This window comes from Eulemur rufifrons, chromosome 3 (assembly GCF_041146395.1).
Source record: "Eulemur rufifrons isolate Redbay chromosome 3, OSU_ERuf_1, whole genome shotgun sequence".
NCBI lineage: Eukaryota > Metazoa > Chordata > Mammalia > Primates > Lemuridae > Eulemur > Eulemur rufifrons.
In genome coordinates, this window is record NC_090985.1 from 7,085,183 (window position 1) to 7,155,761 (window position 70,579).

General features: G+C 46.3%; 2 protein-coding genes across 3 annotated transcripts; one reads left to right on the top strand and one right to left on the bottom strand.

Moving 5' to 3' along the window:
• Nucleotides 1-22,464: 22,464 nt before the first annotated feature.
• Nucleotides 22,465-35,430, bottom strand: MRPS11 (mitochondrial ribosomal protein S11). Of its 2 annotated transcripts, XM_069465740.1 has the most exons (7): nucleotides 35,308-35,430; nucleotides 35,139-35,205; nucleotides 34,901-35,014; nucleotides 25,650-25,748; nucleotides 24,931-25,060; nucleotides 23,602-23,667; nucleotides 22,465-22,838 (listed from the first exon to the last, which is right to left on the bottom strand). In XM_069465740.1, the coding sequence occupies exons 2-7, from the start codon at nucleotides 35,201-35,203 to the stop codon at nucleotides 22,731-22,733; spliced, it is 582 nt and encodes a 193-aa protein (XP_069321841.1). In that variant the 5' UTR covers nucleotides 35,204-35,205; nucleotides 35,308-35,430; the 3' UTR covers nucleotides 22,465-22,730. The 2 variants fall into 2 exon arrangements, with proteins under 2 accessions (XP_069321841.1, XP_069321842.1); XM_069465741.1 differs by lacking the exon at nucleotides 25,650-25,748 and having other exon boundaries at nucleotides 35,139-35,430.
• Nucleotides 35,431-35,517: 87 nt separating this feature from the next.
• On the top strand, nucleotides 35,518-43,981 carry MRPL46 (mitochondrial ribosomal protein L46). Its single transcript, XM_069465742.1, has 4 exons — nucleotides 35,518-35,750; nucleotides 37,616-37,805; nucleotides 38,542-38,715; nucleotides 43,421-43,981. Exons 1-4 carry the CDS (start codon nucleotides 35,523-35,525, stop codon nucleotides 43,669-43,671), a joined length of 843 nt encoding a protein of 280 aa, XP_069321843.1. The 5' UTR covers nucleotides 35,518-35,522; the 3' UTR covers nucleotides 43,672-43,981.
• The last annotated feature ends 26,598 nt before the right edge of the window (nucleotides 43,982-70,579 follow it).

Genomic DNA, 70,579 nt, shown 5'->3' on the forward strand with positions numbered 1-70,579 from the left:
TTCTGCTTCCATAGCCTGTCCCCAGTAAACCTGGGTCTGAGAAGAGCAGGACATCCCTAACCCACTTGTATCCAAATGCTCTGCTAAGCACCTTATGTGGGAAGGTATTTACTGCATTTTATCGATTCTGAGATGCATTTTTTGAAATTGGAATATATTTCAAAATTTGTGTCTTATCAGTGTCACCCAGGCAGCAGTTGTGACATTACCACTGTCATCACCTGTGCGTGTGCAAATTGGGCGTGCTCTTCCCATTGTCATCATTTCTATTGAGTAATGTGCGTTGTTGATACCACATGTGTTCGATGTAAGTGCTTTTTAAGTTGTCTTCAAAAAGATAATACTATGATTTGGTATTATAATGAAAGGTTGTCATGTATTCAGAAAGGCACAGAAGCAGAGCAGTGGGGTTAATTTTGATAATAGTGAAGCACAGATTTGCCATTAGAGGAATGAACATGAGACCATATTTTTTTACAAAACAGCAAGTGTTTTTTGGAATTAAGAAAGAAAGATATCTACTAGTAAATGAAATTTTACTGTCATCCTGAGCTTTGTGCAAGAGGATTCCTATCAAACACCTAACAAGGCAACTGAATGAAGGAGAAACTGTCCCATCCCATGTAATAAATGGAATAGGTTTTAATGCAGTGAGAGGCCTAGGGTGACCAACTCATGCAAAGCACAGGACTAATCATTAAGGTGTGAATCAATTTGTTAGAAACTTCCTGTTGACTTTGAACAGGAGCTGATTAACTTCCAGGGACATGTGATTCAATATAGAAAAAAATGAAACCAGAGTTTAAGTCAAATAGAAAATGCTGATGAAACTGGGTATTCTTCAGCATGCCCCCAAATCTGAAAAAGACTTAAAGTGCTCTTTAAATAAGTATGTTTTAAGTTTACTAGGATTTGTCTTAATCAGGTTATGGTAAGATACACGCAGGAAATGACTGTCATGAAGGAGGAAGTGTGTTGTACTCATGGGTCCCTAGAAATAGGAGGCACAACATGCCACACAGGGCCATGGGAGAGCGCCTGGGTGGGCCAGGAGGCAGAGGGGGCCAGGGGAAAATGTGGGCATGAGGTTTTATTGTGGTTTCTGCAGAAAAGAGTGGGCGAGGCAGGGTAAACTGGTTAGGGATTAGCTGATTTAAATAATTTTGGTGGGCCTTGGGGTATACGGGGTGTCCCTAGTTGTCTGGTATCTGGCCCTGAGGTGGTTAGGGTAGAGTGTGAGAGCCCTATTAAAGAGGTACTTGGGGAGTGTGGGCTCTAGATTGGTTGGTTTGTATAGGAGAGATTTGTTCCCAAGTAAGTTGTTTGCTATCTCTAGGAATTAGCAAACCCTGGGAGGAGCAGTCCAGGGTCAGCATGGCCCCAAGATGTCAAAGCATCAGAAAACAAAAGGTATGGCTAGTACAGTGAAAAATAATTCCAAGTAATAAGAAAGCATTGTCATGGTTTAATTTTTCTTAGTGACACATTGTGGCCAGCCTTCAAGATGGCCCACAGTGACCCCACCTCCTGTAAAATGCTCTTGTATAGTCCCCTCCCACATTGTATCAGGGTTGGTGTGTGTGACCAGTAAAATATAGCAGAAGTATGATGTGTCACTTTCAAGGCTCGGTTATAAAAGACGTTTCAAGGCCAGGCTTCTGCACCCACTCCACCCCGCTTGAATTACTGAAAGGGGGAAACCAGCTGCTGTGTCACAAGGACACTTGGGCAACCTGGAGAGACCTACTTACCAAGGAACTGAGGCTTCCTGCCAATAGCCCTGTTAGTGAGACATCTCGGAATCTGATCCTCCAGCTTCAGTCGAGCCTACAGATGACTGCAACCTCCCAAGAAACCCTGAGCCAGAACCAACCAGCTAAGCCATTTCCAGATTCTTGACTCTTAGAAATTGTGCGAGACAATAAATATTTTGAGCTGCTGAGTTTTGGGCGTAATTTATTGTATATCAATATATAACTGACACATAAATAACAGTGTCTTTTGCAATATGGCATCTTAGAGTTGAAAAATGCAATATTCCTATTTTATGGATAAGGAAACTGACCTCAGAGAGATAAAGCAAATTGCTCAAAGTGACATTACTAGTTAATAGCAAATAAACTTTAATCCAGCTTATGTTAGAATTTATTTAAATCTCTGAATTTATTTAGGTCTAAACTGGCATTTTACTGATTCTCAAAAACATTAATAGGGAATTCTGGTATTTTTGTGCCTTTTTCTCTGCTGCCTTCCTGTAGGGGGATGACCCAACAGAGGTATCTTTTATGGTTGATAATATATCCCACATGTGTTCTCTTTCTTCTCCTTAATACTGTGTGTTAGTTGGCTTATTTGTTCATTCATGTATTAAATTAAACATTTATTGAAGGCCTACTGAGTGCCAAGGACTGGGAATATAAGACTGTGAAAATCACAGCCCTAACTTGAGTTTCTAGTCCGGTAACATCTCTGAATACCTATCTCTCTCTCTTTGAAAGAAAGAGGCACCTTGCCCTCTCTCTGGCTCACCTGTCCCACCATCAGTAGGGGAACCAGGTAAGCAGTCCTTGAGTGTGGATTTAGCAAGAAAGAGCTGAACATTGGGCTGCTTTTTTGTGGAAGCCCACTGCTTGTCCACGTTACGTTTCATTAACTCTGATGTCAAAGTTCCACCTCCTGCAGGGAGCATTTGCAGCACCCCAAGAGAGCCGTCTGCAGTTGCTGTCTGGCAGAGGCATACATTAACTCTAATGAGCAAAAGTGGGGCTCCCAGGCCCCACTCCACTGCATCTCGAGCAGCTCTTCCTGGCCTGGCTCTGTCTGCTTCCTGAGTCGAGAGCTTCTGATCTCCAGCTACCGTTTCTCTTCTAAGTGTAGCATTAGCTTTCCAGGATTAGAGGAAGAGACTGTCTCTTAATTGTTGAAAGAATGAGGAGGGGTCTCTCTCTCTCTCTCTCTAATTTTCATTAGCCCCTCCGCCCCAATAGTTGTGACAAGAGGCCTGTATTTCTACGAAAAGAAAGGAAAAGTTGGGGAAAAGGAATATTCTGAATAGGAACAAAGTAGCAAATGAAAGGTAATTTTACACTTGGTCTTTTTGCCCTAGTCTTTAAAAGTTTTTTTGGGGAATTATGAGGTTTAGAATCTGTCCTTAAGGAGGGATGTGTTACTCAAAATAAATTGCCTCTGGATTGTTTTCCCTTCAAGTCTATCCTGTTTTTTAAAAATGTCATTCTAGTTAAATTTTTTTTTTTTTAAATAAACTTTATCTGCAAAGTGATTCTTCACTCTGAGGGTAGGTTAGGGGTAAGATTGAGTTAGTGGATATGGCAGAATCTTGAGAGGGATTTCCTTTGAAAAAACAGTAGTACATTTTTATTGGAAAAATGAAAAATATATAAGTTTTTATATTATAAACTTCAGAGAGTTTGAAAAAAAAAAAGTCTTGCCTGATGAGGTTCTGCAGAAGACACAATGATTCATAATTGGGACACATCCCCTCAAAATCTTGGAGGGATGTGAGATTTTACTGTGTGGGGATGAGTTTTAGAAGGTTGAGAAATGTTGTGTTAGAAAAAGGTTGAGTCTCCTCAAAAGGCAGAATGGGGAAAACTGGAGCAGGATTCCGGACGTTTCTACAGGGAGCGTGTGCAGCACCCCAGGAGAGCGCTGATGAAAGGCTTCGGGAGGGGCAAGCAGCGAGAGCCACGGTCAGAGAAAGATGAGGGAACACGGGCCTATAATGGCCAAGGTGCTACTGTGTTCTAGATTTCTGTTTATAATTTTGCAGTGAGAAAGGCCCCTTCTAAGAAAGGGGGAAAACCCGTAAAATTGAATACATACAAATGAAAACTTACACATGCCAAAAAATACCAAAACAAAGTCAAATGACAAATGACAACACCTTTACCAAAGGATTGATTTCCTTAGTATAAAGCATTTTATAAATATATAAGAACAATCTAAAAAAAGGGGCAAAAAGCATGTTGACAGAAAGAAATAAATACACATGGTCAACAACCGTACGAAAACTGCTTATTTTTCATCCATCAGATGAGCAAAGGTTAAAAATGTTTGGTGACCCACTATTGAAAAGGATGTGGGGTGCTCTGACCCACTGTTGATGGGAGAGTAAGTTGATTCAGATTTCTTGAAAGACTAAAAAGCAGTATCTTAATAAATGCGCACAACTTTAACCCAGTAAATTCTAACTCTAAATATGTATCAAGGCAAAAACATTTGTGTATGTGAACAAGACGTATGTTCATTGTAACTTTTTAATTATGAAAAAGTAAAAACTATTAAATGTGCATCAGTAGAAAAGAGACTAAAAAAATTATAAAACTTTCATAAAATGCAATTTGATGACACAGCAAGGCACATGCATGTATTGATTTGGAAAGCTCTCAGGCATATTGATTGAAGAACTATGTTTGGTGTGATGCTATTTTTTGTCTGAAGAAAAACAACTCTACTAAACTTGAAGTCACATGCATACATGCTTGTAGAGCCAGAACACTGGAAAGACTATGGAAGGTATTAACAGTGGTTACCTCTGGAAAGTGGATATTTTTGTTTTAGCTTATTCCCTTTATCTTTGTATTATTTTTTTACTGTGGACATGTATTTCTTAAAAAATTTTTAAATGAGTTTAAAAAAATTTAATTGTATTTAAAAAAAGCTGTAAAATTTACCATCTTAACTATTTCTAAATATAGTGTACAGTTCAGTAGTGTTAAGTATATTTATGTTGTACAGCCAATCTCTAGAACATTTTCATCTTGCAACACTGAAACTCTGTACCCATGAAACAACAACTCCTCACTCTCCCTCCCTGCAGCCCCTGGCAGCCACCATTCTATTTTCTGTCCTTATAAATTTAACTACTCTAGGTACCTCATATAAGGGGAATCATACAGTATTTGTCCTTTTGCAACTGGGTTACCGGCTTATTTCACTTAGCATGACGTCTTCAAGTTTCATCCATGTTGTAGCCTGTGTCAGAATGTCCTTCCTTTTTAGGGCTAAATAATATTCCATTGTATTTATACACCACATTTTGTTTATCCATACATCTGTGATAGACACTTTGGTTGCTTCCGCCTCTTGGCTACTTTGAATAGTGCTGCTGTGAACAAAGGATGTGCAAATATCTCTTGGAGATCCTCCCTTCAGTTATTTTGGCTATATACTCAGAAGTGGAATTTAATGAGATATTTCAAAAAGTATTTAAGCAATGAATTCACCTGTAGCAGGGCAGTATTAGGCTCTCTGTGGGCTAGCTGAACCGAGTAGTCTGAGGCCAGGATTATTTCCTTTACCAGCCTCCCAGGGGCTCGGCAATTTCATTCCTGCCCCCTGAGCCTCTCCTTTGCCCAGAGGCAGGAGGAGGCTAAGCAGGCTTGTGAACTGGCTGCTCCCGTCTGCATTAATTCAGCACATTTCTATAGCTCCCTGAAGGAAGATACGCTGCAGCAACATTTAATTAGTGGCCAGGAACATGCTTTCCCAAGGACACGACTTATTTCTCAGCCAGCTGTTGCCTGTTGCTCCCTAGCAACATGAAACACTCACATCTGATTGCTCTAAGGCCCTTTCTCTCCAGATGAGGCGGGTGGCCAGTTCGCCTGCTGTCACAGCCAGGGGCAGGGGTGGAGGGAGGTGGCCCTTGGACGGGGGCTAATTCTCCAGAGGAAGTGAGTGATCTGAACTTGTTATTCCTGCCAGCTATGGTACTAAACCTTTGACTCTTGAGCTGCCTACTGGTGGTTAAGGTGCTCCACCACCCCTCTCCTTCAAGTTCATGATTACAGTAGACAGAAAGAATGTCACCAACTGTAACACAGAGCAACATGGCCTAGAATAATAGTCCACTGGTATTTTAAAGTGCAGCTGAGAGTTTGGACCCCCTTTGGGAGAGCCTGTCTTTCAGGATGGACTGGGGTGGGGGGCTGGAGGCCCTGGCACCACACACCTTGTGCAGGAGGACCAAGGGGCGCCTCAGTGGCCTGCTCACTGCCCTTGGTTTCCAGGGGCCTTGGAAAGAGGGAGTGGGTGGGCAGATGTCTGCAGCAGCCACTGCTTTGAGTCTGAACTTGCCGTTCCCCATGGTGTCTGGGAGATGGCTTCTTAGGGACTAGACTTCAGTCTGGTTCCTCCCAAGTGCTGCTTCTGCAGAGGTTGCAAACTGGAGCCTTTGAGTTGAGGAGCTGCTCACTGACATGTTTATTTGGTATGTAGGGTGTTTGTGCAGTTTTGAAGTTTTCTAGAATATCCTGCATTTTCCTATGGCCGTCAAGAGAGGCCCCGTTAGACTGGGCTTGTGTGCTCTCCTGCTCCCACCATCCCCCCACTCAGCAGCCCTGTTCGAGTGTGTGCCCTTCTGCAGCTACCTCGGATTTACTCATCCACTCGTTCCACAAACCTTTCTTGAGCTGCTTTGGAGTATCTGACCCTGAGCGAGGCACTGGGCTAAAAAGACCAATAAGGTGTGGTCTGTGCACTCCCTGAGCCCATGGACCAGATGGGAGACAGACAAGCACGCGGCTGGGGGTTCCCTGAGGTCAGCTGGTAGGGGGAGGCACAGGCGGTCGGGGAGCACACAGACCTTGGGTAACTGGAGCTTCTGGGATGAATTAGCAAGTGAGGGAAGGTGGTGCCCAGCCAAGACGGGGGAGCCAGGAAGAGGCCGATTGGGAAGGGAAGGTGCCGGATGCGGTCGATTGGCGGTGCTCATGGTCATCCGGTGGGGGCGTCAGCAGGAGAGGTGGGTGATGAGCCTGGAGAGCCAGCGCTCTAGACTGGAGGTCAAGATTGAGGAGCCAGGGGTAAAGCATGCTGCCAGTATCACAGCATGCTTTGTTTGAGAAGAAACTAGTAACAATAGCAAGTTCATCGAGCAGTTGCTATGTGCCATGCCTGGTGTTTACATTTATTAACTCCTTCCCTCCTCACAGCAACCCTATGAAGCGGATTGGGAGACATTTCTGCAGCGCTCAGTCACTGAGTGGAAGAGTCAGGCTTTGAGCTAGAGCGGTCTCTGCTTCCAAAGCTTCTGTCGAAAACCGTCACACACCTCCATCGCTGCCTTCTCCGGGCACCTGTCCTAGGGGGTTGTCAGACATTTCCACCAACCTAAATGACAGCTCTGTGAGGGAGGTAATAATGTTCCTGTTTTCAGATGAGAACACTGAGGCCCAGAGACTTGCCCTAAATAACACACACAGCGATGGCAAGTCAGGGTGCGAATCCAGTCCGTTTGGTTCTGATGCCTGATCTGTTGCCTGATCTGCTGCCTTTAGGGTCAGGCTCGATAGCGAAGGAGGCAAGGACCCCATGCAAAGCTGAGGCAGAGGGTTTGGTGACCAGACACCCAGATGAAGCAGAAAGGAGGGGACAAGAGGGACAGAATTCTTCTTGGTCTCACCAAGAGAGGGAAGCTGGTGAGTGACTCCATGCTTTCTCAGCTGTCTGACCCTATTGTGTCTCCGCTCCCAGCCTCAGTTTCCTCAGCTATAAGTAGGCATAGTACTGACTCTTGAGGGTTCTGTCGAGTATGAAATAAAGGACTGCACGTCTGCCCGTGTCTGACACGTAACCAGTGCTCTGTCCAAGCAGAAAGCACTTGTCAAGCGCCAGGCTGGGCAGCCGCTTCTGGGGAGCCCCCCATTTGGTCAGGGTGGGTGTTTGAAGGGTTAACATGGCATTTTCAAGTCATTATACCCATGGTGAGAAAGAATGGCCTTTTCTGTTTCTAGAGAGACCATAGGAGATGATGACCTTGGTTCCGGCTTCCCTTCCAGCTGCTGCTTATTGATGAAGTGAAAATAGAAAGCCACCACCTCTCAGTTCCCCCACTGTGCAAGCAAGGACGGCCTGTCACAGCCTGCAGACACCTTCTAGGTGTGTGCATTCTACATTGTGTGAGCCACAGGACAACAGGAAGCTGGCTTGGGGGTGGGAGTGTAGAGCAAGGCTGTGGGAGGCTGTGTCCTCTCCACACCTTCCCCAGAAAATACAAGGGAGTGGCTGGGCTGGGGCCACTCGGTGCTGCACGAAGCTGAAGGCCGTCTTACACTCGACCTCACAGGGAGGCAGAGCTTAGAGGGCATCAGGGGACACCTAACTCAGAGGCTCCCAGCAGTTTCAAGTCCAAGGCCTCCATTCACCCTTACAGTGGCTTCAGTGGGCTCACCCCCACTAAGAGTTCTACTTTTCATACCCTTTGAGCGACACTGTCATTTGTTTGGTTCCCCCAACATTCGAACCTCTTTCTGGGTTTGTGCCATTCTACACTTTATGAGTTCTGTCGGGGAGCAAAGGCTGGCGCCCCCGACAGGGCGTTGCAATTGATGATGTGCCGATCGGCCCACCCGTGCCAGACTGCCCCAGCCAGCTGCACAAGACGGATGGCGTCGGGAGCTCCCTTACTAGGGCAGTGGCCCCAGACACCGATATTTTAGTATCAAAGTTGAGCTTTCCAGTTTACATCTGGAAACAGCATAAAAAGTTATTGAGATTCTACTGCTGGAGTGATGAGGGTTAGGCAAAATGATTCCCACTTGATAGAGTGGAAACCAACAAAGAGAGCAAGAACAAGGGAGTCACTGCCTTGAATCGTGGCTCCAGTTTTGTGACCTTCAGCAAGTGACTTATTTTCTCTGTGCCTGAGTTCCTCATCTATAAGATGGAGATGGTAACAGTAGGCACTGCAGAGAGCAGAGCAGATCGAATCAATTAACATCACACATCAATTAACATACACAAGGGCTAAATTTAGCACACAGCCTTTCCTTTTATAGTCTTTCCACTAAATTCTTTTTTTTTTTTTTTGAGACAGAGTCTCACTCCGTTGCCCTGAGTTGAGTGCCGTGGTGTCAGCCTAGCTCCCAGCAACCTCAAACTCCTGGGCTCAAGCAATCCTCCTGCCTCAGCCTCCTGAGTAGCTGGGCCTACAGGTGCGCACCACCACGCCTGGCTACTTTTTCTACTTTTAGTAGACACGGGGTCTCGCTCTTGCTCAGGCTGGTCTGGAACTCCTGAGCTCAAGCGATCCTCCCGCCTTGGCCTCCCGGAGTGCTAGGATTACAGGTGTGAGCCACCACGCCCGGCCTCCACTAGATTGTTAAGGTCCATTTGTAGGTTTCAGGACACTTTCTGAGGAGGGTTGCAAAGCTGCTCCTTTGCTCCCCCTATCAGAGTGCAAACAGACGGAGCTGGGGCCCTGGCTGAGTTGAGGGGGTGTCGGCTGCTGGGGCTTCAAGCCCCAGAGGAGCGCAGGGCAGCGAAGAACAGCAAGCATTTCTTGGGCACTTGAGCCAGACGCTGTGCTGAATCCTTTGTGTATGCTAACTGATTTGATCTGCTCCGCTCTCTGCAGTGCCTACTGTTACTGTCTCCATCTTATAGATGAGGAACTCAGGCACAGAGAAACTAAGTCACTTGCTGAAGGTCACGAAGCTGAAGCCACAATTCAAACTTGGACTTCAGAGTCTGCAGCTCAGCCTCCTCTTCACCCTTACATGTGGTGAGGGGCACTGGGGGAGGACATGGGGCAGAGGAGGGGCGGACGGCGTATCTGGGACTTACACTGCATGCAGGCAGCCGGCCATGTGGGAAGGATGGAAAATCCCCATCTGAGCCGCAGATCCAAGCCAGAAGGGACTGGGTGAGATGCTCTGAGGGATAAGGGCTGTCTTAGAGACACCTTTGCATCTCTGGCCAGGGAGGACAGATGGCAGATGGGCAGCCATGGGGCCCAGCCCTGACCAGCTGCTGTTTGCAGGGCAGAGCTGCCCACGTGCCCCTGTGGCAAGTGCATGGTGACAGTGGGATTAGGTGTACCCAGCAACCTCAGTGACCATTGAGTAGAGCTGCACAGTGGGCCCTTCTGGCTGGCCCTTCTAGCAACTCTGAGTCCCGGGTGCTTAGCTTGCTAATCTCCATCCCCATGGCAGCAGGGGGTGACAGAGCAGTCTCTAAGGTCATGGAATCTCCCACCTCTCAATGGCCAGGCGATTCACCCAGCAAATGTCTCCTAATCTGAAAAGCTAGGAGGGTGAAAGAGTTTCCAAATTATCAGAGAGCCTCCTCGCATTCTCCCTTTTAGAAAGCAAGATGTAAAACTAGGACAATGTAACGGGAGTGGGCGGTATGTCGGTATGTCTTCTGTCCTCTCCATTCCCCTCCTTCCATGTGTCCTATCTCCCCTTTGACTTGGGTCTGCCGATTTCATTTGTTCTGTCTGCATTCCGTTTCCTGCCTCATTTCACAAAGGACTCGAAGCAGCTCTCAAAAATACATTCACGATGATAGGACAATAAAGTGCTTGAGTAATGTGGGGCCAGCGGAATCTACAGGTAAGCTGCCTGAGGTGGATGGAATGCCAGGATTTCTTAGTGACCCCTTTTCAGAATCCTGCTTCTGGAACCATTCCAGTGTGTCTCAGAATGACATTTTGGGCATATTGTCATTTGTACATTACATAAGCAATTGATTCATTCAATAAATATGAAGTGCCTATTTTTTAAAAAGAAATACATCCCCACCCTTTTGACTTCTGAACTCTTTTTTCACAATTTGGAGACATTGCTATGGTGTCCTTTTAGAATCAGACACCGGCTAATGTTTAGAGTTCTAGATAACACTCTGTAATCCACCCCAATTTATCATTTTAGTCATTCATCTTGTTGGTAATCCAGAGTCTTTCCATTTACTTTTGAGTGTTTCTCCAGAAACATTCTAGAAAACCATCTCAAAAATCACATTTGGTAATGCTCTCCAGTGTTTCCATGGCATTTTTTGGAGCCTGGCAGAGTCTGGAGCTGGACGTTTGCTTCTCTGCCCCGTGGGTGGGTCAGGGCGGCCCCAGGTAACTGACACAGTGAGAGGTGAGGGCCAACCCCAGCCGCTGGCTCGGGCTCTTCCGTGCAGTGAGGCCCTCCACAAGGGCTGGGCATGCCGAGGGGGAGGACTGGAAACTGGGGTGAGGCCAGGCTGGGAAGGGCCGTGCAAAGGAGTCTGCTCTGCTCGGACTTCACCCCATGTCATCCTGCAGTCACTCGGGAGGGCTGTTTCCAGGGCACAGCCAGCTCGCTTCTCTGCCTCCCCGCTGTCGTCCACGCCATGCCCTCTGCCCCCACAGTGCAGCAAAGGCCAGCTCAGCAGCTGCTTCCCTCAGAATACTTCCTTCCCTGGTCCCTGCCTTCCCCCTGCCCCCTGCCCCTGGCACAATGACTGCCATGCCCTGATCCTCAGGCACAGTGGCGTGTGCCTGTAGTAGGCAGGAGGAGTTTGAATCCAGCCTGGGCAGCATAACAAGACCACATCTCGGGGGGAAAAAAATAAGTGCTCGTCCTTTGAGGAATCACAAGTCCCCCAGGAAGTACTGTTGCCCTTGTACCTGGGAGGCTGGACTTCCTCATTCATGAGGTGCAGAGAAGGCAGGAGACCCGTGTTCTTACTGCCCACGAGGCTCTGTCTGCAGGCGGGAGCCAGCTCACCGTTGAGCTCTTGGAGGCTGAGAAGGGGTTTATGCTTTTCAGCAGATCCGGGGTAGGGTGACTGCAAAGGCCTCACCTGGAATTTGCTAGAAATGCAGACTCTCAGGCCCCTGCCAACACCTACTGAAACAGAACCTGCATTTTAACAAAGGCTCTTGGGGATTCGTGTGTGCAGCAGAGGTGGCACAAGGGATGGTAAAGAGAACGGCTAGTCACCTCCAGGTGGGACTTAATAAAGGACAGCAAAACGAATCCAACAGTGGCCACCGAATCCAGGCCAAGTAAGAGATTAGAAATTCAAAGAGATGTTCTGTGCCAGTCAGCCTCTCAGTTGCAGGAAACAGAAACAACCCTGGCTATTTCAGGCAGAAAAGGATTTATTACTGGAAATTACGTGTTTACAGTATCTGTGGAAGAGCCCAGAACATCCCTGCAGACACTCTAGACTGCTGCCGCCTTCCCATCAGGAAGGCAGGGTTTCGGGAGGGAACGTGGGGGCGGGTGACCTTCAGACCCCTTTGACTCAAGGATGGGAGGCTGCCATGGCCGTTGCCATGACCACCTCTCAACACCTGCAAAGCTGCTGTGGAAAAATCCACCATGTCCCCAAGCAAAGTGGGTGATAGTGGTCAAGGGGGACACTGGGATGGTCTCTGCCTGTCATCTTCCTTCCGAGTCTTGTGCAAGCACAACTAGTGAGACTTCATACGTGGCCACAGCTGCTTTGCCCTGCTTTGAAGTCAAGTGAAGGGGGGTGGCCTACAGAGCCCATCAGAAGGGGAGAGTGGGGTCTCATGCTCTGGCTGGAGGCTTGCTGAGCTGCAGAAAACCCATCAGCCTGTGCTGTGCCACCTCCAAAGCAGGGCTTTGCAAGAGAGTTCTTGGGAACAAAACACTGATGGTCCCTCGCAATGCTTGGCTGGGACATGTCCATGAAGAGAGAGAATGGAGCCTGCTTCCTGCCAGGAGAGGCCTGGAGGTGGAAGGGTGGCGGAGTAGCCTGCATGGCAGGGCCTGGAGAGAGGGGCAGCGGCCAGGTAAGCCATGCTGCTAGCAACTGGTGGGGTAAGGAGAAGGGTAAGGGGTTCCTGGGGTTCCTGTGGCTCAGTGGGCACTGTGGAGGGAGCAGGCCCTGAGCCAGTATTGCTGGTGCCCCACTCTGGGGCTCAGGGATGCCCACAGCAGGGGGCTGGAAGGTTTGAGCTGCAGGGGCAGGAACTGAGGCAGGTGAGGAGAGGACGGCCACAGTGCGTACCAGTTGTCAGTGAAGGGCTGGTGTCTGGGCTGTCCCGGGAGCAGACCCTGAGATGGTTCTGTGTTCAAGATTAAGGAATGGTTCAGGATCAGCACCTATGGAGGGGAGAGGAGGAGGTGGGATGGGGCAGAGGAAGAAGATGGGCTGCGCAGGTCCCATGGTGCCTCGCTGGGGCTGAAGGCGCCTGTCAGAGCTGCCCCCATTGGGCATTCATCATTCTTCGGTGGACATGGCATTGGAAGGGGGTGACTCGGGCAAAGCGCTTCTCTGGGGCCGTCCCTGGTGCCAACAGTGCTCTCAGCAGCTGGGCGACAGTCCCTTCCTTGAGGGGGTCTGGCTGGTAACTCCATGCCCACCGCTGGAAGGCCCAGGACAGAGGTCTCTGCGTGGGTGGGTGGGGACGAGTCTCCAAAGAGCCCACCATGGGGCCCATGAAGAAGCCACCCTGTCAGTAAGGGAGGTGTGATGGCCAGTGTTGGCCGACAGAGCCCGCTGAACAAGACAGCCTTTGTGCTTGCCCCCAGCTCCATCTTCCACCATCAGCCCTGGAGGAGCCTGAAGATGGAGCTGGGGGAGCAGATGGGGGAAGGGGAGGCACTCTGAGTTGGCTGTGACATTGCAGTTTTATTATAGACTTGACTTTTAGATCCCTGAAAAAGACTTGTAACTCCCAAATGGGACTTATTCTTACGATTAAACATAACCAGAAAGCCATGGAATATTCCTGAGATGGTGCTTATGGGGTCTGGAAAGGAGATGTACCGCGGCAGGCTTGAGGCAGCAGTGGGACTGTGTCCTGTTCAGCCTGTTCCTGGGGGCTGGGCAGCGCAGACTGCTCATGTCCTTGGGTGGCAGGGAGGGGGGCGAGGCCTGCACTTTTTGCTTGCGGCCTCCTGGGAGGCTTTGGAGTCCACGTGGTGACCCAGTTTTCTGCCTCTGTCTGAGCAAAGTGTGCTGTGATTATAGGAGGTGTGAGGGCTCTAAATGACTGCAAAGTACTTTTCAATCAGACAGAAAATAGGTGAGAAATGCATTTCCGTTAATGCCCCAATTATCCCAATCCCAATAGGACAAAAAATGTGCTTTTGCCTGCTCCCAGGGACATGGCTGTCGGGATCCCCTGATTGTCCTCTCCTGGATGCAGGTTGTGCTCAGCGGGCACAGCCGAGGGGGCTGGAGAGGGGTCCTGGCCAGGGGCCGAGGCTCACCTGCCTTCTAAAGGGGGCCCGGATACAGGCCCAGGCAGGGAGACCCAGCCCCCAGAGGCAGCCCCACCTGGGCCGGGCGTCTGGGAGGAGCCACCAGGCACTGCCTGTGGCAGCTTCCCTGATTCTCAGCCCCTTCCACCCAGAAGTGGCACCTCTGCCTCTGCTATGGTTTGAATGTCCCCTTCAAACCCACGTGACAATTTAATCGCTCCTGTGCCGGTATGAAGAGGTGAGACTGTTAAGAGGTGATTAGGTCACGAGGGCTCTCACCTCCTGAATGGATTCATGTCATTATCTTGGCGGTGGGTTGTTACAAAAGCGAGTCCGGCTCTCTCCCTCTCTTGCTTTCTCTTGTCGCCTCGCTCTGCCTTGCCCTTCTGCCATGGGATGATGCAGCACAAAGGCCCTCACCAGATGCGGCCTCTCAGCCTTGAACTTCCCAGCTTCCAGACTTGTAAGAAATAAATGTCTTTTCTTTATAAATACCCAGTCAGTGCTATTCTGTTACAGCAGCATAGAATAGACCGAGACAGCCTCCCGGCCCCCTGCAGCCAACTGTGCTGGCCGCCCTGCCGGCTGCTGCCTCCGCCAGACGCATCTCTCTCCCGGGTCCCCACTGACCTCTGGCCGCGGCCTCCTGCCGGCCTCCCTGCCTCCCTGCCTCTGCTTTCTGCCTTCATTCCTCATGTGCCCCAGACCTACAACGTACCTCCAACCGTGCTTTGATCCTATTAAAATCTGTCAAGGGCTCCCCCTGCTCACAGGTGGCAGAGGGCCCTCCTGGCCCCCCAGTGGTGTGGGGCCCTTCTGATGTTCCCAGGTCACCAGATGGCTGGCTGCCCCTCGCTGTCTCACCGCACCTGTAACGCACCCGAGCCTCGCCCGTCTGTCTCTTAAACACCCACCACCCACCTCTCGGCCCTCACTGCCTTCTCCAGCGTTCTCTCCTACCCCTCTGTGGTGAATGCCTGTGGCTGCTGGGACAAATGACCACACACTGGGGCCTCAGAACAACAGGGGTTTGTTCCTTCACAGTTCTGGAGGCCAGAAGTCCAAAATCAGTGTCACCGAGCCACAGTCAAGGTGGCAGAGTCCTGTGCTCCCTCCTGAGGCTCTCGGGAAGAACTGTTCCTCAGCCTGTGCCCAAAACCTCTCTGGTCTTTGCCTCCATAGTCACATGGCCTTCCCCCTCCGGTCCGTGTGGGCGAATCTCCTGCCTCCATCTTACAGGGATCCGTGCCATTGCATTTCGGACCCAGCAGATAATCCAGGGTAATCTCATCTCGCTATTTCTAATTTAATCACACCCTCAGAGTCACATAAAGTAACATTCTCAGGTTCCAGGGGGCAGGACCTGGTAGCTTTGGGGCCTTTGTTCAGGCTGCCACACCCTCCCCACCTCACACTGTGCCTAGACTGTCCGCACTTCACCAAAGACACGGTCACTCCTGCACTCTCCCTGTGGTTCAGGCATCCTCTCTGCCAGACACGCCCCACCTTGGCCCCCCACAGTTGCCTCCTAACTCGTTCTGACTTTGAGCTCTTGTCACCGCCTCTAGGAAGTGTTCCTTGATCCCTCTTCTCATCAGCAGCATCTCACACACACACTCACACGCACCCCCATAGGTGTCCCTGTCCTGTGGTAGCACACTGTGGCCTACAGTTGGTTTTTCCGAACCTGTCTCCCCTCCCAGCCTCTGAGCCGCCCAGGGCAGTTACCGGGGCTCAGACATCTTGTGTCTGAGTAGCGATAGCTGTTCAGGGAAAGGGTTAGGGTGGGAAGACTCTTGGGGGATAGACTCTCAAACCATTTGGCTTTTTAATGAAATTTCTTTTTTGGATGCAAATTTTTAACCATTTGTCTTAGTGTAGAATCCGGTGGATTTAAGGGAGTAGGATGATGGGTGGTTGACTCCCACAGAATATTTTCTGATTAAAATTAAAGGAAAATGTTTGAGGATAATAATAATAACAGCAGCAGCACGATGGGCATGTGCTTGCATTCACCGCCGTGTTCCCAGCCAGGCCCGCACAGAACCGAGCCCAGGCTCTGTGAGGCTGGAAGCTGCCACCTTAGCAGTGTGAGGGCTATGGGAGGGCGGGAGGGCAGGGTGTCCTGGCTGACACCCGCTGGGTACGAGCAGAGCACACCGTTAACTTAGCGAATCCCCCCAACAGCCCCGTGGAGGTGGGAGCAGCAGAGGTTCAGAGAGATGGAGTCATTCCCCCAAGGTCACACAGCAGAGCTGTGTGTGTTCAGACCTGGGTCTGTGTGAATCCAAAGCCCAGGCCCTTCTCACCCCAGCAGGCTGGAAGGAGTGGGCAGCCAGTGGGGGCACTGGCCCAGCGCCCAGGGAAAGCTACTAACTGGGTTTCTAGGGGCACCCACTCTGGCTTTTGCAGCACTCCTGAGGGTCTCCCCGACTTGCTCTAGTGAGTCAGGACCCAGGCTTTCTCCGGATGCCAGAGCTGCCGTCCCACTCATTGTCCTGAGGGGGATCTCAGGTCTGATGGGGGGAGGGGAATGTAGCCTGACAGCCTGTGTGTTCCAGCTGGGTCTAGAAAACAGGTGTCCTCCCCGCCAGGGCCCCCTGTGACACCACTCTGCCCCTCAGTTGACATTTCTTTTCAGTTCAAGGGGATTACGCAAATCCAAGGTGGTTAAGCTGTCACCCGGCACTATGGAAACAGCTCGACCTGCTCTGTCTGCCTCCCTCCAGCCAAGCAATAATGACTCTGAGGCTGACTTTTCTGGCAAGACTTGTTATGCTAATTCAGAGCACGTGCACAATTTGATTCGAACCCCAGGTGGGCAGAGGGGAGAAGCCAGGTTAATTACTAGAACAAATTTCAGAGCCAAGTCAGATGTCTTCCCCCAAATTCTGGACCAACAATGGGGGTGGAGGGTATTACAGGCTCTATGGGTGTCAAAATATATACTAAAAATGTTATGCTCATGTTTCAGCAGATAATTTATGTAATGCCTGACTACAGCTTCTATACATTTTTAAAAAACCCAGTTCTTTATTTCTATCATCATTTTGAGTGGTTCATTAATTAATATGAGTAAGTAGCAACATGCATATGGCACCCACTTCTAAAGGTGAAAAAGGTAAAAAGTTGTCTTCCTTCTGCCTGTTACCCAGTCACAGTTTCTCTCGCTGGAGGTAAGCATGCTACCATTTTGGGGTATGTCTTTCCAAATATTCAATCCATATACAAGCATACATGCACACATATTCTCTCCTTTTCCACAAAAATTAGCAACTACACTATGCACGTTGTTCTGCCCCGCCCCTTTAGTTTTCATTTCGCGATACTTCTTGGCTTGTTTCAGGGCCAGCCTTCCACTATGTGGATGTTCTGTACTGTAGTCTCTACTCAGTCCCCTAAGGATGGACATTTTGGTTTAGTCTCTTACTGCTACTCACACACTTGGGACACACAGGAAAGAACATCCGTAGCTGCACAGTCCAATACAGTGGCCACCAGCCCCAGGTGGCTATTAAAATGTAAATTAATTCAAATTAAGTAAAATTTAAAATTCAGTTCCTGGGTCGGGCTAGCCCCTGGGGCTCGCGGCTACCGCACTGGCAGCGCAGATACAGGACGCTCCCGCTGGGCTCTCTCCGGATACGTTCCTAGAAGGGAACCGCGGAACCGCCGGGCTGCGCTATCTGCAGCGTTGACAGACACCCCACATTTCCCTCTGCACAGGCTGTAGCTGTTACGAGCTGAGGGAGAGCACACTCTTGTTTCAGAACAATTGTGTGGAATGTTGGAAAGAACAGACGTTCCCTGCGTACTGATTCCAAGGACGTTATGTTTCCCTCGTCGGTGCCCACGTGGCTCACGCCAGATGCTGCTTCTCCCAACTTAGGGTGGGCACGCCTGTCCCTGGGACTGCTCAGCGCCCTCTCCCTCTGAGGGCTGGCCTCCGGCCACCTGGCTGAGGGCTGCTTCTCGGTTGTAAGCCCCTCTCCTCTATCGCTAATCCTCTCATAGGTTTATCCCCCATGGCCATGAGACAGGCTTTACTGGAAACTCAGCACATGTGGCCCAATCTCTATTTCCTCACCTCTTCCCGCGGCCCCTGCCCCTCAGTCCTGATGGTGAATCATGGCCTCCACGTTGCCAGACCCAAGGGGCAGTCCTCATCTTGCGGAGCTCCTATCTGACCTCCGGGCAGCATCCTACATTTTGACTGTCCTTCCTGAAGTGCTGGCCGCTTTGGCTTCCTGGATGCCACAACCCCCGCCTCCGAGCCCTCCGCCTGCCTCCTCCCCAGGGCAGGTACAAGCCTGGGCGTCTTCTGTTCCTCACTCTGTACATTTTTCCTGGGCTGTTGCATCCGACCCTGGCTTTGACTGGATCTCTACATTTGGGGAATGATGGTAACCCATTTTAATTTGCATTTCCTTGATTACTAGTAAAATTGAACATCTTGTCCTGGTTTTTGACCTTTTGCCATTTCTTCCGCCATGAAGGCAGGGTCTAAGTGGAGTAGGTATGGGTGTTAAATGGATGCCAATCCAGCTCGAGGCTCCTGCGCTCCAGGCCCCGCCCCACCAGGGATGGGCGTCAGCTTGCTCCACTCCTCAGCACCCCAGACTGTTCCACTCAGCAGTGCCTCTCTTTTGAAGTGCATATTATCCATCACTTCCCTCTTCCTAAACTGTCCTTCCTGTGCTCCGGGCCACTCCACTTCTTTTTAGGGACTTTGAATCTCGTAGACTTCTCTGTCCTTTCCCTGACATCCACTTTTGGGCTTCAGCATCCAGATAAGTTTCTTTGTCCACATCTCATAATTACTGGACTTAAACCTCAGTGACTTTTATTTTGACTCTATTTAGATTAGTACCTAACTTCATCTCCTGTAAATGAGCTATCTCTGAAATCTCTAACTCTGAACTTCCTCTTCGACCACAGTCTTCTACACATCCACCTCCCTTTCTCCATCATATCTGTTGAAACTGCTCTTCATCCTTGGCATGACTGCAAGTTTTTTGACTCTTCCTTTCCCCCTAATCCTTTGGTAAGCTATTATCTCCATTCAGCTCCCTATCTGGTCTGAACTCCATGACCCATCACGCCGACTAAGCCATAACCAGTATCTCTCCAGGTTAACCTTGGGTTGCGCCTGCTGCTTTGACAATTTCCCATCCTTAAGGAATGGACGTCCATTCACCCATTCGGTTGTCTGAGTGCCATCTCTTCCACAAAGCCTTCCCTTCCCTCCCTTAAGCTGAGGGGATCACTCTTTCACACACACATAAATAACATTTATGCCTCTTTTATGGAACTTCATTCTATCTCAGCCACATACTTGTCCCACCTTCTTAGACTATAAGCTCCAGGAGAGTAGTGACAGCTCCAGCCCACTGTTCCCACTGCCTAGCCTCCCACTGCCTAGCCTCCCACTGCCTAGCCTCCCACTGCCTAGCCTCCGTGTTTGTGGACGAACCCATGTTGGTTCAGTTTGGTTGAATGGACAATTTCTGCTTTGGCAGTAACCGTTCCATCATTTTGGGCTGATAGTACCCAGATTTAAAAAGCAATGTCTTTCCAGAATGGGAAAAAATGAATAGAAAAAAAGAATAAAGGAGCCTGGGGGAAGGTATATATGCGTTTTTTTTTTTTTTTAATGGACATGTCAAAGTCAGGTTGCAGGCAGATACAATTGAGAAATGGTTTCTCCCAAAGTACTAAGTGATACTCTGCCAGCATCCAGGGACTCTACTGTTACACAGTAAACAGGCTTGTTTGGGCAGTGACTGTTCATCTTGGTGTTAGGTGATGGCCTTGGCTGAAAGATGTGAGAACACTGCATCTATGCTGAAAGGAAAGAAATTGCATTTGTCTTTTTGCTTGCGTAGGAGAAGATGGGCTTCCCTTATGTAGCCAGTCCTGTGCAACCAGCTTTAGAAGCAAAACTGCAGATGCACCCATAGAAATAATCTGAGGCCCTGCTGCCAGAAAACAAGGAAGCGTGTCACACAAGCTGATGCCAACACCCTGCTCGTGCAAATACTAGGCAGACCCAAATGCTAGGCTCTGCCTTTCTCTGCCTGGGGGAAGTGCAAGCACACATTCCACCCACCTGTTTCCTTAGGAAGGAGACACCTGCTGCTCAGAGGGGCTTGTGGTGGCCCCAGTTTTGGATTTTAGGTAAACAATAACCACCTTAATTGGTCAGCCTTAGGTGAAGATGCCTTTGTCTCCCAAGGGGGTTCAGGGTATCAGTCTTTGAGAAGCTAAGACAAATGATTAAGAGTTAATACAGTTTAAGAAAGCACCAGTTTTATTGGCCACTCAGAGCCTGGAAATAATGCACCAAGAGCTTACAGGAAAGGAGCCTGCGTTTTCCAGTACACGTTGACAAAGGCAGCCCAGCCCAGCTAGCTCTGGGGAGTTGTGCCAGGCATCCATGTCTGGGCCCAAGACTGTTGATCCTTTAGGGTCCTCTGTGTCCTGTCTGTGTCTGTAGGCTCTCCTGGGCAGGATCTTCCTTTGCTTGTAAAGTAACACTTAAACTGCGGTGTTGGAGGATTTCACTTTCAGGCATCTCGGAAGCCTCCTATGCTAGCTGTTCTCCACGTGCCCCTGCAGACCCAGTTCCTGGCCTGGGAGGCTGAGCCCCAGGGACCACACCGCTGGCTCCCCCGCCTTCCTGCTTCCTGTTGGGTTCAGCCAAGGGCGACCCCAGCAAGGGACCCGAGGGTGGGAATAGTCAGGGCATTCCTTCCCTTTCCCTTTGCGCCAGGCCATGGTTTTGGCAGCTCCTGCCAGGTTCTGGGAACTGTCCCTTCCCCTGCCCCTTCTCTGGTGGGAGGGGCTACACGCTCCACCCTCTGTTTATTCCTTTAATCCTGCCCACTCTTCTGTAAAAAACCTTCATTCAGCTTTTTTCTTAAACCTTCTGAACTGTTTCTTGTTCAGGCCCTGACCGATGAACTGTCCAATTGCTCCAAAGCCCTCTGACCACCTGAATAAAGGCCACAGCATATTAAATCGCAAAGTGCAGTTCTCAAGAGCTCCATGTTTTTATGCATCGTGGTTTTTATGTAGTTTTATGGTGAAATAGTGTAACCCCTTCCAACACCGAGCCTCCAGTTGGGCTGCCTTAGTCACTGGTCACAAGATAGGCTGCCTAAGTCCTGCTAAGGGTGAAGGAGCAAGCAGGGAGGCATTTTTTCTTCTAAACTCGTGTCTGGGTTCATGATCTTTCTTCTTTCTCTAGCCCTAACACAGCCTCTTGCCTATTTAGGGGGCATTTGTGGATTTCAGCGCACTCAGTTCAGGCGAATCTCCGTGCGTGGCTGGCTGGGCACAGCAGCACAGCTCCACGGTGCCTTTCTCCTGCAGACACAGCCCGGAGGGAGGGGCGTGCTTTTGTGTCTGGCCACTCCTTTGCAGGCTCTGGTAAGGCTCTCGCCCGTGGCCTTCTCTGTCTGAGGAACAGGGGTCTCTCCTGTCATGTCTCTAGAGCCCTCACCTTTGGCTCCTGGGCTGCATCCAGAGACCTCAGAGCACCAAATGAGGAGCAGTCAGTCCTGCCTGGGGGTCCTGAGCTGTGCCCACCTGTCAGCACTATCCAGGTTCACACCACTCGCTTCTCTGCACTTGCTCGTGTGGGCTCTACTCGAGCCCATCTTCCCCCCCATCCACCCTATTTTCTAGAGAATCCTGTTTTTTTTTTTTTTTTTTTGAGACAGAGTCTCACTCTGTTGCCCAGGCTAGAGTGAGTGCCGTGGCGTCAGCCTAGCTCACAGCAACCTCAAACTCCTGAGCTCAAGCGATCCTACTGTCTCAGCCTCCCGAGTAGCTGGGACTACAGGCATGCACCACCATGCCCGGCTAATTTTTTCTATATATATATATTTTTTAGCTGTCCATATAATTTCTTTCTATTTTTAGTAGAGATGGGGTCTCGCTCTTGCTCAGGCTGGTCTCGAACTCCTGAGCTCAAACGATCCGCCCACCTCGGCCTCCCAGAGTGCTAGGATTACAGGCGTGAGCCACCGCGCCCGGCCTAGAATCCTGTTTTATACAACTCTGTTATCCCCGTTAGGGCCATTCCCTTTTTGCTGCTGGGACTGCCAAGCCCATGGAGTGTATGAATGATGACTGACTGTCACCTTAGTGTGGGGAATCTCTGATTGTCTACTCACAGAAAACCCTCTTGTGTTATTAGGGCTAACTTGAAACATGCCAACTAACGGGGAAATCTATCAGATTCCAGAGGTAGGTAGCAAAAAGCTCTCAATTTGGGGCCAAATTACAAGTTGTTAAGAAAAGGTGCTCTGGAAACCTTGGTTAAGGGGCTACCAAAGAAACATTAATATTTAAGACCTAGAAGAAGGTATCAGGTAAATAACAGCTGACAATTATATTTTGACCTTTCCACCTAGGGCCTCACCTCTCCTTTTCGGGAGGCAGCGGGGATTACTGTTAGCAATGGTGGAAGCAAAAACTCACAATGACAACAGACGGTACGGGTATTCTTTTATTCTCTCAGAGCAGAGGTTGGAGCCTGGGCCGTGGCTGCCCCTGTAGATCCCCTCATGTCTTAGGGAGGCGAAGTGCACTTCTGGGATACAGCCATCTCCAGCTGGCGGCACAGGCGAAGGCCACTGTGTAAGGAGGCAAAGCTCTCTCTTGCGCCTGGAGCATCTCCAGCGAGCACTGTTCTGGAGACCACTCTGACCGTGAGCTTTCTACAAGGTCCAACTGGAGGCTGAGACTTGAGGTCAACCTTCCTTCTCATCACAGCCTCCGTGCCTTCCTGGGGCGGCAGCCGTTGTGCGGGATGGGGGTGTTGTCTGTGATGGAGATCACTTGCAGGCCCCCCATGGTCAGTCCCTTGATGGCAGACTGGAAGGAGCAGAAGGGCCTGGTTCCAGGAATGACGGCCCAGCTTCTCCAGACAGGGCTCGGAGAGGGGCCGGGTGGGGTTGGGTGGGGAAGGGAAGAGAGCAGGGGGCCCGCTGGCTTTGATACCTACAATCCCAATCCCATCCTACTCTCACAAAGGTCTCCACCCAAACCCCATAACCAAATTCTCACAATGTGCCCCTCTCAAACCGCACCTCCCACTTTCACCTTGTGCTTTACGATCTGAGAACAAAGGCTCCTGTGGACCCTGGCACACCTTAAGTACTACCTCTGTAGCTTTCCTTAAGCAGTTTCCTTTACCTGCCTGTAGCCTCCCCCGCCAATACCTTATTATTCTTGCAAAGTCAGAGAGATGTCACCTCTTTGGGGAAGCTAGAGATCATCCCAGCTAACGATCATCAAGAAAGATTATCCCCGCTGGGTTCGGGCTGCCCCGATGGGCTCCCAGCACCCTGGGCACATGCTTCACCACTGCACTCACCAGTCCTGAGGGATCCGCACCACCCTCCCATTGCCAGGGCCTAGCACATGGCAGGCACTCAGTAAGTGTCTGACAAATTAAACTAAGTGATCGAGGCTTGCTTTGAGGGGCTTCGTAGATTATAGGAACAACAAGAAACTTCAGGCCATCATGGAAACCCACTACAGACTGCTTTTCCACTCTCTGTACTTGGCTCTCAAGCCCCGACTTCCTTAACCAAAGAAGAAAGCACATACCCTGTGGGGAACTGTGGTCACTTACCAAGCGCCCTGGCCCCAGGCCTTTGACCACAACTCGGACGTAAGTCACACCCTTCGCTGTAGCTTTCTGGAGAGAAGTGGCAAGTGGTTAGTGCCCCAGAGAGAGAGAACCACTGTACCCAAACCCCTAGCTGCCACCTGGAGCCCCCGGGAAAGGGCACCCGCAGAAGCAAGCAGGGAGGAAAGCAGAGGACAGATGGCAGCAGTGCAGGACAGGCCCAGCAGAGACCACGAACTCACAGCATTAAAGTGACTGTGATCCCCTCAGCCCAGGCCTGCACCGCCACCTAATGGAGATCTCTAAATATCGCTCGGGTTTTTCTCAGGTGGGCAAATGTACAATTTCAGACTATGAAGTGTCATCCTGGACTTCAAGGTTGAACCTGAATACTTACTTTGTTATCTTTTAAAATTCTTTAGTTAGAGAGTTAAAATTTTCTTTCTTGATCATAAAGGCAGCTCATCGTAAAAGTTGGAAAATACACAGAAGTCACTCATGACCCACCATGCAGAACCCACTGTGAACACTGATATATTTCTTTTAACTGTACATGATCTAGCCATTGCTGGGTGTTTACAGCATTTTAGTTTTTGAGGATAATTAATACATAGCAGTTGATATTTTTGGGTGTCTTCCTTTGTTTGACAGTCAGAGTTTTCCTTCAGGAACTATGTCTGGTTTGGCAGAGTAGGGCCATTTGTGAGGCCCGTGTTCCAGCAGGAAGTGAGTAGGCTTTGGCCCCTGACCAGTCTGAGTCCAGATTGGGGAACTGAACCGGCTGCGTGCCTCTGAGCAAGTCACACACTCAGGATCTCAACTGGCTCTTGAAAACATGGGCAATACTCAGGGTCTTTTGAAGATTCGAGACAATGAACATAAAATGTCTGGCACATAGTAGATGCCAAATAAATATACCAAAGCACACTGCCAATTTGCTTCTAGAAAGGTCTGCAACAATTCATACTGGAACTGGTAGCGTATGAGATCCTCACCATACCACATTCTCTCCAAATAGCTTATTATCGCCAGCCTCAGCCCACCTTTAAATAGGGGTGGGCTTTGGTTCTCGAGCCTTTACTACCCTGGCTCTTACCTGCTAGGATTCTAGCATGAACCAACAAAGTGCTTCGCCTCTAATGAAGCGGAGAGAAAGAAAAAAGGGAAACCCTTTCAACACAGACCTCTTCAAACCACCTCCAATGTCGGGGCATCTAACAGGGGTCGATAAACCCCTGCTTCTGAACGGCCAGTTTAATGCGAATTCTCCACTCAGAGACAGCCATGCGGAAGGGGGAACGCGCCACAGAGGGAACCGGAACGAACACTTACTGCGGCTGCAGCTATGCCTGCTGTCTGCGCTGCGATGCCTGTGCCCTTCTTGGCATTCCGAAATCCCTCCGTGCCACAGGAAGTACGGGCCAGGGGCTGGTTAGCCGCAGAGACTACCTGGATATGTGTGCTGAGAAAAGCAGGGGAGGCACACAGGATACAACTATTGTAAGGGAGATAAGCGAGCGCCAACTTATGCCCCGAGAGGCCTGGGAGAGAAAGAAATTCAGTTGCTTCCACTTTGAGCTTCTCAGATGAACGTGTTCTGGACACTTCCTATAGGAAGTGTCAGGAAAGGTCAGAATCCTCCCCTAAACCTAAGTGAAAGCTGACAAATCACATAATCTAGAGTGCTCCATGACCCGAGGGTAGTTATTGAGAAGAAGCGACACTAAATACATTGTCCTCATGGTGGGACCATCTGCCCCAGTACATTCTCTCTGACTCCTGAGCAAAACCAGAAAACACTACTCCCAAGGAAAGCAAAGAAATCGTATAAATGTGATAGGCCCAACTTATTTCACATTTTCATGAAACTTGAATATGCTTTAAAAAGACAGAAGGCGGTTTCCCCAAACGAGAAGGAGTGAGCCCGGGGGAACGTCCGCAGCAGCACCGCCACTCGGCACCCTGGCTTCTACCCCACGGGTATTCACGGGGACTTCCTGGTGCGACAGAGAGACACCCACAGTAGACCCACCCGGGCGCCTCCTGCTCACTTGTTGTAGGTTGCTTTAATGTGTGCGATCGGGATCTCCTCGAATTTCTTTTCTGCCCACCTCAGAGAGCTCTCCTCTCCTGGAACGGGGGGGTAAATGCTGCAATTAGACAAAAAAAATTTTATTTAAAATTGTGCTGATTTTTTTAAATCAAAGAAATGTATCATATGGTTTTGTAAAAAATCAAATAGTACAGATGAACCCATAATGCAAAGTAACAGGCCTCTGTCCCCATCCTGTTCCTGAGGTGGCTGTCCCCACCATTCCTTTTCTATCCTTCTGGCTACCGCCATGTCTGTGACCACTGTGATTATGAGGCTATTTCTTGACTTGTTGATGTTAAGACATATCTAGTGACTTTCTGCTACAAGAAAGAGATTTGCATTCATACTCTGCATCTTCCTTGTCCCTGCTAGTATAGTTATATCACTATTTTCAAGTCCTCTATGCAGTGGTCCCCACCCTTTTTGGTACCATGGAAGACAATTTTTCCATGGACTGGTGGTGGCACGGAGGATGGTTTAGGGATCATTCAAGCACATTACATTTTTGTGCACTTTATTTCTATTATTATTATATTGTAATATATAATGAAATAATTACACAACTCACCATAAGGCAGAATCAGTGGGAGCCCTGAACTTGTTTTCCTACAACTAGACAGTCCCATTGGGAGTGATGGGAGACGGTGACACCCAAAGTGTGTTGCTTATGTCCAGTCTACTCCGTAATCTTGTTTTGGTTGCTGTCACTGCAGAAAATCCTGCTTCACAAAGACAGGATGTTAGAAATGGAAGCAGGCTTTTCAATGTTTCTGTGGCAATCTCAGAATATTTCACCTTGACTTTAATCCAGAACGTATGGAGATTTGAAGTTGTCTGAAACATGCTTTTAAGGCCACTGTCATTTGCAATCTCAAGCAGTTAATCCTCTTCTAGCATGGACAAAGTCAATTCACCTGGCTTATTCAAATGGGTTGTGGACCCATTCTTTCCCACTTTGGGGATCTTTTGTGGTTGGGAAGTAAGTAATGCTCAAACTCTTTTGAAAGCTGAGATAGGTGATCATGCACCAGCTGGGAGAAAGAAGGCCCTGGCTCAGTCTCTTTTAAAATCTCTGCTAATGTTTGAAACATGTCAAAAATCCCAGTGTTCACTCATCACCCCCATAATTCCGGTTTGGCTTTGAATGCAGCCACTTTATCTGCTGACTTGAACACAGTTGTCATTCTCCCCTGAAGTGACAGATTGAGTCTGTTGAGCAGGTTGAATGTGTCACACAAATAAGCAAGTTTTGCAACCCATCCTGTGTCACTGAAATGTGCAGCCGGTGGTGATTGTTTTCTAAAAGAAATCTCTGGAGCGGCTTTTATTAACTCAAAAACTCTAGCCAGTGATCTACCTTTAGAAAACCACCTCACTTGTGCGTATAAGAGAAGAAAGACGTGTGTGCTCTGCGTCCATCTCCTCACAGAGCTGTGTGAACAGACATGAATTAAGGGCATGTACTTTAGTGTGGTTGACAATTTTAATCACATCCTGAAAAATGTTGTTTAGTTCAGGTGACATTGTTCAGCTAGCCAGCATTTCTCTAGGGATGACACAGTGCATAAACTCACATTCAGAAGCGACCTCTTTGACTCGAGTAGTGAAACCAGAAAGCCGTCCCGTCACGGCAGCCACTCTGTGCATATACCCACACAAAAGGATCAGTTCAGTTTTCCTAATATGTAATCATTTAAAGACTTGAACAGTTCTGCAGCTGTGGTGTTGGTTAGCAACAAAAGTGCACATAACATATCCTCACACACATCCTTCTGAAAAATATATTGCACAAAGCAAGCATTGTTGCCTTGTTGTCAACATCGATAGACTCGTCAACCTGGATTGTGTATCACAGTGACTCATTAATCCTCTCTAACAATTGTGCCTCAATATCCTCTGCTATTTCAGCAATTCATGTAGTCATGGTGCTTGCCAAAAGAGGAACACGTGCCACCTTTTGAACTGCAGCACCTCCTAAAAGTTTACAGCATGTGCCCTTAGCAGGCAGGATCAACTCTTCACCAATAGTAAAGGGCTTCTTAGCTTCAGCAATGTGTTAGCCACTAAGAATGGTGCTCTCAGTGCAGACACATTTGATGAAGTGGTTGCCTTCAGTAATTGCTTCTGGTCTTCATGTTCACGTGTTTTTCTTTTGAAAAACTCCAAAGGCTTGTCTTTTAACTCGGGGTGCTTGGTCTCCATGTGATGAAGCAGTTTTGAAGGTTTCATGGCTTCCTTGGATAGCTGGATGCAATACAGTACACAAAGCGGGCTTGGAGAATGTGCATCACCTGCTGCAATGAACCTGTAATTTAAGTAGGTCTCTTGGTATTTTCTTTTCAATGCAGCTTTCATTTTGTTGGAGCCTTCTGCTCTCTCATCATTGGATCTTTCCCCCTTTTCAAAGAAACTCTCCATCGATATTGGTTTTTTCCTCATTTTTGCTAGGGTTAGCTTGTGGGCTTTCCAAGACTGTGACGGAGACAAGTGTGCAGTGTGGGAAAGAGGCGCAGATGGAAGCGGTAAATGAAATAACGGGAGGGCCATGCACGGACTAAATAAGGGTTGGATTCTGACTTAAAGCCTGCACCAGATGCAGCATAGTTGTCACTTGCTACTCACTGATAGGGTTTTTTTTTTTTTTTTGAGACAGAGTCTCACTCTGTTGCCCGGGCTAGAGTGAGTGCCGTGGCGTCAGCCTAGCTCACAGCAACCTCAAACTCCTGGGCTCAAGCAATTCTCCTGTCTCAGCCTCCCGAGTAGCTGGGACTACAGGCATGCGCCACCATGCCCGGCTAATTTTTTCTATATATATTTTTAGCTGTCCATATAATTTCTTTCTATTTTTTTAGTAGAGGTGGGGTCTCACTCTTGCTCAGGCTGGTCTCGAACTCCTGAGCTCAAAGGATCCGCCCACCTCGGCCTCCCAGAGTGCTAGGATTACAGGCGTGAGCCACCGCGCCCGGCCGACTGATAGGGTTTTGATATGAGTCTGCAAGCAACTGATTTATTATGGTCTCTGTACAGTCAAACCTCTCTGCTGATGATAATCTGTATTTGCAGCTGCTCCCCAGCACTAGCATCACTGCCTCAGCTCCACCTCAGATCACCAGGCATTAGATTCTCATAAGGAGCCGCAACCTAGATCCCTCACATGCGCAGTTTACAGCAGAGTTCGCTCCTGTGAGAATCTGATGCTGCTACTGATCTGACAGGAGGCGGATCTCAGGCCGTGATGCGAGTGATGGGGAGGAGCTCCGCTGCCTTGCCAGCTGCTCAGCTCCTGCTGTGTGCCCCGGCCCTGGTCCTAACAGGCAGTGATGGGGGTTGGAGACCACAGGTCCATAGTCTACTCTTTCTGCAATTTAAAAAATAAGGTCAGGCCGGGCGCGGTGGCTCACGCCTGTAATCCTAGCACTCTGGGAGGCCGAGGTGGGCGGATCCTTTGAGCTCAGGAGTTCGAGACCAGCCTGAGCAAGAGCGAGACCCCACCTCTACTAAAAATAGAAAGAAATTATATGGACAGCTAAAATATATATATAGAAAAAATTAGCCGGGTATGGTGGCGCATGCCTGTAGTCCCAGCTACTCGGGAGGCTGAGACAGGAGGATCGCTTGAGCTCAGGAGTTTGAGGTTGCTGTGAGCTAGGCTGATGCCACGGCACTCACTCTAGCCTGGGCAACAGAGTGAGACTCTGTCTCAAAAAAAAAAAAAAAAAAAAAAATAAGGTCAAACCTCTGTTTTTTGTTTCCTCAAGCATGATAACATCTTGACTCTAGTTTATAAAAAAGAGACAGTATTTTAATGTTCATAATATCATTACTATAAAAAAATTAAGCATCCCTAAAATAGAAGATAGCAAACTTTTTGTAAAGGACCAGAGAGTAAATATTTTAGGTGTTGCTGGCCAAGAGGTTTCTGTCCCAACTACTAAACTCTGCTGATGTATCACAAAAACAGCCAGACAATAGTAAATTAATAGGTGTGGCTGTGTTCCAATAAAACTCTACTTATAAAAATAGGCAACTGGCCAGATTGGCCCACAGGCCATGCGTGGTTTGCCAGTCCCTACCTTAGACCAGTAGCTCTTAATGCAGGCTGAACATCACCCGTGAAGTATCCAGATGCGTAAGCTCCACCCTAGATTCTGGATGGGGACTGGGAACTTATTTTTCAAATGACCCAGGAGAATCAGATGTGAACTTAAGGTAGAGAACGCATTGTACTGAGTTCGGGATCTCCCACTGTCTTAGTCCAAGCTGTTCTCTGGCTATCTCTAGGTAAGCCTCTTTATTTTCAGATGGAGAAAATCAGGTGGGAATAGGGAAATCGGGTTAGCAAAGACAGCCAATCCTTGGACCCTGCAGATCTGCCTCAGTTCAGAGCTTTGCTCACGATGCTATGCTTTTTTTTTTTTTTTTTTAAAAATTCAAACACAATCATCCTTCAGCATTTGAGATGGGAGTGAACCTGCTGTTGCACTTGGCCTATACACACCCACCAGATTCATGTTTGTGCCCCACACAGCCACCTGAAAGACAACGGATTCCATTTTAGAAAACACACTATAATCTGAGTACCCCTCTCCCTCCCTTCCAGCTCCTTCCCTACCTGCTTTCCTGTAGAAATTTAAAAAAACAAAAAAACCCACAGTGGTATTCAAAGGTTACAAATGTATTCTTTAGAAATGATTTAGAACTTCAGCAGGTTGTCCGCTTATCAGCTTATATGCCCGATGGAAAGTGGATGAGTCTCTTCGATGACACTAATGTTTAAAAGATGATTATTTCTCCATTGATAATTTCCTCTACTGACTTGAGAGTCAAAAAACACAAGCCGGAATGCAACCAGTGTAATGCCTTTATGTATAGCAAGGTTTGGAACTAGGAAGGCTTTGCAGCTTGAACCATTAATTGATGAAACACAAGATCAGGCCTTTAAACCTTCCAGGTCTGATATACGAACCAGGTGGTTCACCCCAAAAAAGCCAGAAAAAGGAAAGACAAAACTTTCTGGCACTGGTCTGCTGTCTCTTCACACCTATCCTCACACCGGGGAAATGTAGAGAGACAATCTGTTTTCTAATTGCTGCTAGACACAATTTTTAAAAATGCAAACTAAATGCAGAAAAATGCAAAGATCATATTTCTTGGCTTACTTTCCCTTTACACTATTCTTGTCCTAATTGTTGGTGATTTCAGTGATATTCTTCCAACCCCTTGGCTTGTTTCTTGACCTCCTTTCCTTCAATCGTCACATGTCCTGTGTCCTACCTTCACTAATTACTTCCATGGTCATAACTAGCCCTTGTCATTGCCAGTACCTGCAACCCCATCACAGCCTAGAATTCAAGCACCACACTCCCCGACCGCCACTTCCTGGTGTGCCCACTCGCTCCCTGTCCTACCCTCACTCCAGGAACCCTTCAGTCCCAGAAGGACCTATGATCCACTGATCCTCCCAGCTTTCCACTATCCCGCACACTCCTCATGGCCTCAGTCCTCTCCTCACCCGGACTAAACCTCATGGCCAATCACAATAATCACTCCCTTGCATACATCCTTAATTCTCTGCGCATCCCCCTTCCCATTACTTCATTGTACTCTCCCGACAACCCCCTAACCCTGGTTAAAACCCTCTCTCCACCACTCTGAGCCTGTGCGTGTACCCGCACAGCCGGCTAAGGAAAAATACACAGCAGTGCTGACTGGTTTATTCTACTATCAGCATTTCTCAACCTTAGCACTATTGACCTTTCGGGCAAGATAATTCTTTGTTGTGGGAGGCTGTCCTGTGAACTCTAAGGTATTTAGTAGCATCCTTGGCCTCTACCCACCAGATATTGTCTCCCAAGTTGTGACAACCAAAGATGGCTTCGGACATTGCTAAAAGTCCCCTGGAGGCAAAATTGCTCCCAGCTGAGAACCGCTGCTCTATTTTAATGAGTTCTGGCATCAAGTGGGCCCTCAGCACTGCCTGGCAATCACACAGCACATCCCCAGTTCAATTACCCTTCCATTCTCTAGGATGACTCTTCTATACCATCTTTTGTCCCCTCAAACTTCCATCTCCCTCCTGCTTCCTTACTGCCAGCTGATGACCTTCACAGAGAAATAGAAGCAATCAGACTTTCTTCCTGCTCCCACCACCAGACATCTGTGCCCACAGTCTTTGCCGTCACTCCTGTTGCAATGCTCCACTTGAACAATGGCTCCCGAAGGACATCGCTCCAGTGTCATCGTTCTTTCCCTCTCCTGCATCATCCTAACAGCAAAACATACTGTCGTGTCCCAAACCTAAAACACCCCCAAACCTCTTGAACCCAACGCTCCCTTGATCTACTGCCTATTTCTCTATGCCCTCTTACAGCAGAGCCCCCTTAAGGAAATGACCATACTGGCTGCTTCTTCCTGTCTTCTATTCTCCTTGAACCCACTCCAATCAGATGTGAGCTCCCACCACTCCACCAAAAATGCTCTAATCCAACCACCTCCACTCTGTGAAATCCGATGAACAATTCTGTCATCAGCCTATTGACCTATCACATCAGCATCATTTGACATAGCTAATCTCCCCACCTTGAACCACAGTTAAAAAAACAAACGAAAAAAGAAACCCAAGAAAACTCCTGATTTTCTACTGACTTAGTCATAAGAAGTTCCTTATCTTTTTTTCCTGGTTGTTCCTCATCTCCTAAATCTCTAAATATCAGAGTGCTCTAGGGTTCAGTCTTTGGACCTCTTCTCTTCATCTATACTCACTCTAATGATAATCTTGTTGTGTTATATGCCATCTGTATGATGATGTTTCCCAAATGTATATCTCCAGCCCAGATCTGTCCCCTGAACTCCATTTCTTATAGTCTACATTGTATCTCCACTTGTACGTTAATTAAACTTCTCAAACTTAACCATTCCAATTCAAACTCCTTCAGTCTTTGCCATCTTAATAAATGACAACTCCATCTTTCCAGTTGCTTAGGCCAAAAGTTTTGGGATCTTCCTTGACTTCTTGCTTTTTCTCCCACCTTATATTAACAAATCCTGTTGACTCTTCCATCAAAATATATCAGTCCAACCATTTATATTAATACCATCATTACTGCTAACACCCTGGTCCAAGCCACCACCATTTCTTGACTGGATTATTTCAGTAGTCTTCTAATTGCTTAGATGACTTCTCCCAGCTTCCATTCTTACTCATTTATGGTTTAATATTATCACAGCAGCCAAAGAAACTTCTTCTAAAATGTAAGCAAGATCACATCAATCCTCTACTCAAAACTTTCCAGTGGCTTCCCATATCACTCAGTGTAAAAGGCTGAAGTCCTCACAATGGCCTACAGAGCCCTACAGGATGTGGCCGTGCAAGCCTGCTGGAACCTCCCCTCCCCCAGGTGTTATACACCCATGTTTTACTCATTTTCTATTTATTGTCTCCTATCCACTAGAATTTAAGTTCTATGGGGCAGGGCTTTTTGTCTGTTTGGTCAGGGATATATCCGCAATGCTTTCAACAGTGCCTGGCATTGCTGAATGACTGGTAACAGAATCTTGGTTTAGATTCCTTTGCAGTCCCTCATTGCCTGCAGTGTGGGCAGTGTAAAAGTTACAGTGTGGGCTGGGAGCAGTGGCTCACGGCCTGTAATCCTAGCACTCTGGGAGGCTGAGGCGGGAGGATCCCTTGAGCTCAGGAATTCGAGACCAGCCTGAACAAGAGTAACACCCATCTCTACTAAAAATAGAAAAAATTAGCCAGGCGTGGTGGCGTGTGCCTGTAATCTCAGCTATTCAGGAGGCGGAGGCAGGAGGATCATCTGAGCCCAGGAGTTTGAGGTTGCTGTGAGCTAGGATGATGCCATGGCATTGTAGCCTAGGCAACAAAGCAAGACTCTGTCTCAAAAAAAAAAAAAAGAGAATAAAAAGAGAAAAAAAAAGTTACAGTGTGACAGGCAACACCTTCAGCATTCTCATTCCTTCTTGTCTTACTGGCCTCATTTGCATCACACACACACCTGAATACACCATGTTGTTTCACGTGGCAAGTCTTTACACAGACTGTTATCTTTGCCTCCCATGACCACTTTCATCTTGTCCAGCTGAATTCCCATTTACTTTTTTTTTTTTGTTTGAGACAGAGTCTCACTCTGTTGCCCAGGCTAGAGTGCCATGGCGTCAGTCTAGCTCACAGCACCTCAAACCCCTGGGCTCAAGCAATCCTTCTGCCTCAGCCTCCCGAGTAGCTAGGACTACAGGCATACGCCACCATGCCTGGCTAATTTTTTCTGTATATATTTTTAGTTGTCCATATAATTTCTTTCTATTTTTAGTAGAGACGGGGTCTTGCTCCTGCTCAGGCTGGTCTCGAACTCCTGAGCTCAAACGATCCGCCCGCCTCTGCCTCCTAGAGTGCTAGGATTACAGCCCTGAGCCACTGCGCCCAGCCTAATTTACTTTTGAGTTTCAAGTTTTCTTCTCTACAGTCTTGCCTCATTTCCTCAGGAGTGAGACGCTTATTCTTTCACACTTCCAACCAGTTCTCACTTCCATTATACTACTGATCAAATTACGTGAAAATGTTTACGTATTTGTTTTCCATGAAAGACTGTGAATTACTTATGGAGAGGAATGATCTTTGTATTTGTATTCTCAGCACCAACGTGGTGCCTGGCATATATATTCTCCGCAGAGGGTTGTTAAATGAATGTGAAGTTAAGGTGGATGTGTACATGACTCGCACATAGAGGTGGTGGCACTGGTGGGAAGGAAAATGCCAGTTCCTAGCACAAAACCCACCCTGGACCTTCTCTAAGAAGTGTCTGATAATTTGTTCCATAGCACAGTGGCTCCCCCCTCCCCATTTTGTGTCCTAGGCAGGCAAGGTTGTTAATCTGACATGATCTCCGTCTCAGAAAAAAGGAAAGTTGATATATATTACATTCTTTTGACATTCATTCATTCATTTAACAAATGTTCACTAAACATCTACTTTGTGCCAGGGCTCATCTTATTTGATTCTCACAACCACCTCTCTCGGCATTATCCCCATTTTTAGATAAGAAAGCTGAGGCTTAGAGATTGATTTGCATAAGGTTTTACAGATGGCAAGTGAGAGGGCTGAGAATGCACTCATTCTGACTCTAGACGGTGGCGGACAAGAGTCACAGGCTGCAGGTCTCTCGAGGGCTGGACCTAAGTGGCGCTCACCTGAAGGTGCTGTGGCTCGGAGCTGCCGCCTTCTCAACTTCCTGCTTGGCTACCGTGTCTTGCAGCTCTGGCGCGCCAGTGTGGATGGTCCCAGCCGGCGACCCAGCCACAACCCTGCGGGGAGGAAAATCTCACTGAGGGCCACAGCCTGGCGGCCACTGGGGCCCCGGTAGCTCATCGGCATGGGATGGACAGTGCCCCTAGCGTGCCCGTGGGCTCCAGGGGCAATCATTGTTACCTGGTTGTTCTGGGCCAACTCCAGGACCGCAGGAACCAAAATCCCACTTTTCTTACAACCTGCATGACTTAAATTGACCCCAGTCAGCTCCCTTCGGCAGCGATACCAGGAGCGGCGCCCGTACCATGAGCACCTGTGGGGGAGGGTACAAAGGGAAAAGTCAACTGACCTTCAGATAAGGTCCAACAGATATTTTTATTTCAATTTAAATGCGCCACAAAAACTATAGTTGCAGACTCTCCTGGGATTTCTTCCCATTTTTAACGTTCTGAGATCTTCATCCACCCCTCCATATTGGAATGGTTCAGTCGCACTGCCTTATGGGAACATGGGATTGGCTGAGGTTTCCGCTGGAGCCGCGGTGCATTATGGGAGGGCAGAAAGATGGTGGCACCCGCAAGGTGGACTCTGTTAGGAGTGGTGAGGGGCTGGCGGCGCTTCGAGAGGCTCTGGGCTGGTAGCCTGAGTTATCGCAGCCTGGCCCTTGCGGCCGCACCTGCAAACAAAGAATCCCCATGGCGTCTGTTGGGCGCGTTGTGCCTGCAGCGTCCACCGGTGGTCTCCAAGCCGTTGACCCCAATTCAGGAAGAGATGGCGGCTTTGCTACAGCAGGTGGGTCTGGGATATGGGCTTCAGGGTGACGTTGGGGAAACAGTAGCACCACGCGGGGCTGAGTTCGAACCCAACTTCAGTACCAATTAGTCTGCGAGTCCGTGAGCAAGTTATTTCACCTCTCTGAACTTCGGTATGCAGTACTTATCTGCAAAATGGTACCTACCTTACTGACTTGGTTTGGTACATAGTAGGCATTCAACAAAAAGTAGTTTGTTTTTCGTTTGGTCTTGTCATTACCTTAGGCAAATATTGGGAAATGTTGTTCTTGTTCACTTAACACAGTAGGGATCCGGTGGCGAACAAGAATCAGCCCGTCACAAGGAGCTCACAGTTTGGAGGGAAGAAAGTCTGTGATGGGATAAATATTAAGAAGAGGGAAGTACAGGAGGCGGCGGGCACATCTGTAAGATGCCTGTGATAAAGTCTGCTCTGTTTTACTTCACGGGGCTATTTGTGCGAAGGGCAAGGGCAAGTGAAGAAACATGGGCAAAAAGTGAGTGTAATGGCTGTGAGAATAAGTCTCCGTAGGTAGTGATTGAAGGGTGTTTGTTTCCCTAGAATCTGAGATGCTTTTGTCTTGGTCTACTGAGAGCTTATACTGTGATTTTTGATCAATTTATTTATTTGCTTGAATGTTCATTACCCACCCTACAGATGTTTACTGAGCACATGCTATGTATCAGACAGTGTGTTAAGTGATAGAAATGCTGTAATGAATAAGACAAATCTAGTTCAGGTTCTCAGAGAGCTTAAGTCTGGTAGAGTGATGGGGGAAGTCAGTAACCAAATAATCATATGACTAATTGCAGACTCTGATAAGTGTTGTAAAGGAAAACACAGGATACTATAAGAATGTTTAAAAAGGACATCTAATGTTGATTTTTATGATTTTATGATTTTGTAAGCATGTAATCCCAGCTACTCGGGAGGCTGAGTTAGGAGAATTGGTTGAGTCCAGGAGTTTGAGAGTTTCCTGGGCAATGTAGCGAGACCCCATCTCCAAAAAAAAAAAAAAAAAAAAAAATGTGTCAAGGAATGTCTTTCCGAGAAAATGATATTTAAATTTAGATCAGAAGGATGAGTAGAAATCTCCCAGGAGAAAGAATGTGAAAAAAAGGCCAGGCGCGGGGCTCACACCTATAATCCTAGCACTCTGGGAGGCCGAGGTGGGTGGATCGTTTGAGCTCAGGAGTTCAAGACCAGCCTGAGCAGGAACGAGACCCCGTTTCTACTAAAAATAGAAAGAAATTATATGGACAACTAAAAATATATACAGAAAAAATTAGCCGGGCATGGTGGCGCATGCCTGTAGTCCCAGCTACTGGGGAGGCTGAGACAGTAGGATCGCTTGAGCCCAGGAGTTTGAGGTTGCTGTGAGCTAGGCTGACGCCATGGCACTCTAGCCTGGGCAACAGAGTGAGACTCTGTCTCAAAAAAAAAGAGAGAGGGGAAAAAAAAAAAGAATGTGAAAAAAACATTGTAGGAAGAAGGAACAGCATCTGTAAAGCTCCTGAGGCAGGGAAGTCCTTGGTAAGTAACATTCTGATCGAAGACTGACATGACTGGAGCATGGAAAGTAGTCAGGCAGTGTGTGTCCTACCTGTCTGTTTTTTTGCATCAGTCTTGACCCCCAATCACATTCTCACCTTTTGGCAAATGTAACTCAAGCTCAGAGTGCAGGTGGCTTTTTCCTGTCTCTGTGTGGTGTTTTGATTGTACGTCTGGTTATGTTGGGTGATAAACTTCTGAGCTTGTCCAATGTGCTATAGCTCTGTTTTGTTTTATTTTATTTTATTTTTTGGTTTTTTTCCTTTTACTTTTCACAGAATTGAGGTAGTGTTTTGTCCTTTTAATTTTCTCAGATTGAGATAGAGAAAAGCCTGTATTCAGATCATGAACTTCGTGCCCTGGATGAAAGTCAGCGACTGGCAAGGAAGAAAGCTGACTCCTATGATGAAGAAGATGAGCGGGATGATATATTGCTGGTGCAAGATATGGAAGATATGTGGGAGCAGACATTCCTACAGTTCAAACCTGGAGCTCGCATAACAGGTTTGTAATCCTTTTAGGCCAGAATGAAAGAGGGGTAGTCTGGTTTCCACATACAGGACAGTTGCTTAGCATTTGCTTTGTGTTTTAAGTAACAAATAATTTCAAATAACAAAATTTCTTCAGTTGGAAGAAAAATAAATTCTTTTCCCTGTTGCTCACATCTAATGTCCTATAACTTTTAAAAGGCCTGTGTTATTTTTGAGTGCGGGATAAGGGTATTGAGATATGAGATAGCCTTTTCTCTCTCAGTTCAACTTTGTGAGTGTTATCTGTGTTTACACCTAGTTTGGGACTGAGAGTGGAGGAAAGCCTTTTTCCACTAGTTCCAGAGTTTTATCTGAAATCTCTCTTAAAATAGGAAGCTGAATTCTGTTATCCTTGTTTCACTGATGAAAACTGAAGAACAGAGAAAGTGGTGCTAGTTAAGTCAGTATCAAAGCCAATGATATAATGTTTGAATCATTATGGGCATTGCTTCTTTTTCAAAGGCTCAAAGTATGGTTTGCTATTCAAAGAAATTCACCTCTTTATTTCCTCTTTTTCCTTTGAGTTTCTTCAAGATTGTGAGACTTTTCCCTGAAAGAGGTCACAGAGATGAGTCAGAGTCGTAATTTGATTATAAGGTCTTTAAAGGAAAGCACTGTGGCTCTTCTTAAAGGAAGATTGTAAAATCCAAAGCTCCGTGGTTCTGACACATCACAGTCTTCTTGCTTCCTCTGGTCCCGTTTCTTTGTAGAGGCTGATGAAAAGAATGACCGAACTTCACTGCACCGGAAGCTAGACAGGAACCTTATCCTGTTAGTCAAAGAGAAGCTTGGAGACCAGGATGTTTGGATGCTGCCCCAGACAGAGTGGCAACCTGGGGAGACCCTTCGAGGAACAGCTGAGCGAACCCTGGCCACGCTGTCAGGTGGGTTCTCTGCCTTCCTCTAAATCCCACAAGATTCACTTGAGATTCAGCCAGAGGATTTACAAGCTCCTGTGAGGATGGGTTTAAGGGTGGGGGGCGGGGGGGAGGTTAATGGAAACTTTGATGTTTTTAAAAATTTCAGTTAGAAAAATGTAGGTATGGATTTTCCTTTGACCAGATGAGAATCTATCTTTGTCCCAATGAGATTTTTAAATTTAGTACATTCAAAATTAATATTTCTACCATTCTCTCAGCCTGCTTATTGGTACCACTGCTTACCTATTCACTTAACTAGTGACCTGAGAGTTATGCTTGACCTCATTCTGATGTCCATAAGTCCTTGAGTCCCACCTGTTCTGTTCTAAATAGTCCCTTTATTCCCATAGCTTTAGCTGTGACCCTTATTACTTTTCACTAGACCAGGGTTTCTCAACTTTGGCATGATTGATGTTTGGGGTCAGATAATTCTTTGTTGGGGGGGTTACTCTGTGCATTATAGCATGTTTAGCAGCATCTCTGGCCTCTACTCACTAGATGCCAGTAGCACTACCTCATCCTCTACCCTCCCCACACCCTACTGTGACAACCAAAAATATCGCCAGATGTTGCCAGATATTATCTGGGGAGCAAATTACAGTGGTTGGGAACCACTACACTGTACTATTGAAGTAGATGCCAAGTAAGTTCCCCCTTGCTTTTGTGTCATACCCTTCAAAGCTACTAAAATCAGCCTCCTGAAGGTTTCCTGTAAAAATTCAAACTCTGAAACATGGCCTGCAGATCCTGTTTGCTGTGGTCCCAAGCCCATCAGTCTTCTGTCTTATTGCTCATTAATGTATACTCCAAGTTCTAACCTAGCAAACCTTTTGCATTATGCAAAAGTGCTATGTGTACATTATTGCAATAATGTGGTCTTTCATGTCACTCTGCTTTGGGACATGCTGGTCCCTGGTGTGATCCTTTACTCCTTCTTGGCCTGACTGCTCAGTTTTTAAGACTTAGCTCAAATATGTTATACTTTTTGTGGTGGAACCTTCCCCAGGCCTCCAGGTAGAGAGAGTACTCTTTCCTCTAGGCTCCCATAGCACTGTGTGTGTCTTTCAGTTTATGCAGCAAATGTTTACTCTGTGCCTACCATTTGCTAGGCCCTCCCTAGGCAGTGGGGTCGCAGTGATGAATAGGACACTGCTGTGCTCCCTACGAGCTCATGTGCTAGTGGGGAGTGTACTCTTTCACTTATGCCATTGCACTGTAATTGGTTATTAACACATGTCTCTCTCCCCAGCCAGAATTTTGAGTTCTTTGAAGGTACAGATAGTATTTATTCCTCTCCATGAACCCAGTTCTCAGAAAGTACCTGGCACATAGTAGGTACTTGCCGAATGTTAAGTAAATTGATTTGGTGGTGCACAGCCAGCATAAGCGCCTGCTAACAAAATGTCAGCGTCCTTTCCCCCAGGAGGCTATGTGGCCTGTGGGAGAGACATCAGCACAGTGTGGCAGGCGGGGGATGTTGCTGCTCTCTGTCTCCTCAGCCATCACTTAGATAGGCCTTGGCAGCTGGGTTTCTTGCCAGGCTCCTTGTGTTCAGGTGCTCGCCCTCCCCCACGTCAAACCCTCAGGACTGATGCTTGCTTGGCTCCCCCTCCTACCTGCACGTAGAAGGGGTTCCACCTTGGTACTACGTTTTCCTCCTTTTAACATTCCCATTATAAATAAATATAAAAGGAAACATACAGAAGATATTAAAAGATATATTTTTGTTTAATGCATATAAAATAAAACAAAACATATTGATTTATTACAAATGTATTGACTTATTGCAAACTTATTAAAATGGCAAATAATAAAATAGAAAAGTGAGCAATATAAAAGTATATATTGTATATAAAAAAGTAAAAGAGTACACTTTTCTCCTCCTCACTGGCTTCACGCTTCCAATATTTCTGCAGATAGAATTTCTAGAGATGGAATTAATGGGTCAAGAGTATATACACTTAAGTTTTTCGTAGGTACTGCCCAGCAGTTCTCCTGAATGTATCTAACAATCAGTGTTTTCAGGAGTGGCGTATGGGAGTGCCTATTTGCCTAGACCTCACCAACACATGAAATAGTCCCTTCTTAATTTTTGCCTGTTTAGTTGGTAAAAATGATCTCTTTTAGATTAGCATTTTCCTGTTTGCTAATGAGATTGACCATCTTTTCATATATTTATTGGCTGTTTGTATTTCTTCCTTTGCAAACTGCCTGTTCAGATACTTTGCTCGTGTTTGTAGTGAGCTGTTTTTCTTTTTAATTTGATTATATTTTTTAGCCAGTCTTTTCCAGATTTTAGAGAAGTAGCGTACATTTATTGAATTAAATTTGGAAAATTCAAGAAAGTATAAAGAAATATCCTAATATAATTCTACCACTCATAGACACCCAGTGGTAACATTTTGTGTTATATGTGAGCTCACACCATATATAAATTCTCCATCTAATGCTAGTAGTGTTTTTTTTTTTATATGAGAAAAGTAGTTTATTTATGTATATGGTGAAAAATTATCAAACAATGTTTAGTAAATGTAGTGTAAGAAGTAATTTTCCCTTAGAGGCAACCTTTATTAGCAGTTTTTTTGTGTATCCATTTAGAAATTTTCTATGAATATGCAAACATACGAATATTTAATGTTTCCTTTTTTCCATATAATGGATACACACACACACACACACACACACACATACTGTTATGTACCTTCCTTTTTCCTCATACACAGCTTTTAAACATATTTCCGGATCCGCCTATAGAAGACCTATCTTAAGCTTTATTAACATCAGCATACTGTTTTATAATATGTCTGTACTGCAGTTTAGCCATTCTGTTGGTTTTATAAATAAAGCTGTAGTGAACATCTTTGGACACTCATCTTTGCTCACATGGGCAAATAAGTATATTTGGTAGGATAAAGTTCTAGAAGTAGAGTTGCTAGGTCAAAGGGTGTGTACAATTGATACTGCTTGCTAATTAATAGCAGTTATACTAATTTACACCCCCCCACAATATGTAGGAAAGTACCAATTTTCCCCTTATAAGCAGTGTACAGCTCAAAGTTTTTAAACTTCACTAATAATATTGTTGTTTTAAATTGTGTTTCTTTAATTATTAATAATATTGAATACCTTTTAATTTATTTATAAGCCAGTGATATTTATTTTCATGTTCTTGGGTTTTTTTTGTTTGTTTTTTTGAATTTTTTGTTTTTTCCTCATCCTTTTCCCTTTTCCTTTCCCTTTTCCTTTCCCGTTCCCATTCTCTTTCCCTTCCTAGACAGAGTCTCACTCTGTTCCCTGAGTAGAGTGCCATGGCATCAGCCTAGCTCACAGCAACCTCAAACTCTTGGGCTCGAGTGATCTTCCTGCCTCAGCCTCCCAAGTAGCTGGGACTACAGATGTGTGCCACGATGCCTGGCTAATTTTTCTACTTTTAGTAGTGACAGGGTCTTTTGCTCTTGCTCAAGCTGATCTTGAATTCCTGAGCTCAAGGGATCCTCCCTCCTCGGCCTCCCAGAGTGCCAGGATCACAGGTGTGAGCCACAGCACCCAGACTTCAGTGTTTTTTTTTTTTAGAGATGTGGTCTCTCTATGTTGGCCAGGCTGGCCTCAAACTCCTGGGGTTCAGTGATCCTCCTGCCTCAGCCTCCTGAGTATTCTCATTGATTTCTAAGTGCTTCTTATACTTTAAGATATTATTCCTTTGTTGAATGTATTGAAAATATTTTTCCTAGTTTGTCATTATGTCTTTGACTTTTTTGGTGCTTCGTTTTTTCTTGCAGAAAGATATAATTTTTATATAGACAAGTATAAATCTTTTTTGTTTTGGATTTTTGAATTTTGTTTCTTGCTTAGAAAGGTCCTTCTCAATATATTGAGGTATAAGAAAGTATCCCACATTTTCTCCTAATACTCTTATGGCTTTTTTTTAATGAAAAAATTAAACAATACAGAAAAATTCAGAAAATATTAAATGCCCATGAAACTGCCTTCTGAATGAACAACTCTTTTATGGAAATTTAAAATTTCTATTGTTCAATCTTTGTTCTAGATGGTATCAATTTTGATGTAAGAACTGAGCATGGGGTCCAGCTTTATTTTTCCCATTCAGCTAGCCAGGTCTTCAAATGCCATTTAGTAATTAATCTATCATTTCCCCTTCCTTTGAAATGCTCGGTTGAGGTTATTAACCTTTAGTTATAGATTGCAGATATTATCTACCCATCTGTCTTTGTCTTTTAACTTTGTTTATAACATTTTCACCCCATAGAAGTCAAGTCTGGAGTCCTTTTAATGTATTCCATGTGACACCGTTTTTAAAAGTGGATGAGCTTTGCTGTATAGACCAAGTGTCCTGGTCCTTCATCCGAAGATGATGACTGGGCTGAATGTAGAAGCTAGGTGCTCTTACTCCCAGCTAGTGTTATTTTAACTGCATTTCTGACTTCTAGTCTAAAATCAGTAACATGGCACTTGGGAATGAACCCACTGAATCTGGACTCCATGGGCCAGGAAGCATTTGGATTGAGAGGGGAGGAGGCTCTTTTCAGGAATGGCCCTAATCCTCACTCCTGGGGATCTCACAGAGACCCTCTATGATTTTGAGAGCCAGAGTAAGCAGATGGATGTGTCCTTATCTTTCAATTCTGTTTTTTTTTTTTTTCCCTCTCAGAAAACAACATGGAAGCCAAGTTCCTAGGAAATGCACCCTGTGGGCACTACAAGTTCAAGTTCCCCCAGGCAATGCGGACAGAGAGTAATCTTGGGGCAAAAGTATTCTTCTTCAAAGCACTACTACTAACTGGAGACTTTTCCCAGGCCGGGAAGAAGGGCCATCATGTGTGGGTCAGTAAGGAGGAGCTGGGTGACTATTTGAAACCAAAATACCTGGCCCAGGTTAGGAGATTTCTTTTGGACTTCTGATGGACTGAGCTGCCTGCGGACAATGCTCAGACAAGTCTGGGATTAGGGCCTCAAGGACATGTGTGATTGCCCCACATTTGCAGGTAATATCAAGCAGCAGACTAAATTCTGAGAAATAAATGAGTCTTTTGTTGTGTTGGTCTCAGCTGATTTGCCCCTTGAGGACTACTGGCTTCTCCCAGTGAAGAGAGAGCCATCTCTTAGGGTGCCTTTCCATTTTCCCCCCAAGGTGATAATTGAATGTGGTATTGTATTGTAGTGAATCGACTGACTTGGCCCAGGAATTAAAAACAGAAGGAATGAATCAACCTAAAAACCTTGAGCTCTGTGAAAGCTTCTCAGCCCATGAGAACAACCTAGTTCTATGTAGTTTCTTAGCCATTTTCCATTTTTTTTCCCTTCTCTTTCCACTTGATATGAAAGTGTTTTTAATCTAGCCTAGGAAATAATCCCTCCCTCCTTCCCTTCCGTCCTAAAAGTGCTTTGTGTTTAAAAAGAATTGAATCATATCTTTCCTGTTTTGAAACAGTACTAGAGGATTTGTGGCCAAGTCATGACCTGTGCCATGCTGCACATCCCTGGTGGTGCTGAGCTCTTGTCTCTGGGTTGCAGCTCTTGACTCTTCAGTGTGTCACTTGGTTTATTTACCACTGGTCCCCAGTGCCTGGCACATGCAAGACACTCAGTTTGCTAAGTGAGCACAAGAGAGTGAGGAACTCAGGCATGCCACTGTGCCTGGAACAGTGGTTTCAGCAGTAAGTCTGCAGTCCTGGGTCCCGTCCGACACTCCCTGGTTTCTCTCAGACAGCCCTCTGGGTTCAACAGACTGGCCTGTATGATGCGAACTTGTGAAACGGGGTTTCTGTTTCTGCGTCAGAGGTAGCCTCGTGCTCTTGCCCAGGGTCAGGGAAATTGCTTTCTGTGATCAAAATTGAAGCAGCACCTAGTGCTGACATTTCCTTCCCTGCCCTTTCCCCACTGTGTGTGTTCTCTTTCCCTTGTCACTGAGGGGAGCTGTCCCCTAGCTTAGGCTTGCTGATCGTGAGCAGCAGTGGCACCTTTGGAGTGAAGCCTGGGTGCAACCATGGGACCAGGATGCACTTTCCCTTTCTGGGTTTTTGAGTGAGTTTTGTGTGTGAACTATATTGCACATTTTTGGTTTCCTGGGCACGTCTAACTGAGAAGGGAAGGAATCGCCAGGGTGAAGTGGTGACTGTTTTCATGACCTTGCAGTAAGATGGTCTGTTTGTTACAACATTATTTCTTTAGTGGGACATGGCATATATGTAATTAGTAAATAGAGAAATAGTGTCAAGATGAACCAAAATTATGTTAGATTTTCCTGTGAGATTTTCCTCAGAACATCAATATTTTGAAACAATCAGGGACAAGATTGAATAACTTAAGAAGAAAAGCTGAAAATTTTATAGAAGTGCCTTCCTTACTGCACGTAGGGCTGGGTTAGTAGCTTCAAGAATCACTGTTAGTCTTTCCACCATGTTCAGCTGTCTGGGGGAACTGAGTAGAATGGAAGAAGCTGTGGCAACGCCCTGCCCCCCTTTGTTTTAAAAAATGAAGAAGGTCCCGTTCTGGATCACAGTTTTACTTTTGATGGAAGTCACCTCTGCAGCCCTCCTCTCAGGAAGCAGCGTGAGCTCAGGAGTGAGGGCTGCCAGGGCCTGGGGCACATGGTGGTGGGGGTTTAACTGCGGCAGCAGCGTCACTGGGTGTCTGTATTGTTGTTGCTCTGGCCACAAAATTCCATAGGTTTTGAGTGATCTGTCCCAACCCCCTTCTCTGATATTTTGGAGTATGATAATTCAGGATGCAGTATTTTTAGCATGATAGTAGATAGAAATTTGCCGAGTGCCAGCTTGAATCTTCCACTGGCTGCCAAACATGACCAAAAAATTGTTTCTAGGGTATCCTTTGGGGGATGATCGCCAGGGAACAAAGTACGAGGTGATGTTCTCAGCGTGGGAGGAGAGAGTGATGTGTAATGTGTGTGGTGCTGTGGGGATTAGGAGTTACAGTTTGAGGTGTGTTTGTGCAACCTAAGAAGAGAAATGTCACTGTGCGTGCGTGCGTGTGTGTTTGCGTGCGTGTGTGTGTGTGTGTGTGTGTGTGTGACATGTAAAACACCGCCCAGCTCCCTACAAGGATCCTCCAGAGGTTTAGGTACCACTCCCCCCACCCTTGGTCCTTGCTTTCCCAAAGAATTTCCAGTCTCTCCTGGTTTTCACCTTTGCCGGTACTACAGAGAAAATACTGCCCTGTTTATAAACTTGTTTTCCTGGTAACTTATCCTCAAGGATTACCTCCTGCTGGGCCATTTCTGTACCTTATGTGTGCTTCTACACTTAGCACTTTATGAGACAGTTAGTTCTTATTATTTGGCTCCTATACCCAACTGAACTTCATATGTATGTGAGTTAGCTCCTTTCCCCATGAACACTGGACTTGAGGTCAGAAAACCTGGGTCTGAGTTTGTTTTACGACCTCAGTTAAGTTGTGACTACCGTCCCTATTAATGACAGTGCAGTGACTGCTGGATGTCGGGAATGGTGCAAGGACTCTTACCTACAAGGCATATTTTTATTCAAACCAGCAGGGCAGGCATCGTTATCCCTGCCCCTTCGCCTCACTTTTTCTTTTAAAGAGACAGGATCTTACTCTGTTGCCCAGACTGGAATGCAGTGGCATGGTCATAGCTCACTGTAACCATGAACTTCTGGCCGTAAGGGATCCTCCAACCTCAGCCTCCGAAGTAGTTGGGACTACAGGTACGCACTACCATATCCAGCTAAGTTTAAATTTTATTTTGTAGAGATGGGGTCTTGCTAGTTGCCCAGGCTGGTCTTGAACTCCTGGTCTCAAGGGATCCTCCCACCTCAGCCTCCCCAGTAGCTGGGATTACAAGCACGAGCCACCACACCCAGCTCATTATCCCTATTTTATAGATGGGAAAATAGACTCAAAGAAGTTAACTTGCTAGAGTTACTTGCTGGTTCAGAATTCAAACCCAGACCTGTGTACAAAGCTAGTCCTTAACCTTTGTTAACTTTACCTTTCTCATCTGTAAAATGAAGATGATCCTACCTCTCAGGTAATGCGATAATTTATGTGAAAGTACTCAGCACCGTGCATGGCTTGTTACAAACACTCAGTAAATGTTTCCCTCCTTCCAACATATTTGGGCTCCCAAATTCTGCTCCTGAATTTAGCTGTGTCATCTTTAGCTTTTACAACTCCCATTCTCACCTTTTCTGCGTTATACATTGTGGCAACCAAGCATTTCTGACCTATTTGGAAAGGACTTGAGTAATTTGGACATTAATGGATTCCATCGGCTGATCTCAAAATGGGTGTGTGGCTGGTTAGTCCTGTAACTACATCCTGCTGGTTGGGCATGTTAGCCCCGTCCCACCCTGGGCCAGGAGATCCAGAGCCATCGTTAGGCACAGACTTCTGGGCACTGAAAACAGAACGGGCTTGCTGACCCGTTCTGTTACCCCAGCAGGGGAAGAAGGTGTGCCGCTGAAAGGCCAGCAACCCAATTATGGAAAGCTCACAGATCGCTAAGCTGCAAGCACACACAGCAAGATAAAGCCTGTTCGCCTGAAATCTCAGAGCAGCCTCCCGCCCCCGCCCCCACCCTTCTGCTTTGTTTTCTAGAAGCCCATCGGGCCTGGATTATGGCCAGTCACTTTAGATTACTGGTCACCTTTCACCTGCCTCGAAATTTCAATGTTTGAGACAGGAGGTTTGGGAAGGAAGTGCTCATCTCCCTGCTTCCAGAAGAGGTGCTGCTAAAGGCTCAGGGATAGGTCTAGACAGCTGAACCACTGCTGCAGCTGAGGGGCTGGGGCTGGGGGGTCCCTTGTGAGCCAGGGGGTGGGCATGGCCAGGGAGGGCATTGTTAGCCCAGAGCAAGGAACAGGTGCACACACACCCCAGCTAGCCTACCCTAAGCCACTCTGAAGTGGGCCGGCAAAGCCAGCACGAGGCTTTGTTCAGAGGCTTTGGCAGTACAGACACACCATTGATTGCTGAAGTATCAGATGCTCAGGCCCCAAGTAGCCGCTGAGTGGCTGAGGAAGGGGCCGAGGTTGGGGGAGACCCCCAGGTTCTCCTTTGGCTCAGCAGGGGAAAATTGTCCTAATATAGTCAGATGAGGCCCCCCACGACCAGGGCCTTTGGGGCTGATAGACGAAGTTGAGAACACCCTGGGACCAGGGGGTTTGGGAGGACACTTCCAGGTCAGAAAGCCTTGGGGTAGATCGGGCTTAGAAGAGGAGAGAGGACACGCCCAGACTAAGAAGCCAGATGGGGCTGAGGCGGCCAGGCAGGGCTTTGACTGCTGGGTTGGGCTCACATGCATGCGTACCACCAGGTGGCAGAATTTGCCCGGCATCCACTTTGTTCTGGAAGTAGAGGGGCTGTCCCTTGAAACCTTCACTGCACCTGGCCTTAGGCTGCTGCCCTTGAGGGAGTGTCTCACCTCAGGCTGAGCAGAATTCCGTGCCCTCTGGGGCCAAGGGGTAGCTGGAAGCTTCCCTGTAGCCAGTCAGGACAGGTGTGGGGCACGGTGGCCATCTCTGCCTCCATGCATCAGATCCAGGAAGTGCCACAGCTAAATGTTGTGTCTTCGGGAGGGTGAGGGGACTCACACTCACATGCAGTGGGGCCACTTCATATGGCCTTGTGATAGGCCTGTCTGTCCACATAATCTGTCTCACTTAATTCTTATGGCAGCCCTGCGTGGCAATTTTAATCGTGCCATTTTTAGATCTGCAGACAACCTCCTTGGGGAGGTGAAGAATCTGTGAAGGTCTCATAGTCAGTGTGTGGTGGAGCCAGGATGTGAACACAGAGCTATGTATTCTAGAGCCACCCATTGTCCCGTGCTGCCTGGACGCCCACATTTATATCATAGAATCCCTGAACTGGTTATCGAGGGGCAAACTACTGCAGGCCCAGGTGCCGCTGGAAGGGCCCGTGCTGGGGTGATTCGCAAGAATTTGGAGGGCATTGAAGTAGAGAACAATGAGGCTGAAGGGATTGAAGTTACTGAGCCTGGAGACCGGAATGACAGGAGTCATGGTCGGAGTGTGTGTGTTACTCACACAGGGGTGTTGATGAGTCATCTTTGGATGAGAGGAATGAAGCTTAAAACTGCAGCAGTAGGAATTTTGAGAAGTTACACATGGGAAGAATTCCTTGACATTTAGGATTATTAAATATTAAAGTGAATTCTTATTTTTTTGAAGAGAATTTTTGAAGATGCTACTTTTTAATACAAAAATCAACATTTAAAGCACAGTTTGGGAAATCTAACTGGTAACAGTGGGTGGCAATCTCCGTAAGTAAGAAAATGAGAACAAACGTCATTAAAAATAAGATCAGTTCTAAGTAGTCCACTGGATTAGTCTTTCAGGTTCTTTGTCAATTACCTCAACCCATTTTCTCAAAGACAGTAAATCCTCAGGACAAGGAAAAACCTCAAATAAAGTGAATTCTTGAAACATTCCAGTTACCCTGCAACAAATACTTGTGGAGGAGGTTTCACAGTCAAGCACTGGGGTAAAACGGTGATGGGACTACTTACTCCTGGCCGACGTCCTCATGATGGTTTAGTGCTGAGGGTGGGGCCGAAACAGCCCCATCGACAGGCCAGGGGGCACGTGCTGTGCACCCAGCCACCAGGGGCCCCGGGTGGGCCTCCCACACCGTCATGGGCAAGCTGAGATCCGAGGAATAGGAGGAGGGAGCCGGGGGAAAAGGAAGGAAATTCCGTGGGGCTGCAGGGCAGTGCACGTGGGAATTATTTTGGCGTTCTAGGTTCTTAACTGTCCAGGACAGTTCTAAGAGTGGTTTTGTCTGAGGGCATGAGAATGGGTTGCATGATCTCTTGTGTGAAGTCACATTTTACCTGGGGGCTGGATTCTACAGTGAGCGTATAAGTCACAAACCACGTATTGTCAAAGCTACCACAGAAATATCCCTTAGAAAGGTATCACAATGGTGACTGGCCCAGGTCTCTCGGGGAATCCAGCATGATTTCCTCCAGTGATGGAACCAGTCATGGCTTAAATGAGCAGATTAGCCAGCTGGCCTGTGTTCAGGGCCATGACGTATAAAATACTAAGATTCCTGTGCCTGTCCCGGAAGGGCAGTTGAGTGCAGGTCTATGCCCCTGCTTCCCACAAAAGCCTGAATTGGGGCAGTTGGGGAGAAAATGAAGAGGATTCTGAATTACACCAGGTGACATGTGATGCTCACACAAAGACAGACATTGAGGATCCAAGACTGGCGGCATCTCAGCCATCTCAGACTCCCTCCAGAGCAGGAGCCCCTGGGAGAGAACAGTGAATGAAAATGCCTGTGCTGTTTACGATATTGTCTCACCTTTACAAGTTCAAGTATAATAGTTTGAATTCATGAAAGTTAAATGTGCACAAAATGTGATTCTACAGATCCTACAATATTCTTTTGGTTCCCAGTTGCTTCTGTCTCTCCCTGCACACTCTCATCTGTAACAGCTAATTGTCAAGCAATGAAGCCTGTGTTTTAATCCAAGTACCCAAAGGAAGCTTACTTAGCCTCAAAGGTGACACATTAGCATTTTTTTTTTTTTTTTTAGGGAGAGAGATTTGGGTTTTGGAGAAGTTCTTAAGCCAATGATGGTAGTGATTAAGTGATTAAGTTGGGTCATTCTAGCCTCAGCCAGTAAGAATCTGTGGGTCTGAGTAATGATCGTAGACTTCTTGTCTAGGCACATAGATGGACTCTGAAAGCAGGTCCAAAAAACTCACTGGGCCGTGGCTGCGCCAATAAAATAAGAATCTAACTTTTTAAGGCGACTCCTTTGAAGTAGGTGACATTCCTTTGGATGAAAAAGCATGTTTGTTAAAACAAATTTTATGTTTCTTGTATATATTAACACAACTTTCTCTGAACACCATCCTCTTAGCCATTTTGTGTGCATGCGTGAGCATGAGAAGTTTAGCATACAGATCTTCGTCGTCCCCAGCGAAGACACGTGGCCACATTTTCTACCATGCATAGAGGGAGCATTTCTGTACACTCTATTCTATCCTCGCTCCTTCTCACCAGTCTCTCACACACATCTCTCCCCGTTTTTCTCTCCCTCCTCCTCTCTCCCCCATCCCTACCTCTCTCCCTGTCTCTCTCTCTCTCTCTCCCCCTCCCCCACACACACGCACACAGAGCTTTGGATGAATATCACATCACATCACACAGCTCTGAACATTCCCATCACATACACACCTTGAACATTCATAGCACAAACACCATGAGCTTTAAATATTCTCATCACACATACACATAGCCTTGAATGTTCCCATCACACACAAGCCCCATGGTGTTTGTCCATCTTACACACAGGCACAAACCCTTGGTATCCATCTGATACATGTGTACTCTGGAGCAGTCACACCAAACACACACATGCACATTTTGCAAACATGCCTTTGAAACTGACATCACAATACACATGCACATTCTGGAGCAACATCACACGTAGACTCTAGAATGTTCACCTCACCCTGTTTAGGTCATTTGCCTGTTGCTCTCAGCTCCGTTCCCTCTCAGCTTTCCCCTGCTGAGCTTTGTAATGCACATGTGTCTGTGTGTGCACGTGCTTGTGTGTAGGGGTGCCAGCCATTGCAAATTACATTTCTCAGACTTGCTGGTCAGCCAGCTGGGTTTGGCCAGTGAGAGGTACTGAGAGATTGAAGGGAGGAGAAGTCAGGTATTTTTCCTCATTCTTTGCTTGGTAGCAATCCCAGCATCACCTCTGTGGTCCCAGTGCGACTGGCAGCCTTCTTCACAATTCACGTTCCTGCAGGGTGGTCACGGCTTCTGGGAGCACTGCCTCATTCCTGTGTCCCTCCCTGCCCTAGGGGTGGTGGCAGCTTCTACTCTTGCTAATCTGTGGGTTGCCTCACCGCCCCCTGTTTTCATTTTTCAGTCTTCTAACACCTTTGTAACTAGTTCCTTGTATTAAATTCCCTCTTCTGAACTACGAGGCATGGGTGACTTTTTCCTAATTGGACCCTGACTGATACTCAGGTAATGCCCACATCTCACCTTAGAATAGTCTCATCGCTGACCTACAGCCTTTCCTCTGTGGTCAGATCTTTGTTGGATCAAATCCTGGCACAGAGTTTTCAGTATCTGTTGAATGAATGAGTACAGTGGCAACCCCTCCCTCACACCCCACTGCTCAAGGATTTTTCTGGGGTGGAGCTTGTTGCATCCCTGAATCCCTGAACTGCGTGGTCCAGGGTCATCTTCAGCCCTCTCCAGATGGATTACAAATGACAACAGTGACGGCGCTGGTCATCCTGGGCAGAGCCATTTGGAGAGTGGAGGGTGAGCAGTCCTCAGCTGAGTCAGGCCTTGGAAAGTTCAGGGGGCGTCACGCATGGCGGGGTCTTGCATCAGTAGGTGAGATGTGGCTTCACAAGCAAGGAAACTGTCACTACCTGGGGTAAACAGGAAAGAATGAGGTTGTTTCTCTCTCCCTAAAGATTTAGGTGCACTTATGATCTAAGTACAGGTCCCCAAATCTAAATTTCTAGCTCTGAAGCTGACTTGGGCAAGCCACTCTTTGCTTCAGCATTCTTGCTTACAGAATTATGAGGTACTCTCACTGATCACTTATTTCTGTTTGATCTTGAACAAGTTACCCACCTCGTGTGGGCCTTGGTTTCCTCCCTGGCAACATAAGAAAGCTGGATTCACAATCCTGGGGGGGGCTGCCATGGGCTGTTAGAGGTTGGTGATCAGGGTGGGTCCCAGGCAGTACACGTGGTGTCCACAGGGAGGCGCCACACACAAATGTATGCACAGCCCAGACGCTGCAGGTCAAAGCTGTGCTGCGGGTGGGAAAGCCCAGGTCCTCCTGCCCCAAAGCCTTCTGGCATGTGAGGACCACTGAGTGGCCATCTGCCTGTTACAAATTGAGTTAAGGCACTGAAGGCCACTGCAAACATGCAGCTATATTTGGGGCCAGAAGTCACCAAGCAAGTCATTAACACATTCGAATGAGCTAATAGGATTAAGCAGAATCATGAAGAGGGTGTGGGAATTCAGAAGAGGTAAAATTTGAAAGGGGAGACAGAGCCAGGAAAAAAAGTGCTAACACCAACATCCAAGCATTTTCCCGTGTATTTGATTAAATTTAACATATTTTTACTTTGAGCAGACTGATGTGCTAGATTCTCCCTGTAGTCCAGTGTCCTAATTTTTGCGCCTCACAGGATGCCTGGGGAAAGCAGGGTCATGTAAGTATTCATGATTGGCAGACAAGGGGAGCGTCGAGCTGGAGAAGTGACATGCAGGACCCTGTCCCACTTGTAGGCAGTGGCAGAGCTGGGACTTAAATCCAGTCCTTGTGAGCTAGGGCTCCAGGGTCATGGAGGGATACCCTTGGGTACCGGGGACAGTCAGTGGGGTGGGGCACCTGCTCAGGGTGGCCTTGGGTGATCCTATCTGGCCGGCAGCTCCTGAAGACAGGGAGGCAGTGCTGGCCTTGGGCTCACACATGGCAAGGGGTGAAGCAAGGTGGGCTCTCTAACTCACCTGCTTTCACCTTCTCTCTGCATTTGGGGTTAGGAGGCCCCGAGAGGGAGGCTCAGTTGCCTCAGACCTCATTCAGAGTGGAGGCAAAGGCGAGAGACTCCGGGAGTCCTGACTTTTGCCCAGATGCCATGTGGGGTCTGTCTGGCCCCAGAGTGAGATCCCTGGTGTCTGCTGGGAGCTGCTGGGAGCCTGGGGGCCTTCCCCACCCTGCCCCACCCTCACGTACCAGGCTCCGCAGAAGCCAGCACTGCCCTGGTGACAGCATCTCCTCAGCCTCTTGGCAGAGCTCCTTGGCCTTCAGAAGCCCCTTCCAGTGGAGCAGGGATTACCCATCACACCGGGCCTGCGGAGGCGGGAAGAACCATGCTCTTTGCTCTGCACAGCTTTCCCCGGGATTACCAGATAATGCATGTGAAGAAACATTAGCTCATCCAAGTTTATGGATTATGTGGAATCAAGTTGTAGTAATCTCCCCAGCCATCTGGTCCCGATGCCGCTAGCCAGGACCTCCCAGAGGCTGCCTAGGCCCCTGTGCAGGGCTGCGGCCAGGGCTGGATGTACTCGTGATGCCTGGGGCCAGGCCAGCACTTTCCAAGGGGCCTGGAAGGCCAGGAGGGTTTGTGTCCCCGGTATCTGAGAGAAGGGCAGGGCAGGGCAGCTAGAGCAGGGATGTGGAAAACCGTTCATTACCAATAATACTGCATGTGGATGGTCCACCTGTTTTTGTAATGAAAACTTAACCTTGCATTTTGGGAGGCATCATTAGGCACATTTCTGGGGTTGGGGTGTGGGGGGGATTTTTCTCAAGATTAGATGTACGTATCTCCATCCTCCTGAAGAAGTGAGGCGTGGTCGATGGGGTGTATTTCCCAAGCTCTGGGGCTTCCCTGCCAGTGAGGAAGGGGAAGTGACATTTTCTGTAGCCGGGAATTTGGGCTCTGCATTCGTGGCTGCCAGAGTGTCCACAGCACACTGAAGCTTTTGAAGGGGGAAGAGGAGAAGAGGGGCAGTGTCAGGTAGGGGTGAAGCAAGTGCCTTCTGGTTCCAGCCTGCTGGGTTTGAACTCAGCTCTGCTGCTTAGTAGCTGTGTGACCTCGGGCAAGTCAATTGACTTTTCTGTAGCTCAGTTCCTCATCTGTGAAATGGGGATACTAATAGGAGATACCTTGTGGGGTTGCTGTGAGGATTAAATAAGTGTACGTATTCAAAGCCCTTGGCAGATTGCCTGTCACCAGGGTCCCTGAGTCCAGAGACTATTCTGAGTGTGAGTGGGGTTGTGGTTGATATTTAGTCCTTACCAGCAGTGTGCTGGGAAACAGGAGGTGTGCGGGGTGGTGGTGTTGGTGTGCTGTATTGTTGCACTTGCCAATTTCTATGGTGTAAATACTCTCACCATGGCTGAATTTGAGCCACCACTGTGGTGTCACTAAATGCAGAATTGGGAAGAGGTACACACAGTTGGCTCAGAGCTCTGGCCCAGTACCCACTGGTACGATGAAGCTGCTTACACAATATTAAAAATGCTTATCCTGGTTGGTAAATAGCTACTGCCTCAAGAGTCCTCCTCCTACTCTGCTTGCCCTGGCCCCTGCCCTAGTGATCTTCCCAGACCACCCACCGATCCATTCACTGAAAGACTAAGGAGGACTCTGCTCCATGATTTGGCCGTTATCAGTCCTGATTGGTCAAGGCTGTGCCAGACCAGTAGATAAATTGAGTGTCACAGGTCTGCAGCCCAAATGGTGTCAGGTCAGAAAACTGAGTGGTCCTGGCTTTTGGGTGTGATGCCCAAACCACTGCTGTCAGCTACTTTGTGAGACTCCTTCCCTGTACTGTCCCCCAGCCGGCCAGAAGAAGCCTTGTATCTGGACGCTGAACTGAGGCAACAGAGTTAAAACAGAGTTTGCACATGACTTGCTTAAATGATTAAAAAGTGTAATCAATATGACCTCCTTCACCAGCTGGGAATGCAAATACCATCACGTTTCTTTTATTTTTCCAATTAATTGCTTGAGTAGTTTTTATTATTCAAAAGCTCAGGATCTCTCTTTTGAGGCCTCCTGCCCCATTGGATTGTTGTTGGCTCAGTATGAAGGAAGTATACCTATTTCCAAATGCCAGGCAGAAAACAAGAGTCTGACAGCCCATTAGCTGGTGGTCTGAGTTGGTGGCTGCTGTGGTACCCTCGCTCAGGACTTCCAGCCTGATCAGTGTGTCAAGGTGGTTGGGTGTGAGCAGTGTGGAGCCAGGCAGGCAGCAGAAATGGGTGTGATGGGTTAGAGGTAAACAATAGAGAGTGGTGAGGTCTGTGGTAAAGTGGCACGTACATTCCCCCAGCCAACTGTGGCCATGTGACAGTGTGTTGCCTGATTTTCTTATGTTTTCAAAAGAAACCAGATGTATTTGCATACAATAAAGCATGTAAAGCTTAATGAATTTTTACATATACATACATTTTAAAAATGCTCATCCTGGTTGGTAAATAGCCGTCATCCATATAAAGATACGGAACTTTTCTGCCACCCAGAAGTTTCCCCTGTCTGTGTTCCTTCCCAGTCAGTAGCCACTCTGCCCCCTAACAAAAGTAACCACTGACTTCTGTAGCTATAAATTAGCTTTGCTTGATCTTGCACTTCCTATGAATACAATCTTAAAGTCTGTATTCTTTTGTGTCTGTCTTCTTTTGTTCAATGTAATACTTTGGAGATTCATCCATGTTGCATGTATTAGCACTTCATTCCTTTTTATTGCTGAGTAGTACAAAATACCACCATTTGTTTACCTGTGCTCTCATTAAAGAGTATTTGGATTGTTTTCACGTTTTGGCTATTGTGAACAAAGCTGCTAAGGACCTTCATGACAAGTCCTTTTTGTGGACACATGCACTCATTTCTCCTGGATACATATATATGAGTGGTATTGCTGGGCCATAAGACAGGTAACTTTGTTAGAAACTTGACAGTTTTCCATAAAGTTTGTATCAATTTACACTCTGACTAGCAATGTGTGAGAGTTCTAGTAGGAATGTAGTGGTGCCTCATTGTGGTTTTAATTTGCATTTCCCTGATTAATAGTGATGAACATCTTTACATAAATTTATTGGCCATTCAGTATCTTCCTTTATAAAGTTCCTTTTTAATTCCTTGTCCTCCTTTTAATTAATTAATTAATTAATTGAGGTATCTTACTATTATTTTGTATTTTATAGATCAGTAGGATATGTTTTATTTAGGCTATGTTTTATCAATTATTTCTATTTTAACTCAGTGTGGTCAGGGAACATACTCTGTATGATGTTAGTCCTTTGATATTTATTAAGACTTGCTTTAATAGTCCCAGTATATGGACAGTATATGGACTATGTTGGTGACTGTTCCATGTGAATTTAACAAAAATTATGTTCTGTACTTTTTGAATATTTTATTCTATGTATATCAATTAGGTCAAGGTAGTTGACAGTGTTATTCAAGTCTTCTGTATCGTTCTTGATTTTTTGATCAGCTATGATTGTAGATTTGTTTATTTCTCCCTTATGTTAGCTTTTTGCTTCATGTGTTTTGGAGCTCTGTTGCTATGTGCACATGCATTTATGATTGTTAGGGCCTCCTGATGAATTAACCCTGTTATCATTGTAACATGTCCCCTTTATTTCTAGTAATATTCATTATCTTGAAGTCTATTTGTCTGATATGAATATAGCCACACTTTCTTCTGATAAAGTGTTTATATGGTATGTTTTTCATCTGTTTACTTCCAAACTGTGTCCTTATATTTAAAGCGTGTCTATTGCTAAAAGCTCAAACGTTTGTGCTTGTTTCTTTATCCAAACAGATAATCTCTCTTTCTCTCTCTCTTTTTTTTTATTTAAGCATCTGGTGTATTCACAGCTAGTATAATTAAGAATATGATTGGGTTTAAGTCTGCCCTTTTACTATGTGTCCCATATCTTTATGTATTTGTTCCTCATTTCTGGCCTTTTTTAAATTAATCAAACATTCTTTATTATTCCATTTTATTCCTTTGTTGGCCTTTAAGCTGTACATCTTTATACTATTTTAAATGTTTATTCTAGAAACTTTAATATGCATCCTTAACTTTTAACATTTAATAAACTATGTAATGAGCATTAATTAGTATTGTACCATTTAATAAACAATGTGTGACTCTTACAAAGTATGATTCCTTTTACTTCCTCTCCCAGTATTTTTCATGTATTTGACAGCTAGACATGATATTGGCCCCATACTTCAGTGTTATTACTGTTTTGCTTTCAACAGTATGTATGTGTGTGACTCTTTTCCTGTGCTCTTCATCCCTTCCTGAAGATCAGGCCCCGTCTGTTTCTCAGCCTGAGGAGCTTCCTTTACTGTTTCTTTTAGTTCAGTCTACCGGTGAGTGATGACTCTTCTCTTCTTTTGTTTTTCTGAAAATGTCACTATTTTGCTTTCATTTTTGAGTTATGTTTTCACCGTGTATAGTATAGAATTATAGAGTTTCACAGTATGTAGAATTATGGAGTGACTTTTGTTTTTCTTTCAGCATCTAAACGATGTCATTCTATTATTTTCTGAATTCCATTGTTTCTATTGAGAAGTTTGCTATAAATCTGTAAATCTTATGGTTATTCCTCTAAATTGAATGTCTCTTTTTTCTCTGCCTGCTTTTTTTTTTTTAATTTTCTCTGCCTGCTTTTAAGATTTTCTCATCATCCTTGGTTTTCAGTGGTTTGACTATCACGTGATTATATGTAGTATTCTTTGTATTTTTCTAACTTGGGTTTCACTGAGCTTCTTGGGTCTGTGGGTTAATATGTTTCATAAATTTTTGAAAATTCTGGGTCTTTATCCCTTCAAATACTTCTTTTGCCCCAATTCTCTTTTCTTTTTGGATTCTGGTTATATTTATATTACACTGTTTGATTTTTCTTCCTCCACAGCACTCTGCTGCTACATTCTGGTTTTTTTTTTTTTTTTTGATACTTTTTCTCTCTTTTTGCTTCAGTTTTGTTACTTTTCTTATTGACTTGGTTTTGAGTTCACTGATCCTTTCTTCTGCTTTGTCCAGTTCATTATTAAGTTAATTCTTCATTTCAGATGTTTATTTTTTTAAGTCTGAAATTTCTATTTAATTCTTCTTTAGAGTTTCTGCTTCTTTAATAAACTTCTCTATCTTTTTACCCATTACGTTTGTCCTTCGCAATAACTTAACATATTTATAATTGTTGTTTCAAAGTTCTTGTCTGTTAATTTCATTACCTGGGTCATCTGTAGATCTGCTTCTATTGACTATTTTTTTGTCTGGATTATAGTTGTCATTCTTCTTTGTGTTTATTGGAATTTTGGATTACAAGCTAGATGTTGTGGATAAAAGAACAGTAGAAACTAGAGTAGGTAATATTTACTCCCAGGAAGGTGATGTCCTTTCTTCTTTCAGCAGCAAAAATAATGGTTTTATTCAATGAAACCATTGGTTTCATTGGTTTCAAAAATGTCTAAAGGATGGGATCAGGCCTCTCCCTAGGGAATTAAATAGTAAATGATTATCTCTCTTTCTCTTTCCCCCCTCCCCTGATTTCCTTTCTTGCCTCTAGATTTTCATTCTGTGAGAGAGCTCTTGCTCTGTTTTCTAGCCCAGGTCCACATACTACTACATACTCAATAAAAGTCCTTTTGGGGAGAATTGGTGGCCAGTGAGGACCATATACTTTGAGGGCTCATTCAAAAATCCAGTCTTTTATTCCAGTTCTTATGGTCATTTCAAGTTAATCTTGGTTCTCCTAATTCAGCAAAGTACCCCTATCTATGGAAGGCTTACAAAATCTGTGCCTGCCCACATCCTCATGAATAAAAGCATCTGCTGGTCTCTATTCACTTATGAAAGGCCTGTCTCTCTCTCTAGAATTTAGTTTATTTGTACTTATCTGCCTCTTCTGTTTTTTGCTGGGTTTACAAAATACAACTTATCTGATATTTTCTCATTGTTATGGTGAAAATAACTGTCTTTCATGACTTTGTTCATCCTCACTGGAAGCCCAGATCATTATCCTTTTGTTGTGAAATCATCCCATTTTCAAGGCAGAAAAAAAAATCAAGTATTTAAAAAATAGTATGCAGATCAAAGGAAATGCTTCTGTGAGTTAGGCTGCTTTTAGCCTATTGGCCATGAGTTTGTGGTCCTTGGTCTAAAATAATTCACTATTATTGATGGGGTAAATGTGAATAACTGTAATATCTTTCTTCCCTGAAAATGGCTTGAGGTTTTTGTTTAAGATCTGCTTATACTTAGGGAGTATGTCATGTTTGTGTTCTCTCCATGTTTCACAAGGCTTATAATGGGGAAAAATGTTAAGAATCTGATTGATAAGGCCACTGGTGCTCAGTTGACAGTCCTCCCACCACTTAAGTGCTTGGAGCATAGCAAGCCCTCTCTTGAGTGCAAACAGGTTGGGTTCTCCTGGTGGGGAGAAGAGAAAGAGCAGAGGTTGCCAGGGTTGTGTGTGCGTGTGCGTGCACATGTGCACTTGGAAAAACTAATTAGCTAAGAGTCCAAATCACCAAGTCCAATGTCGTATATAATCCCAGCACCCCGGATATCATGCCAGGCTGTCATTTCTCCAAGTCCAGTGAGTGGCACGGATCAGGACATCTGTCAGAGGACCCACAAGGTAGAGAACAGCCCCAGGGGCAGGGGCTGATGGGAAATGAGCTATACCTAGTGCAACACACTTCATTCCAACAGTTCTTACCCGTTACTAATGAAATCATATTTTTTCATCCATTTCATTGTGAAGAGTTAATCTTATTTTTCTGAAATATAACCCTTAGTGAGCACAATGATGAAACTCTTGACAGAGCATATCATTCTCTAGGGTTTGAAGTTCTGTCAGAGGTTTTCCCATGGGACTTATAGCTGATCACTGACAAAACCAGGACCCTGTTCTTTTTTTTTTTTTTTAATATGGAGGGCAACATGGGCAGTGAGAGAGGTGTGTAGTGTCCGGGTTCACTGTGATGCTCATATTTGTTATATATTTCCTACATTGGGCCCCCACCATGCTGTTAATAGCTTATTGATGATTTATACCTGGAACATCTCTTTGTCTAGTCTGTTCTTGAACATTTTCTTTTCTCCCATTTCGAGTCTTTTATCCTACATCCTCAGGGCCCTGCCATCTTCACCGTGACTGTTTCATTTTAGCATTAGAGATTATCTGATCACTTCTCTAAAGTTGGAAAAGCGGTTCCTCTGTGGCTTCTCCAATTTCTTACATTTGGTTAGCCATGTTTGCTCTTCTTGAAAAGTTAAAATCTTTTATTAATTAGATAAATGCACGCAACCACGTACACATTCTTGATTAAGTGGATAAATGCTCAAAAACAATGCAATTCTTATGAATATTTTTATGCACTGTGTTAAAAGAAAAAGAAGTGACATGCTTAACGAGGCACTTTGTAGAAATTCAAAGGTTAATTTACAAGATTAAATAAATATTGGGAAATGCACACAGTCTCTTGTAAACACTTTTATATACAGTTTGAAATAGGTGACACATATTTAATAGCAATGCTGTAAAAATTCTAAATTCAATTTGAAAATATTAAGTAAACAAATGCTGAAAACATCAATTCTTACGACGGCAGTAACCAAATGGACAGGAATGTTTTTCAGTGGCTGGAGTCGTTATTTAAAAAACTCAGGCTCAGCAGAACCTTGGAGAAACAAACCTTTGGATTTTATGTGTCAATAAATGAGGTCTGGAACTCAGCTCAGTTCTGGCCTCAGCCTCAGTGGAGGCTAGGAGGGTGTCAGGGGTTGGGGGCTCTGGCACCACAGTGCTCAGGTCAGCACTGATTGCTGCCCCCCAGGGCTCTGTATCCCGAGGCCACATGGCATGGGAATAGGACTGTCTCTGCTGGCCAGCTTAGTGAGTGGGCAGTAGTTTATTTATTGTGGCTGAATCTCTCTGGGCTAGGGCAGCAAGGACCCAAACCCTGGTGCTGATACCCCTTCCTTTGTCCACAGTGGAGAGGAAAGAGCCCATACTTTAGGTTGAGAAGTCCTGGATTTGAGATTCTGCTCCCACACTCACCAGCCGGACAAGTTACCAGTTGACAAGTTACTTAGATTTGCTAATCTTCTGTTTTCATACCTATAAAATTAGGTTAATAATGCCTTTCTTACAGGGCTTTGGGAGGATGCAATTAGAAAATGGATACAAGTGTGCTTGGTAAATTATATAGAATGCTGCATACAGTGCTAATTGTGATTAGTTCCACTGCAGATATTCAATTCAATCCAAGAAGCAGGTGTTAGGTAGGCCCTGTATTGGGCACTTTGGGGAGGAGGGTAGAATGATGAATAAGAATCATCCCTTGCTAGGAGGATTAGATATTTGAACATATAGCTGTGATGGAGCTCTTTTCCACATGCATTTAACGTCTTCAATGGAAATGCACTTTTAGCAATATTCCCAGTTTAGGATAATTTGCTGTAGGGATCATGGGTTATTTATTTCCAAACATCCATTCCCCATTTTCCTGGTAATAGCATCCTCTCATTTTCATGTGAGGATCCACCCCTCCCTCTCTTTCAGCCTATGTGGTTGAGTAGGACCCACCCCTGGCTCCAGGATTAGAGAATAAGGCTCAGGTTTGTACAATCAGTGCATTTCATTCTCTTGCTGCCAGTGATTGGGTTAGGAACCAGCACATAAGTCAGGCCAGTCAGAGCCAATGAGATTCAATTCTGGGATTTTTGCTTCTTTGAGTAATGGGGAAGCAGACTCACACCTTATTGTAGGATTTAAACCTGGAGGTATGTGGCTGAGCTGCTGTAGTCATCTCATGGTTACATCAGGGAAGCCTATCTGAGGATGGGTCCTACCCAGAGAAAGCAGACCTTAGAGATGAAGAACCAGGTGTCCAGCCATGCCTGAAGCCAGCCCTACCTCTGAACTTCTCAGCTACTTGTGGCACTAGCTTCTCCTTTGGCTTAAGACAATTTGGGTGGAGTTTCTGTGCTTTATGACAGAAATGCTCCTAACTCACACCAGGATGCCCTGAAAAATCCTCCAGTAGGCTCCTTGGAGACCTGGTAGAGAAGTCCACACAAAACAAATATCTCACCTTACGGCTTCCCCCGACTACTCTGGCTCCTCCATATGCATAACCACGACCTACTGAAGACCATGAGCAACATCAGGACTAAAACATTTTGACAGGATACCAGTCAGCTGTTCAGCCAGGTGTACCTGTCCTATGTCAGTGACTCAGCCATTTCTCCCAAGTGGCACCAGGCTTGAAAACTCTTTCCATTGTAGTCCACTGCCCTCTTTTAACCAGTTCTGGAAACTGACTTCATCCAGAGAATATTTTCTAAGTAGGAAAAGGCGTGAACCATCTTCCCTTTTACATACCATGCCACTAACCCTGTCCAAGATGTCCCTCAGCCAAGGGAGGTCAGAGCTGGAAGGGTAGACCATAGAGATCATTTGTTGCAGAAAGAGAAAGTGACTGAGCTAGTTCACTTGGTGAGCTAGTTTCGGGGTAAGGGTAAGCAACCAGATCTCTGCATTTCTGTTCTAGCCCTCCTTCTGCCACCATGGGACTAGGACTAGTTTTGTTTATATTCCATATTTTTGCTGCAAAGATCAGATGCTTTTAGACCAGTGTGGTCTGCTCCTAGGGAGCAGGGATGGTGGTGTTTGGTCTGGATCATAAAGTCACCTCTAAGTTTGCATTCTGCTCACATGAGAGTCCAACAGGAGGTTCTGATGACAAAGCTGAGGGTTGGAGAGCTTGCTTTGGGCTAAACGCTCAGGTGGAGCAGACCTCAGCTGGCCAGTGGGAGACACAGGATGGGTCTGTGTGAAGCTGGGCGAGTTGCTTCCACAGGGACCTGGTTGAGTTCCTGACCTGCCATAGGTCATCCTCCTTTGGACTCATCATTTCTCTCTGGGAAATGCCTCGCTCTCATTTCTCTTTGGTGAGTTTACTAGAAGACAAGCTCTCTCAGTAGACTGTGAGCTTTTAGAGAGCTGGGGCCAGTCTGCAGTTGCTGTGTGAGTGAGTCTGCATCTCTGCCCACACTCTCCACTTCGTCCTCCGACAGGGCTCCCAGTCACCGAAGGGGCAGCTCCCCGTTCCATGCTGATTAGACCAGGAGTGGACATATGACCTAATTTGATCAGTTCGTTGATCACATCATTTATCCCAAAAATTTGAAATTAAGACCCTTAAAGAACGAGCTGGTAAGCTGGGAGGCTGAGCCAGGAGGCCCTGTGGAGTCTGAGCCGAGTCAGCCTGGCCCATGGAAGCCCATGACAAGCCTAAGTTACGGACGAACCGGAACTGTATCTAGATGAAGCCTTTCTTCAGGGAGAACTGGATGCATGACTGTGCAACCCAGAGTTAGGGGATAGAGAAGCCCAGAGTGACTTTCCAGCTCCTGCGAGAATTACTTTCACTTCCTGCTCAATATTTCCTTGAGTTTCCCTGGTAGCCTTTCAGTAAAACCCTCTATTAATTGAGCTAGTTTGAGGAGGGTTTCTGTTCCTTGCAGCCGAGTGGACCTTGATTATGACAATGTCTTACATGTGCTGTCCCCCAGCTCCTCAGCACACCCTGTACGTTTGCTGAACGCATCCGTGTGCCACCCAGGGCTGTGGGACAGTGACAGGGGAGCATTCAGCAGCCCCGTGGCCTTAGGCCCAAGACCAGAGCTGTAGACACACACACAAATGTGCTTTCCCCCAGAAGGGACACTGGGGAGAAGTGAGCCTCCGGATATTTCTGGGCGTCCATAGCGAGAGCTTAGTTTTAGGGACAGAAAGCAAATAGCTCTAGTATCTTCAAAACCAGGTGGAACATGAGTGCTTCCTGTCTTCATGTTCTCACCTGCCCTTTGAGAGCCCTTAGGCCTCCCCTTTGCCTGATCTAAGGTTCTCAAAATGCCCCCTGGGCCCCCATGGGCCCCTGATCAGTCTTGTCAATTATTAGTAATTGCAATCTCATTCTGTCTCACCTCCTTCCCCTTCTGTTCTTCTGATGTTGAAGCCTGCATACCTAGCAATTGGAGAGTCTCTAACACAAGGTGGCAGATGCTGTCTGATTCATCCCCTGTCCCCTAGACCCAGCCTAGCTCCTGACCTCCTGTAGCTGGTGCCCAGCCCTCCTGTGAGCCTGGGACCTTTGTCTCACATCCTGTTCTGTGCCCTGCAAGTGGTAGGTGCTTAGGAGACATTTGTGGGGTTGAATTTGGGAAAATATACTTAGTATAATAGGATGCTCTTCTAGGGGGCCTTAGTCAATCTGAGTGGAGCTACAGAGCCCCGAGGCCCTGGGGGAATGGAGAGGCAGGGGAACAGGAGTCTGAGAGACAGGCAGGGCTATGGAAGGAGGTGGAAGTAATCAAAGATATGTTTTGACAACTGAATTAGTCAGGGTAGTCCAATTGGTGTAGCAGAGAAACTCAAGATTGCAGTATCTCAATGTGATAGAAATTTACTTTTTGCTCAGATAGGGGTGTGATATGAGTGTTTGGCAGGTGGTTTCCATGTAGCAATTCAAGCACCCAGACTTCTTTCATTTTATAGCTCCACCGTCCCCTACAACCTCCAAATATTCTGCCACATGCTCTATATCCAGCCACGGGGGAGAGAGAGAGAGACCTGCATAGGAGGCTTTCATGGGCCAGCCCTGAAAGTGGCATCTTGCAATTCTGCTCACATTCCACTGGCTAGAAATTCAGCCTTGCGACTATTTTAAAATGCAGGTTTTATGGTTATTCGGGTATAGCGAGGCCAACAGATCAAGGGGCGACTGCCATTGAAAAGACAGTTTGTTAGTGACAGTTCCCGTTGGGGGGCACGCCATGCCATGCAGGGTCACGTGTGGAAGTGCCAGGGTCAGTTAGGAGGGAGAGGGAGTGAGGGCAACTTCAGGGAAAATCTTAATTCCAGTTACCTGGGGAAAGAAGGGACAAGGCAGGGTGAGCGGGTTTAGGGTTGGTTGGTTTGAATAATTTAAGGGGGCTTGGTGAAGGGGCTGCCCCTAGTTGTCTGAGGCCTGGTGCTGGGGTGGTTAGGGCAGGGGAATGGTGTCCTGGGTATCAGCGCAGATGTAGAAGGTGTGGGTTTTGGGTTGGTTGCTTTGCTCGTGAAAGATGTGCTCTTGGGAGAGTCATTTACTATCTCCAGAAATCTGCCAGCCCTGGGAGGGGCAGTTTCCCCAGGACCAGTAAGGTCCTAGATGTCAAAACATCAGACTAAAAAGACATGATGAATTCAATGACCACACTTAATTATAAGAAAGGCAGGGAAATGTCACCTAGCTGTGTGCCCAGGAAAAAGAGGAGCTCAGTTCTGGTGAGCTTATTTAGTGTCCACCACAGCAACTTAATTAAGTGGAAAGGGCTCAGCATTTGGAGTCAGAAGATCCGGATGGAACTCCTGACCCTAGAACATGTAGCTGTGTGAGCTTGGACGAGTCACTTTCTCTCTCAGAACATCAGTTTCATTGGCTTTCAAAAGGGGAAAATCATCAGAGCTACATCTCACGGCATTTGCGAGAATCAAATAAAATGTTGTATAAGACGCTTTTGGCAAACTCCAGAGCGCTGCTCAAATGCTAACTGGTTTTTGTGGTCTTTCCAAGTTTGCAGGGGCCCACTGTGCCTCTTCCCCTCCTCTTGGGGTTGGAGCTCTGCTGTCATTTAAGCACAGGTCCAGCCCCAGCCTTGCTTGGAGTGGGACCAATGAAGCAGCTGGGATGACTTGGTCCCTCAAAGCCACATGCGGAGGCTCGGAGGGTCTTTACAGGGCTGGCTCAGGGTTAGCAGATGTGGTTGGGGGATTTCATGCCATATCCAGCTGGGAACACACGCGGCTCAACAGGAAAGATGCTGATTAGTGACTCTGCCAATGTTATTTAAAAATGATTCTTTTCTCCATTTTAAATCAGTACATGCTCATTAAAGAAATAGGGTTAAATATAGAAAAATACAAAGAAACAGTAAAGGTACTCCTAGTACCATCACACAATCACTGGAAACATTTTGTTGTTGCTTTTTTTCCTTTTGGTATTTTCCCCACTGTGAAATGGCTTTTAATTCATTTATTCTTAATCAAAAATTCATTTTGGTACATAGTACATATAAAATTCAAAAGTTACAGAGGATTATGCAGTGAAAAAGAAGTCTCTCTCTCCTCCCAGTTCCCTTCCTGGAAGGCGGCCTTGGTTACCAGTCCTTTATGTTTCTTTCCAGAGTTAATCAATGCACATATAAGTATATGCATGCATATTCTTTTATTTTTAAACACATTTAGCATGGTGTACACCCTCTTCGCTAGCTCGCTTTTCCGCATAACAATATATCTTAGAGCACGCTCCCATCAGTTCGTAGAGGTGCCTCATTCATTTTAAAGGCTGTGTAATATTCAGTTGTACGGGCTGTACACAAACTGTTTCATCCGCCTGTATTGGAGGGTACTTAGTTTGTTTCCAGTCTTTAAAATTTTTGACAATATCACGATGAATATTCTTATACATATACATTTCAGGTATATGCAAGCACATCCATAGGGTAATTTTCTGGAATTGCAATTGCTGGATTAAAGACTGCGCACTTTAAATATCATAGTTTATCGCCTCCATGAAGGTGACATGCATGGAGAACGCCTATGAATGAAGAGAGTCGGTTTCTTCGCTCTTGCCAACAATCTGTTATTAAGCTTTGTCAACTTGGCCAACATAATAGGTAAAAATGGCATCTCATTTTAATTTGCAAATCTTTTTACGTGTTTAAAATATCCATTTTATTTCAGCTACTGTTAACTATTTTATCTTTTCCATACTTTCCTATTGGACCATCGATCTTAGGGATTTGTAGAAGTTCTTTATATATTATAGAAATTAGCCTTTTGTCTGTAATATGTACTGCAAATATCTTCCTCAGTTTGTTACTCTTCTTATGGCCCTGTTTATTGTTTTTGTCATAAAGAAAAACTTATTTTTGTAAAGTTAGTATAATCAATCTTTTCTATGAGAGTTTCTGAGACTTATTTATTTAGAGATAAGCCATTGCTCTGTTGCCCAGGCTGGAGTGCAGTGGAGTCATCATAGCTCACTGCAGCCTCGAACTCCTAGGCTCAAGTGATCCTCCTGCCTCAGCCTCCCGAGTAGCTGATACTACAGGTGCACACACTGCCATATCTGGCTACTTTTTAAATTTTTTGTAGAGATGGGGTTTTGCTATGTTGCCCAGGCTGGTCTTAAACTCTTGGTCTCAAGTGATCCTTCTGCCTTGGCCTCCCAAAGTGCTGGGATTATAGGCATGAGCCACCGTGCCTGGCCAGTATCATATGTTTAAAAAGGCCTTTTCTACTCCAAGAAGGTAAACCTTCTTCCAGTACTTTTCAGGTTTTATTCTATACATTTGAAACTTTCTTCCATTAGGAATTTATTTTGTTATAAATGATAAGGTTGTGATCAAATTTTTTTTCCTGCTAGAGACCTAGTTTAGCCCAAGATCATTTATTGCATCTTGCATCCTTTGTTCTAATGATTCGTAATGTTGTGTTGACCATGAGCTTTATTTTGCACTTGTATTTGTGTGTTTCTGGAATCTGAAATCTGATGCATTGATGGGTTCCCCAAAGGGGAAGAACACACTGAGGGAGGGGTGATCGAGAAGGTCTTTGCAAGGAGGTGACATTTCAGCTAGTCCCGAAGGATGAGCCGGAGTGGACCTGGCTGAGAGTGGGAGGGTAGTAAGGTCTTTCAGGAGGAGGGAACAGCATGTGCGAGGGCTCTGAGGCAGGAAAGGACTCTCTGTGTGTCTGCAAGGCTGCCCTAAAAAAATACCACAGACAGACAGGGTGGCTTAAGCAGGAGAAGTTTGTTTTCTCATAGTTCTGGAGGCTGGAAGTCCAAGATCAAGGTGCTGGCAGGGTTGGTTTCCAATGGAGGCTGTTTCTCTCTCTGGTTTGCAGATGGCTGCCTGCTTGCTGTATCCTCACATGGCCTTTTCTCTGCAAGTGTGTGCCCTTGGTGTCTCTTCCTCTTCTTCTAACGACATCAGTCCTATTGGCTTAAGGCCCCTCATTTCACCTTAATTACTTCCTAAAGACCCTTTCTCCAAAAACAGTCACATTTGGGGGTAGGGCTTCAACCTGTGAATTTTGACAATTCAGTCCACAACACATTTGGTGCACGAGAGGAGCCAACATGGAGAAGCCTGGTGCTGCTGGCCCCAAGTCAGGGAGCAAGTGGTAGGAGATGAGGCTGGGAAGTGGGGAGGGGCCTGTTAGGACTCAGACGCCACGTCAAAGATTTTGTACTTCATCCTGTGCAATCAGGAGCCTTTCAAGGGTCTTAAGCAGGAGAGTGACGTGGTCAGGTTTACATATGTTCTTAAATCCCTCTTTTAAAATGTGTAAGCTGCTTGCTGAATGAGTGAAGTCGCTGGGCGTAAGCTTCGTTCTGCAGGCCCTCCAAGGGATGGGGAGAAATGCCAGCCACCAGACGCTCCCTCTCCCTCCGTCTCACTGTGCCAGGAGTAGTGAGACCTGCATATTAGCCAGTAATTAGCCTTTAATTAGAAAAGCATGGCTTTGCCTTCACGAAGGGACAAATACCTTTAAAAATTAAATCACTTTAAGTGAATAACTCTTTTACCAGATAGTTCTGAAAGTTCTAGTCCTTTCCTTATGAGCTCCATCCACCAAAGCCATTTGAAAATGCTCGGTTCATACAGAGTCACTGGTGCACTGTTTGGAATATAGTTGTTTTATCATGAAGGGTAGCCTGACTCTTGCTCAGCATGGTGCTCTTCTCTGATGCTCCCTTGTAGGGTCTCTCCAGCATTGCTACCCAAAGTGTGGCCCAGGACCTGTAGCATCAGCAGTAATTGGGAACTTGCTGGAAATGCAAAATCTTCTGCCACACCCCAGACCTCTTGAATCAGAATCTCTGGGGGTGGGGCTGGGAAACCTATGTGTTCAAAAGCTTTCCAGGCAATCCTTGAAACACTGACATCCACATTCAGAACGCAGAAGGCAACTAAAGGGTGTTGTCCCAGCAGCCTGTCAGATAGAGCGTCCCCAGGCAAGCCATCCTCACACAGAACTTTTAATCACATGTTCGCTCTACAAAAAGTTATGGAGCAACAGAGGAATGCCAGGCATTCCCTAGCGATTGGTAACACAGAATAGTCTCTGTTCTGCAGGAATTTAATCTAAGGACTTTTTTTTTTTTTTTTTTTTTTTAACAGTGTGAATGGGCTAGGTACAGTGGCTCACATCTGTAATCCTAGCACTTTGGGAGGCTGAGGCAGGGGGATGGCTTGAACGCAGGACTTTGAGGTTATGATGCCACTGCACTAGCCTAGGCAACAGAGGGAGACCCTGTCTCTAAAAATAAATAAAAGAAAAAGCCCCAGTGTGAATGGAGTCACTTGAGAGGGAAATCTAGGATTCCATGGAAGCACAGAGGGGCACATCTGAGGAGGGCGTCTGTTGCTTTGTCACCCAGCATCAGCTCTCTCTTCCTGGGGTAGTTTCTTATGCTTTGGGAAACTTCCTTTCCAGTTTCAGAGAAAGCTACTCTCACCACAGGTGCAAGGGTGATGCAGGCTCACAACCCAGGATGAAGAGACGGTTGTAGCCATGGACGCAGCACCCTGCCAGAGCCAATGAGGCCGCAAGACTTCAGCAGACTTCTGGGAAAGGGGCCCCTACCCGCTGGCTGTGAAGTCGAGCAGGTATGAGGTTCAGGGCTGCTGCAGGCCCCTGCCACCCTGAGGGGCCTGCCTGTCTGAGGATAAAGGTGACTCGTGGAGGAGAACTGAGTCAGGCTAAGAGACGAGCCACCCAAGTCCTGGTGACATTGTTTAAGCCCTGGCGGCAACCCGCGCCTGCAGCTGGCCCACTCCCTGGAATTTTCAGACATGTGAGGTAACAAATGCCCTTTTTGCTTAAGCCAGTTTGAGCTGGGTTTCCTATCACTTACCATCAAGAGTACTGATTTTCAATATCACAGAATGATAATGCTCTATTTGAGTATTTATTTTACGTGAAGCTGAAGTGCTAGCATTAATACCGGTTTTTTAAAATTAGGTATTTAAAATTCATTTAAAAATAATCAGTGAAGCTAAAACCTTAATGCCTTTCAAATACAAAATAGGTATAAACATGTTAAAACATCCACTAAAAGTGTTAATTAAAACATTGCCATTAAACAAACATTATTATTCTAATATCATCTGACGCATGACACCAGCCACGCAAGCCCTGCTGTTGTGC

What these genes read in the sequence shown, in the direction of transcription:
- MRPS11 (XM_069465740.1), bottom strand. Translation starts at nt 35,203, where the DNA reads ATGCAGGTTGTAAGAAAAGTGGGATTTTGGTTCCTGCGGTCCTGGAGT. An exon ending in ATTAAAGCAACCTACAACAA is followed by an intron (nt 25,061 to 25,649) that starts GTGAGCAGGAGG and finishes TGCTTTTCTCAG; the next exon opens with CACACATATCCAGGTAGTCT. An exon ending in GCCTGGGGCCAGGGCGCTTG is followed by an intron (nt 22,839 to 23,601) that starts GTAAGTGACCAC and finishes TGCTCCTTCCAG; the next exon opens with TCTGCCATCAAGGGACTGAC.
- MRPL46 (XM_069465742.1), top strand. Translation starts at nt 35,523, where the DNA reads ATGGTGGCACCCGCAAGGTGGACTCTGTTAGGAGTGGTGAGGGGCTGG. An exon ending in TGGCGGCTTTGCTACAGCAG is followed by an intron (nt 35,751 to 37,615) that starts GTGGGTCTGGGA and finishes TAATTTTCTCAG; the next exon opens with ATTGAGATAGAGAAAAGCCT. An exon ending in AACCCTGGCCACGCTGTCAG is followed by an intron (nt 38,716 to 43,420) that starts GTGGGTTCTCTG and finishes TTTCCCTCTCAG; the next exon opens with AAAACAACATGGAAGCCAAG.